The sequence below is a fragment of the Mytilus edulis genome, chromosome 6 (genome assembly GCF_963676685.1).
Source record: "Mytilus edulis chromosome 6, xbMytEdul2.2, whole genome shotgun sequence".
Lineage (NCBI taxonomy): Eukaryota > Metazoa > Mollusca > Bivalvia > Mytilida > Mytilidae > Mytilus > Mytilus edulis.
Genome location: NC_092349.1, coordinates 67,668,619 through 67,740,707, shown reverse-complemented (window position 1 = coordinate 67,740,707; position 72,089 = coordinate 67,668,619). Strand labels below are relative to the sequence as shown.

Sequence of the window (72,089 nt, the reverse complement as noted above, 5' to 3'; positions counted from 1 at the left end):
GTAGAAAATCTAACTCTAACACTGTTTGGAGTAATTTTCAGACTTATATATATATATATATATATATATATATATATATATATATATATATATATATATATATATATATATATATATATATATGTTTGGTAATCATGATCTCATATTTGTCCTTTTTCGACTTTTTATTTTGTATGCATGGTTTGATATTCGGTAAAATCGAATTGTATATCTTTCGGGAAATAAAGCCAGTTTATAATCTTTATACAACTCGTATTCATGCCGCGGAACCTAGCATGCTACAGTGTCATATATTTATAATATTGTTTACTTACTAGGTTAGTCAAATTATTTACGAGTGTCAACATTGTCTTTACAAACTCTGCATGTTGTCTTGATAAGATATCACACACAGAAAAGACTGATCAGACGGATAAGAAATCAAAATCATGCGCGATAACTCGTACTGGCTTACACTGAGGACAATAGTTGGCCATGAGTATAAACTTACGACTACCTGAACTATTTTTACAATCATCATATGTATGATATACATGTAGAATGTAATCAACTGAATAATTCTATGATTATATTAATATTTGCAACAACATCATATACAAGATTAAGATGACAATATAGTGTGGATATATCATTATTTTGTGGATTTGATATTTCAACTGGTTTAAACGATGATATAAAAATATTTTTATATTGAAAATTCACAAATAAAGCACGATGGTCTTAATGTATAGGTTTAATTTACTCTGGTTTTATAGCAGAAATTCAAGATGGTGACGTTGTTGATCATCTGAGTTATGTGTTTTAGTATTTTAATCTTTATTTGTGATATTTAGTACGAATCTGATTGTTGGGTATGATAATTATGAATAGCGGTTTGTATTTTGTCCTGCCATATATACACGACAAAAGAAGTTGATTAGTGTTCATTTGTCTAAGTTTTTTTTTAAATCTAAAGAAAACAACATATTATAAACATATAATAAATCTAGCAATATAATATTGTTAATTATGAAACATAATGTTTATGTTTTACCATTTTGATGAACTAGCTGTTGTTTAAGTTGAAAAATGTATATTGTGTACATAATAAATAAATAACATGAGCATTCATATAGACATTCAGAAAAAAATCTTTTGCAAATTTTAAATCTCTTGTTAAATTCGTTGTTTTTGACAATGAAATAACTATTTAAGTAATGAATCCGATATACATTTGATATTCTGACAAATGTGTATTGTGTACATAATACATACATAACAGGAGCATTCATATAAACCAATATAATTTAAATCTTTTGTTTAATTCACTGTTCCACTTTTGTTTTTGACAATGAAATAAGTATGAAATACTAGTAGGTATTTTATTAATAAATTTGATGTACATTTGATATTCTGTCAGTTGACTGCATACCATATTTACAATGCCAATTAAGTTAACGCTCTCTGATTGAGAAATGATGTCAAAATTGTATTTTGTACTGTTGGTTGTAATATTATGTTATATTTCTGAATCGTCATGTGAATCTTTAGATCAAGATCCGAAATCGCTCAAATCGACACAACATCTATATCAAGAATTCCAGTATTTGCGATTGAATAAGTCCTCGAATGGTACAGGACTAATTTTACCAGAAGTTTTACAAGAGAAATTTCAGCGTGGTGAGTTAAGATGTCAATCATCTTGTAATCACATACAGTGTTGTATTTGCGATTCATATTATGATATAAAAGATTATGATGTCCTTAACGTAATACAATTGTCAGATTTCAAAAGCATACTCAGTCTGTATGATACTTCGACGTTTTCTCAGGAACATATCATACTCAGTCCTAATGAAAGTTTGCATAATATACCGAGTAATATTTGTGATTATCCGAAAATTGGTCGAGTATATTTGCAATACAATGAAATTAAAGACATTGATATAATTTCATGTCTGGAAGTACTCGATACATTAGTACTACATCATAACCTAGTGGAATACTTTAATAAATCAACATTTCTAAACATGAATTGGATCCGTGAAATTGACCTGTCTCATAACCGACTGAAAAATATCGAGCCTGGATTTTTAATCAACGTGAATGGAAATTTGTTTAAATTTGATGTTTCATACAACCACCTTACAACCTTAGATATTACAAATATATTATGGACACAAATAACATTTTGTACTGCAAATTTTTCACATAACTCTATAAACTCCATAACAAACACATTGAAATGGAAAAGTCAGGACAGTTCCGTTTTTTCTTTGCACGGATCGATGGATATAAGCTATAATAATTTAACACACTTTCCAATTTTTCATGAAAAGGGAATAAACGTTAAACATGCCGGAAAATTATTTTTCTCGGCTATGTATTTGGAAGGAAATCCATGGAAATGCGATTGTAAAGTTTATCCAATTGCAAAACCATCTGAAATGTTAATTAACATTTTTGATAACATAAATATGTTCATGGTTTGTGATTCCCCAACACAACTGAAAATGAAAACATTAAAAAACATAATAGCTAATTTTGAGCTGGATCAATTGATTTGTAATTTGTCGTTAGTTGACCGATGTCCACCAGAATGCCACTGTTTTTATCAGCCAGCGTTAGACAATAGAACAGTGGTTGATTGTTCTGGGTCTGGACTAACACGAATTCCGTCAGCTCTACCCTTGTATGAAAATCTCCAAATAGATTTCACAAACAATAGCATAAGCAATTTAAAAAGGCTAGAACTGTTTGGGTTGAACTTTTTTGAAAGGATAAAGAAACTTGATCTTTCAAACAACCAAATCATAACAATTTCAGATATAGTGCTATATAGTTTTAGAAAAATACAACTGGTCAATATTTCAAATAATGCAATACAACGGATTCCAAGGTCATTACAAATGCTGAAGCCATGTCAGCTTGCCTTAGGACAAATTATTATGAAATGCAAATGCGAGGATCTTTGGCTGAAGATATGGTTACCGTTACAATACCAAAGCTGTGCTGGAAACACACAAGTTTTATGCGAACATAATGGACTACTTCGTTCTATTACTGAAATGGATAAAGTACAACTGGGATGTTCTACGACAAATAACAATGCTTCGTTGTTAAACATTTCAATATGCTCAGCATGTGTTGCAGTGATCATGATTGCGTCTATTATATATAAGTTTCGGTCCGAATTTTTTATATTAACAAGATCTTTTTTCAATTTCTTAAAGGAGCCTGTAACGCCAAATTGTTTAAAACACGACATATATATTTCTGCAAATGAAGATGATCCACAAGTGCGAAAATGGTTGTTAACTTTTTTGGTTCCTTATCTTGAGGAAAAAGGTTTTGATGTGTTTTTATTTTTTCAGGGACAGTGCATTCGGAGCTCCTCGGGAACAAGAGACGATTGACGTCATGTCTAAAAGTCGCAATTTCATAATACTTCTTAGTGACATTACCAATGGCACGCAGGAATGGAATAAGAAAGAATGGAAATATGCTTGGAATTATTACAAATGTGACTTTAGTCGGAACCTTATTGTCATCAATTACGATTTCGTAAAATGCGATGACACTGTAAAGACGTTCTTTCGAGGATTTTTTACTCTAAGAAAGGTCATTAACTTCTCGAATTTTGATAATAAGATTGAAGAACATATTTTTACATTACTGAAATAAGATACGTCTTTGTAACTGACGAATTACCGTTTCATTTATGAAAAAACGAACTGTTAATAAATAAGAACATTTTAATGCTTTATTAGATCTAATTATTAATCCTTTTGATACAAATGAGGTCATAGATACTAAAGTAACATAAATTTTGAAATTGTTAAGAAACTAAGGTTTCAACTCCCTCAGGCAAAGTTGACTTTAGATGAATTTGGCTATTTATTTTAGGTATTTTTTACGTAAAGCTCTTCAACGGTTTCGGTACTTATACATCCTCGGATTTCAAAAGTTTAGCGTTGGGCGTTTCTGATGAAGGTAAATCCAGAAAAGCGCTTCGGACGCATTAAATTATTAAATATTTTGTTTTCAATTTTAGTCAAAAACGAAGTGGCAATTCCTTGGCAAAAAACAAAAGAATTACGAAAATTCTATATTAACTAGTCAGCAAAACATGGCTTCTAAAATCAAAGACTACGATATTTGAGCTCTATATGATGCATGATCGTCGCTTCTAGTTTTCAACTACTTCAACATATTCAATATACATGTATAGTATTATTTGAAGTGTTAACGTTCAAGATGGTATGAAGTGTCATACTTTAAGCAATTATAATTTTTGAAGAGCATTTGAAATCTAAAAATAGTACATGAAGTCTTCCTGATTAGCTTGATATATTTTTTGTTTTCGATAAAAGCCCTCTGTAATGCACACACATCACAAAATGACAAATAATTTGAAAAAGAATTAGTGAAACAAATTTAAAGAGACTGCTGATATTTGCTCATATATTGAAAATAATACGATCGTCACAATTTATACAAGTACAATATTCGTATTATTATAAAGTCTTTTTTGAAAGTAATTTAATTCCTACTGACAAAATATCCTAGTTTTCCCCTTAGTAGATTGTTCCTTTAATTCTTAAATAACTGTCTTAATAAGATATCAAAAACATATGTGATAATGCTGAGATGGTGTCTATTTTATGTTGAATATATTGCTAGTACTTATAAGTATTTTGTTATACTTTATTGCTGTAGACATGATTGTATGCTTAGTTTACTAACTGTAGAATTATAGAAATATTCGATTTAATGTCGTGTTTGATTTTACGATTTTTTTTATCTCAATGTCAGTGTCTAGATTACTATTACGCCTTGTTGTACGTGGTCCGTTGCATTATTTTTTTCCGAATACTGAATCATGATAATGTTGTAGTCTCGAGTACAACTCTGCCTTTATGATAAAATTGAGAATGGAAATGGGGAACGTGCCAAAGAGACAACAACCCGACCATAGAAAAACAACAGCAGAAGGTCACCAACAGGTCTTCAATGTAGCGAGCAATTCCCGCACCCGGAAGCGTCCTTCAGCTGGCCCCTAAACAAATATATACTAGTTCAGTGATAATGAACGCCATACTAATTTCCAAATTGTACACAAGAAACTAAAATGAAAATAATTCAAGACTAACAAAGGCCAGAGGCTCCTGACTTTGGACAGGCGCAAAAATGCGGCGATGAGTTTAACCTGTTTATCCTTTTTTGAAAAATTTATAAAACTATTCATTTTCAAAACTGCTCTCAAATATTTATGTGTCACATCTTGATAGTCCATCATGTCATAATTTATTACGATAATTTCTCGATTGATATCATATCTATAATTGTACCATGAATATTTCCATTCTTTCTTAATCCACATTTCTTTTGAACTTTCACAATTCTCGGACAGAAAAATTACGAAATTAAGACTCGTTGACATTATATCAATGGTTTCTTCCTCACGCAGTCGCCCTATTTGACAATCTCGATAAGGTAAAAACACACTGAATTTTTTTCTTGAAGAAAAGGAACTAATGATGACGTCAGCCAATGTCGCAAATAAACGTCATTTTCATTGCAAGATATGTAGATATCATATGCATATGCGTCTAATGAAACTACTATCCTTTTGCAGTACTTCAGACATTTTCGTGTCATTATGAAAAGTTCAAAACGAAGTTAACTTGTTGACTGCTTTTTAAGTTAACTTGAGAATTTTGAAGCAGACCAGCAAGTTGACTTCGTCTACGGTGGACCAGACCTACGGTCCGCTTTTTTATGACTGCTGCAGACCTATCGACGGGTCTGTTCCAGACAAGACCTGTGGACAAGTCTGCTTTTGACCAGTCCTGAGGACAGGTCTGCCTCAGACCAGACCTGTGGACAGGTCTGCTCCTGACCAGACGTGTGGACAGGTCTGCTTCTGACCAGACCTGTGGACAGGTCTGCTTCTGACCAGACCTGTGGACAAGTCTGCTATTGACCAGACCTGGGGACATGTCTGCTTATGAAATGTTATCGTTTTTGCGACTTTTCATATCAGACTTGAGCTTTATTAAAATATGTATAAACAACATTCGCATTGTTCTTCCCAATAAGGCCTCTGATAGCAAATTTCTTTACTCGCTATACTCTACTAGACATTATTAATAACAACACAATTCTTTCTTTTTTTATTTTCATATATTCTTATAAACATTAGTCAATTACATAGAGCTATCATATTTTTTTAATTAGAAGGCGGATAGAAATTAGGGTTATCCAACGCATCGGAACAACATTCGTATATCATGGGATATCAACATCTTTGTCGACGTTACTTCGTTCCCCGTTGTTTACCTGTCCCTTCATAATTTTTACTTTACGCATTTATACATGCATGGATATTTCATTGTTATTCTACTTATTTGAATTGGATTTACTATTCTTTTTCCGCAGAATATTCTAACGAAAATTGTACAGTTGTACAGTGTCCGGATATGTACGATGTGGTAAAACTACCAACAATCTCGTCAAATTCGTCAGATTTGTCGAGAGATTTGTGCACAGGAATGAAATAGTTGTCACTTGATGTTTAACTACAAACAAAATCAAATAACCGACATAATAGATTAACAGTATACTATTACCAGAAGAGAACCTCACATACATTTTTTATTAAAAATCACAAATGAATTCAGACATGTCAGTGTTGGTACATGTACTTGGATGATGCGGCCTAATAGTTTCGTTTTACTCACCCTAGTGACTGTTCAATATTACGAATACAGAGATGAAATGCTGACATTTTCAATGTACAAAAAGTATGCGGAAAAAAAATTGCATTAATTGTTATGTCGTCCTACTAACATGTTCACAGGAGTGCCAGGAGCAGACATAATTAGGCGCCATCCCAACAGCGGTCATTTATTATATACATTGAATCCAGACATCAAAAATATTGCTGATTTACTATGCGGATATATATAGATTTTTAAATTAAAGTGCACATATGCAGGTCAGTTTTTGTCGATGCAGTCAAATAATTTTGTTGTATAACATATGTATAATTTAAGTCAGCATGAGGTATCAAATCTACTGAAATTTTGTTACGTATCAATATTTTGAATAAAAGGAGAACATGCTGACATCTAAAATTAATGCGAACAAAAATTTGTTGTTATTATATTGCAATATTACTGTCCATTGTATTATACATTGAATCCTGGCATAAAAAATATGGCTGATTTACTATGCGGATATATATATATTTTTAAATTAAAGTGCACATAATGCAGGTCAGTTTTTGGTCGATGCAGTCAAATAATTTTGTTGTATAACATGTATAAGTCAGCATGAGGTATCAAATCTACTGAAATTTTGTTACGTATCAAAATTTTGAATAAAAGGAGGACATGCTGGTACCCTAAATTTATGCGAACAAAAATTTGAAAAAATATGGCTTATTTACTATGCGGGTATACATGGTATATAGATTTACAAATTAAAGTGCACATATGGTCAGTTTTGGTCAATGCGGTCAAATCATTTTGTTGTACAAGTCAGCATGAGGTATCAAAACTACTGAAATTTTGTTACGTATCAATATTTTGAATTAAAGGAGGACATGATGGCAACCTAAATTTATGCGAACACAAATTTGTTGTTATTGTATTGCAATATTGCTGTCCATTGTATTATACATTGAATCCTGACATAAAAAATATGGCTGATTTCCTATGCGGGTATATAGATTTAGAAATTAAAGTGCACATATGGTCAGTTTAAGTTGATGCGGTCAAATAATTTTGCCGGTCAAGTCAGCATGAGGTATCAAAACTACTGTAATTTTGTTACATATTAATATTTTGAGTAAAAGGATGACATGCTGTCACCCTTAATTTATGCGAACAAAAATTTGTTGTTATTGTATTACAATATTGCTGTCCATTGTAATATACATTAAATCCTGACATAAAAAATATGGCTGAATAACTATGCTGGTATATAGATTTAGAAATTAAAGTGCACAAATTGTCAGTTTTAGTTGATGTAGTCAAATAATTTTGTTGTACAAGTCAGCATGAGGTATCAAAACTACTGAAATTTTGTTACGTATCAAAATTTTGAATAAAAGGAGGACATGAAGGCACCCTAAATTTATGCAAACAAAATTTTTAAAAAATTTGCTGATTTACTATGCGGGTATATAAATTTATGAATAAAAGTGCTCACATGGTCAGTTTTGGTCAACACGGTCAAATAATGTGTTGCACAAGTCAGCAAGAGGTATGAAAACTACTGAAATTTTGTTACGTATCAATATTTTGAATAAAAGGAGGACATATGCTGGCACCCTAAATTTATACAAACAAAAAATTGTTGTTATTGTATAGCAATATTGTTGTCCATTGTAATATACAATGTACATTGAATCCTGACATAACAAATATGGCTGATTTACTATGCTTGTATATAGATTTACAAATTAAAGTGCACATATGGTCAGTTTTAGTTGATGCAGTCAAATAATTTTGTTGTACAAGTCAATATGAGGTATCAAAACTACTGAAATTTTGTTACGTATCAAATTTTTGAATAAAAGGAGGACATGCTGGCACCCTAAATTTATGCGAACAAAAATTTGAAAAAATATGGCTGATTTACTATGCAGGTATATAGATTTATGAATAAAAGTGCTCACATGGTCAGTTTTGGTCAACACGGTCAAATAATTTTGTTGCACAAGTCAGCAAGAGGTATGAAAACTACTGAAATTTTGTTACGTATCAATATTTTGAATAAAAGGAGGACATATGCTGGCACCCTAAATTTATGCAAACAAAAAATTGTTGTTATTGTATAGCAATATTGTTGTCCATTGTAATATACAATGTACATTGAATCCTGACATAACAAATATGGCTGATTTACTATGCTGGTATATAGATTTACAAATTAAAGTGCACATATGGTCAGTTTTAGTTGATGCAGTCAAATAATTTTGTTGTACAAGTCAATATGAGGTATCAAAACTACTTAAATTTTATTACGTATCAAAATTTTGAATAAAAGGAGGACATGCTGGCACCCTAAATTTATGCGAACAAAAATTTGAAAAAATATGGCTGATTTACTATGCGGGTATATAGATTTATAAAAAAAAGTGCACAAGTCAGCAAGAGGTATCAAAACTACTGAAATTTTGTTGCGTATCAAAATTTTGAATAAAAGGAGGACATGAAGGCACCCTAAATTTATGCAAACAAAAATTTTAAAAAATTTGCTGATTTACTATGCGGGTTTTTAGATTTATGAATAAAAGTGCTCACATGGTCAGTTTTGGTCAACACGGTCAAATAATTTTGTTGCACAAGTCAGCAAGAGGTATCAAAACTACTGAAATTTTGTTACGTATCAATATTTTGAATAAAAGGAGGACATATGCTGGCAACCTAAATTTATTGTTATTGTATAGCAATATTGCTGTCCATTGTAATATACATGGAATCCTGACATAACAAATATGGCTGATTTACTATACTGGTATATAGATTTACAAATTAAAGTGCACATATGGTCAGATTTAGTTGATGCAGTCAAATAATTTTGTTGTACAAGTCATTATGAGGTATCAAAACTACTGAAATTTTGTTACGTATCAAAATTTTGAATAAAAGGAGGACATGCTGGTACCCTAAATTTATGCGAACAAAAATTTGAAAAAATATGGCTGATTTACTATGCGGGTATATAGATTTATAAAAAAAAGTGCACTCATAATCAGTTTTGGTCAACAAGGTCAAATAATTTTGTTGCACAAGTCAGCATGAGGTATTAAAACGTAACTTAATTTTTTTATGCATCAATATTTTGAATAAAAGGAGGACATGCTGGCACCCTAAATTTATGCGAACAAAAATTTGTAGTCATGTGTTAAAATGATGCTTTCCTCTAAAATACGTCCTTTCATAGATATACATATAAATAAAGTGCAAATATGGTTGAATTTGATAGGTATTGGATATATATTCAGTGCCCGTTATCATTGTAACCAAGATCGTTTTTTGATTTATAGATTGGCAGATCACAGATAAATTTGTGTTTCAAGCAACGTTTTATGCGAACTTTATTTTCAAATATTTGTATTAAATCCTGTTTATATAACGGAAGTATTAGTTTTACTTTATTTTCGATGTTTATACTACGAAACAAAGATATTAAAAAATATTTTTAAAAAATCGATGTAGAGCGGTCCTGGTTACAAGTTAACTTAGTGTTGAGCAGACCAGTCAAAAAGTTAACTTGGGAACATGTCTGGTTTCGATCGGATTTGTCAAAGCAAAAGTTAACCTTGCGGCAGGACTGGTCGAGAAGTTAACTTATGTTAACTTCATGGCAGGACTGGTTTCGAAGTTAACTTATGTTAACTTTACGGCAGGACTGGTTCGAAGTTAACTTATATCAATATCGGACCTGTTTCGAAGTTAACTTTTTGGCAGACATAAAAACAGTCCTAGGACCAAGTCCGCTTTTCAAGTTAACTAGATTTTGGTCCTAGGACTGGTCAGAGCAGTCCTAAATTTGGTCACAGGTTAACTTTGACCAGTCCAAATGACTGGTTATCAAGTAAACTTGCTGTACAGGTTAGGACTGCACCCATCTGTAGTTCATTGCTTATACTTGTTATCTTATTAAAGGAAAAATCGGTTTCGCAGAACGCTGGTTGATTTTCCCACAAAATATTGGTGATATTTACTGTGGTCAATAAATTATCAGACACATCAAAATTAAGAAGACTTGCAGCCATATCTAATAACAATCCGGGTTCTATGTACCTCAAACGGTTGTATGAAAGGTCAATATTGCGTAAATATTTCATTCCGATAAAGGTATCGCTTCTTAAATATTCTATTTTGTTTGTACGCAGTTTCAGAGTGTCTAGACTTTTAATGCAAGAAATATTGTCAATTCTTTTTATCTCATTGTACGAAAAATCCATTTGAACGATTGCAGTAAAGTCACATAGATTTACCGGGAGCCCCGTAATCAATTTAGACACGTGTTTTATCCGGTAATGAACGTTAAAAACATTTGGTATTTCTATTTCAGGATTATCAAACAAGTCATTGTACGACACTTTCAATGAATGCAGTTTTTCTCGTGTTTTGTACATACTACACATACAACAACTGACAAGGTGATAGTTATTCATCCTGCATGAAGACGAGCATTGTAGATCTGTTCGGTTGAATAAAGTTTTGTATATGTCGGTCCTAGAAAGTGAATCAACAACAACGAAACGACTGAAAATCAAGAAGTATATACAAAAGAACCTCATTGTTCCTTGTTGTTTTAGCTGCTGATTAGTATGAACTCGCCGTTTGACAAGTTCCTATACAAATGTATTTATAAGTAAAAGTCTAAATTCCATATGATCCGGTACTTAAAGTTTGCTAATTGATTGTTTTATATAGCCTCTTCAGTTTATAAATGTATTATATACATTTTGTAGATTTAAATGTAATATCTAACATCCTATCATTTCATTTTCCTCTATTGAATTTAATAACGTCAAAATATAAATTAAAAGTGATGTAATTCATGTCACTTAATGACATTTGTTTCCGTGGTGATTTTTCTATAATTTCTGGGGTTTCGGATTGAGCGCTCCAGATCAAGGTTTACCCATACCAAAACGTTCATCTGGTGTCGACATTTATCAATTGTTAATCATATAATTTTATAACTCAGGCATACAAAAGTATATGATTCAGAAAAAGTACATCTAGAAGATATTGGATCGATAAAATATTTCTTATATTTTTATTAAATTTGTACAGTACAAATTATGATTTTACATTGATTCGAAAATGTCAGAAATTCAATTATAGATTAACAAAATGTGTTTGTACGGTATATTACAAAATCGCATACGAAAAGCTTCTTTATCAATTTGTTATCTATTATAATGTTTAGAGAGTAATCACATCGCCGTGGACTATATTTCGTAGGCTACAAGTTGTGTTCAAACATTCTTCAAAAACGACTCTATATATAAATAACACAAAATTTATAGAAGGAATAAAGGTATGCAGCTTATAATGACATGCAATCCAATATAGTCAAATACAAAATGTACACAAGATCAACTTTAGATTAATGTTCACGAAATCAAATTATTTTAGAAATTCACCCAACACATGTTATCAAACCCAAATGAGTTATCTCCCATTAGTCACGTTATAAAACAATAGAATGAAAATGTACTTCTTATCTTATGTATTATAATCATTTAAAAAAAAATAATCTCATAAAATAGCAAGTAAATTTGTATCGATGAACAAATGTTCAAAAACTACATAAGTACATGTATGTGTCAAATTAGGGCATTTCATAGTGTTATTCACTGTCCTTTTTCTTGGACTGATTATCGATATTCACTCTATTACTGTAATAACTACATTTATTTGTACCAATTATTTCTGCTAGGGGAATGTTGTCCTTTTGATATCGATCACTAGTTCGATAGCCATAACTTAAGGGATGACATCAAAAGTTCAATGTAGGATACAAAACTTAATTCACATAGTTTTTTCACTGACCCTCCCTCTTAACTTAATACTATTTGATTTAAGTTTTTTTTTTATTCTACATCGATCTTTTGATGTCGTCCCTAAGTGCTAACATAAACAACTCTTAGAGCTTGTCCGAGTGTAGTATTTATTTTTGTCTTTTTGAGTTTTGTTAAGTTTGTATAAAGTTTTAGACTTGCAAATATTTTAGCAACGAGTGTACCCAAAAAAAAATTTATTGTCAAACGGTGCATCTGTTGCAAAAGAATTGATGTCGTTAAGGTTATTCAAAACTATTGTTAAAACTTCTACTCAAACAATATCCGTTTGTTCGTTTTAGCACCGACATACATGCTTATATAACTGGTTGGTTATGCCATCGGGAACTATCAGTCAATTATTAAAGATACATGCATCGACCTAGTTGTAGAACAAACCATAACTGATACTGAGTTTACTGCACCAAATGTGCATTTGACAACTAATTTCTCATTTATGATGCTTTAGGCCGAAATATTTGAAAATCCAAAACATAAAAATCTTTGATAAACTGATCAAATGAAAAAAAGACACCAAGAATAACCTATTCAAAACATAGAAATCAGAATTTTGCATAATTCTCGAGATACGTTACTCAATTTAAATCAGTTTCTTGAATTGCTTTACAACATATTCAAGGTAAATACAAAAAATTAAATCCTCTTCTTGAACTAGAGTTCATTTACACGTCTCACATTATCTTCTCTTTATTCAGTTGCATACTATTATTAACTAAATTATTATATATAGTGTGCACTAACAAGTACTAAGTTAAACCTTACCACTGATATGTAATATATACTAACGTTTTCGAGGGCGGGATAAAGTACCTATAATTTGTGTAAATATTTTTCTAATAGATTTATCCTTCAACATCATTTAGAGACATCGAACTTGTTTCGTGCATTACATTCTTAGATACATTTATACTAAGTCATAGCATGGTGCAGTACCTTAGTAATTAAACATTTCTTCATTTGATTCTCATTCGTGTAAACGACCTGTCTCATAACGAGTTAAATATATTTAAACTGGATTTCTATAAATGTGAATGAAAGTCTGTTTAAGTTCGACGTATCGTACATTTCCTTACTACTCTTGACATAACAAACATATTACGGACACAAATCTTATTTTGTAAGGGAATTTTTTCACATAATTTCATATATTTTATTACGAACACACTGAATTAAAAACGTCAAGACAATTCGGTGTTTTATATTCACGGAATATTGGATGCATCGTTCGAATAACTTAAGACACTTTTCAATGTTAAATGAAAGTGGTCTAAACCTAAAGCTTGCAGGAAAATATAACTATTGGGCAATATTTGCAAGAGAAAATCCTCGGATTTGCGACTGTAAAGTTTAACCGTTTGCCAAGTCACTTGAGGTTTTTGTTACATTATTTCATCAATTAAACTTTTTTAATGAATGGTGATTCGCCACGTCAACTAAGAAACTAATAAAATTGAGAATGGAAATGGTGAATTGGTCAAAGAGACAACAACCCGACCATAGAACAGACAACAGCAGAAGGTCACCAACAGGTCTTCAATGCAGCGACAAATTCCCGCATGCGTCCTTCAGTTGGCCCCTAAATAAATATATAAACTAGTTCAATAATAATGAACGCCATACTAAACTCTAAATTATACAGAAGAATCTAAAGTTAAAAATAATACAAGACTCACAAAGGCCAGAGGCTCCTGACCTGGGACAGGTGCAACACTGCGGCTGCGTTAAACATATTTATGAAACTTCAGCCCTCCCCCTTTACGTCTAGCCAAGTAAACGCATAACAATACGCACATTAAAATTCAGTTCAAGAGATGTCCGAGTCTGATGTCAGAAGATGTAACAAATGAAACTAAACAAAATGACAATAATACATAAATAACAACAGACTACTAACAGTTAACTGACATGCATTAACCAGCAGGACTCTTAATACGTAATATGATCATTCACGGTGACATTTTATCATGTTCTATATAACTGAAGTTTTTCTGATTGTCACAAAGTCTATATCTTATACTTTTATATCGTAAAAACAATAAGTTACAGTCTTGCTTACTTCTTAGCCTATGCGTACGGCTACACTTTTATTTAAAAATAATATTTCTTATACGTGAATCTGAAAGGAGTCGTTTCCTTAGACTCCGAAAATAAGATTTTCCAAAATTGATGCTGGGACTGATTTATCGGAAGGAAATGTTTCCTTGGTTAAAAAAAAGAAGAGTTATACGGATGGTTCCAGTAAGCGGGACTAGGTGAAACCATTTGATAAGTAAATATATAATGAAAAGTTTGCGAATAAATATGCTTCATGCATTTTAAAATAGTTAGAGGAAACAAATGTATTTTTTAACCGTTATCGTCAAGGACCGTCAACGGCGTTGAGATTGTGTAACTGTTTAAACTGGTTTATATTATTTTCTTAATGAAATCAACCTGGTTTAAATTAGGACAAAACATACAAATGTTCCGTGAGCTATATCTTGTAATTTAACTTACCTCCTGACGGCAGCATTATTCATTTTTAGCTCGTGTTCGTGTGCTATGTCGTCATCGTAACTCCAAAAGGAAGCGTTAAAGTATCGGAAAGGAATCAAAAAACGACGATTCTATCGGAAAGGAAGAGTTATGAATATACACCGTGACATTTAGATACAAGGAATTAAATATTATACGCCAGACTTGAGTTTCGTCTACAAAAGACCCATAAGTGACGCTTTAATGAAAATGTTAAAAAAAAAATAAAGCAAAATACGGAATTGAAGCATATTACGGACCCGAAGTTCTAAAACGTCTTGACACATTCATTTAAGGTTATCTACACAGTTGTCTTTTGAGTTTTATAATGAAGAAAAATATGTATTTCCATAGTCATGAAAAAATATAAAAATATGCTTTTTACTCTTTAACGGTTTGTTTAATCATTAAAAAAGAAAAAGAGAGTCAGAAGATAACAAAAGGGTTTTCAAACTCATAAATCGTAAACAAAAAAGTAAGCAAATCCTTCTGCCAAACAGAGTGATTGCAGTATTTACTGTTTCAATCAGGGTTGTTCACATAAACCTATTTGTATCTATGATACTACTTTTGCTGAACAAGCACTGTTTAGTGCGAATGTTTGATCGTTCTTTCATTTCTGCACATATGATAGAAAATCTTAAGTTTGTATTGAAGCTTTGAGATATTGGCGTATATTTGAACGATTCGTATTTGTTTATCTCACCACACATTTTTGGATATGTTAACTAAAGAAAACATCAAGAGTTTTGGAAAAACGTAAAACTATAAAAATACTGAACTCCGAGAAAAATCACCTGATTTTATAGGTAGCTAAATTCTCACTTGTATGACAGTTGCATAAAATTTCATTATATTGACAACGATGTGTGAAAATAACCCAAACAAACATAATAGGTGAAAAAGGCAAGTGAGCTAAATATTTAAGAGACATTGCATTTCGGCAACTAAAATAAAGGGCAATTGCTACCATATCTTTATATCAAAGGATGGAAGTAGGACGGATTTATGATTTTTGAAGGTTGCTTCTTTCGTGAACGAGTTTCTAATATTGGCTCTTTTCTTATATTATGAAAAATATGATTTTTGCTTATAAAAAATTCTGTTTGAAGGGTTATCGTCCTGCACCAGAAGATGTTGACGTTAAATGGATGACGTACCCACAATTACAATACTACTTCCAAACTCTTGTGCTCAGTGTAGATTTGTGATTTTACGGTCAAAAAGCTTTAACTGAGTCCTATACATTGACGTAATTAGATTTTAAACTATCTTTTAAGTACAGTGTAAGCATATATTGTTTTTGAACACTTGAAACAGATGATTGAGATTTGTTTTCCTATCAATAGATATGATGTAATTACTCAGTACAATTACATGATACATCTTTATCAGTTTTTGTCAAGCTGTGTTATTTGCCTTAATCTAACCTTCTACGTTTATTGAATACAGCTTTGATATGATATCTATGATACACGATATTGTATCAATATACAGTATGAATCATTATTAAGTATCAAATATGATTTAAGGAATTAGTGACAATTTTTCAAAAGTAAGTGCATAATATGACAATAAGATTCCAATTCAAGCACACAGGGTACCCATTTATATCAAAAAGAATTGCACTTAGTTGTCATTTGCTAAGTATCCATTATGGACATGTTGCAAATATAGGATTTTGATGTTTTGCAAAATATAATTTGATATACAGAACAGTGCATACCACTTGACCTCTAAAGAATAACTATAAAAAAGAAGTCATATTCAAATTTAAAACGTTCAGATTTTTTTTTAAAACTCATAATCAAGGGCATATAATTTAACTAAATTTCAAAGAACAATTTGTGTTTTTTAATTTTTTCAAGAAAATAAGACCCGCAACCCTTATTTTTATTTGATATTTCAGAAGTATTCTATCGTTTGATGTTTCCTCTATAAGAACATTAAAATTACATTATATAAATAATATACAGTTATCCAAGTTTACTTAATTTTAACGTATTTTAAAGAAATAGAAGGCTCGTTATCCCAATTTTCACATTAGTATTGAAAGTACAATAAACCAGAGGAATTTTACAAGAGAATAGTAAAATAATTTCGTCGAACATTAAGATACCCCAGGTACCTTAAAAGGACATAATCTGTCAAATTCATGTTTACTGATTTGACTGAAATACTCATATTTGTGTTGTGGCTTACCCTCTTTTTAATACATTGTACATGAATACATGCTTAATGCCTGCGCAGCTAAGAGGTTAAATTGAAGATCACATGAATACGGATTCAATGAGATTGAATTATTAACTTGCAAGTACACAATTGTTCTGTAATGATTCTAAGCTAATTTTGAAACAAAAATGGCAGTTGAAGGCGAATTATTATTTCACTATTTCAATTTTATTAATGATGTAACACAAAAAGTAATATTCTATTATTTATATCTTGTAGCTTATGCCCCTTAACAAATGAATAATTTTCATTTTTTTATATGTATTTCATTGGCGTGAAGTACGGATACTATATCTTGGCTTTCTTAATATTGATAATATTTATATATGGCTGCTAGTATCACATCGCAAACTTATTGTCACCATGCAAGTTAATCATCAAACCATTTGAATCTGTATGCCTGTTTTATATTTTAAATTTGACCCCACGTTCGTTTACGAACAGTAACATAAGGAAGAAAATGGAAACAATGGAAACATATTTTGCTGACCGATTTGTACCACAACTCTGACTTTCAGTCCCCGGTTTTTACTCCATCAGGCAAAGCTGACTTTAGATGAATTTGGCTATTTGTTTAAGGTATTTTTGTCATAAAGCTCTTCAACGGTTTCGGTACTTATACATCCTCGGATTTCAAATGTCTGGCTTTGAGCGTTCCTGATGAAGGTAAATCCAAAAAAGCGCTTCGAACGCATGGAATTGTGTAAATATGTTGCTTTCAATTTATTTGAAACAGATAAAATGATACTGTAGGTTTAAAACAATACTTTTACGATAATCGAATGATGACACGAAAATGATATACTAATAGTGCTATTGCACATTATTGAGTGATCCAATGATTTGTTTTTGAAAAAAATGCCCAATAGTACTAAACTTAACTCCATCCGTCAAAATTTACTCATTTAAAACGCTCCAATTCTAGCTTGAATTAATTTTTTTTATCAAACATGCCAAAAAATGTCACTTTTCAAATGTTTTTCGTCAAAAATGAAAGTGGCCGCATCCGTGTTCATCCTCAACCTTTATAAATGTTATGTATTATCATCATATACAACTCACATTTCAATTTTAGGAATGAACACAAATGCGGCCACTTTCATTTAAGACGGAAACCGTCTAAAATTCAACTAAAATGCTAAAATTGTGAAGATTTCAGGAATTGAGCATGACTTAATGATGCTAGTACCCGATATATATGCATGGTATTGTCAAAAATAGCCCATATTTTTGTAGCAGAAGCATTCTACTTTCTAATAAATAACTAAAAGTTTACATTTTAACAACTTTTGTAAAACTGCTATATTTTGGGGCCAAAAAAGGGTCTTACTGAACCTACTCCTATATAAAAAAAGTTTAAACAAATGAATCTACACATTTACCAAATATATAATTAAGCCAAACGTTTTCATACAAACTAATATCATTTACAATGCATACAGGATAAGGTTGCAAAAGCATAATATAAAAGAGAGTCGAAAGATACCAAAGAGATATTCAAACTTACAAGTCGATAACAATGCATGGCAAAAAAAAAAACAACGAAAAAAAAAACGACAAAAACACAAACAACAATTCACAAACCAAACATTGGAAATTCAAACCCAAGCATGATAAAGATATAATAGATTACGTTAAATATATAACTTTATATCTATATATAAACAAATCGTATCAATATCAGTACAATGTAATTAATACACATATCATAACAGTTTGACTTCCCAGTTGATGTCGTGGTAGCATGCCTTCCTTGAGTGATTCATTGTAGGTCGTGACGTATACCCGGTCAACATTTTAAGCTTTGTATTTTCGACTTTTCTGCTAAGCACGCAAGAAAAGTGAAAATGTATGAACAAAATATCGAGCTCTAAGATAAATTGAAAAAAAGGTAAAATAAGTCCACAAAACCTAACAAAATAAAAAAATAACCAATAGACTATTGAAAGAAAAGAAAAACCCTGCCATATACCTGATTCTTATATAGGCATTTCTTTTACTTAAAACAATTGCATTAAATTGTATTATTGAGGATTGAACCTGGTATTATAGCTTGCTAAACTTATAACTTGTATGACAGTTGTTTTAAGTACCGCTATAATGACAAAAAATTGCGTGAGGTATACTTGGTTAACTAAAACTGTGTAACATATTTTAAGGACATACAGCCATTGGATGGTGTGATCTTCACCAAAAACGTATATGGTGTAATGGTGTATGGCATATTGTGCAATGGTAGAAAGTGTATGATGCTATGGTATACGGTGTAAGGGAAATTGTGTTAGGTGTAACTTGCGATTGGGAATCGTATGAATGAATGGCGAATGACATTTAAAACTATGCAAAATATTGATAAGAACATATCTTTAATCTGATACATTAATTTACAATATTGTGATAAAAATTCTACGTTTATGCTATAATTGCACAGTGTGTATGGTGTAATGGTGTAACTGTGTATGGTAAATGGTGTAATGTTGTATTGTGTAAGAGGGAAGTTTACATCATCCAATGACTATATTAAAACAATTGACTTCAGAAGTTTAAGAAAAATACAAATAAGGTGCAAAGACTCTGCTGGCAATAAGAACAATGTGTCAAGGTTTGGTGACATGTGTACTGGCAGACTGTTACCTTATAAACCAGCACTTTGAGAACATTAGTTTGAGTACAATCAGGGTTAGTTTTCTCTTTTGAATTTCTCTACAGTTGTCATTTCGGGGCCTTTTATAGCTGACTTTTGTAGGCCATACGGTTATCTATAGTTGTTAATGTCTGTGTCATTTAATTTCTTGTGGAGAGTTGTCTCATTCACAATCATACCACATCTACTTTTTGATAATTGATATGTATATTACATTAAAATGTTCTTCACATAAATATGTATTTTGACAATATGAAATCAAGGAGTTGCCAGTAGGAAGATGTGGTACGATTGCCAATGAGACAACTCTCAACAATAGACCCAATGACACAGAAATTAATTAAACATTTTCCATACTTTAATATACTAAGATTAACGGTTCTGTAATATTAATTTCATCTTTATACACAATTTTTTCGACATATGTTTGCACATATATTTCGATACTTGAGGACGTTTTCACATGGAAGATAAATTGTAACACTTTTCATGTCAATTTCTGATACTGTGACAAGAATAGATAAATGATTTTATCATGCTGTTGTTTACAAAGCAAAAAAGTGTGTCAAATTTGAAATATTTATAACAGTGCCATATATTGTACATAATCTGGCATTTTAACATTTTTGGTCCGACCGTCACTAATGAGTCTTTTTTTGGGTAAGGCGCGCATCTAGCGACCATAATTTGAATGATGTTATCTAGAATTAGTTTATATATATGTAAAAGTAGATGAAAATGATTGATTAATCAAAACACTGACCTAAATATGGCAATTTAAATGCAAAAATGTGGCAACAACATACTCTGGTAAAAGATCTCGAGCGTATGTCAAAAAAGTGACGACAACAAAATATGGAATGCGATAATTCAGAACATCGTAACATAGATAACCCGAGTTAAACAGTATGACAGATTAAACTAGTGCACAATCAAATTATAATGGATAGATAAAAAAGGTGTGATGTTAAAGTCCTTAATTTGTTGATATGAAAACATGTAATCATTTTATCTCAATTTGATTGGTATGGTGTTGATACAGTAATGAATATATATTATAGTTAAATGCTACATATTTCGTTCCTATACGACAAGGAAACAGAGCAACGAATCAGTGGAGATAAAGTTAATCGTCAAATAAAATAAATGTAACATGATGTCAACCTTCCCCCTTTAGGTGTAATGCCACCAAATCATTGTACGTCACATCCGGTTGTATACGAAAGTAGGTCTAAAAAATATTCCCTTGAATTTGACAGTTGCAGAAAATTAACCCTGAATTTTAATGCACTTTAATTTTTCTGAGTCATAAACTTGTATGTTGGGTGTCTGAAAGCATTGATCATTCCTTTTTTATTTGATGGTCTTATAATTTTTTGAAAAGTTAACGTTACATAGTTACCAAAGCAGGTAACCAGTAAATAACAGTGTAAAATTTGGGAAGTTTACTCCCGCTGATGGTTACTTTATTATATTCAACAAAATTGAATTTTGTGTACACAAAATTGATTTTGATTACAAAAAGTTAAGTAGCATTCGGCGTCCCGTAATTTGAGCATTTCAAGCATAAATTGATTAATTCCTTTATATTATTAATGGACTCAGCAATCCACCCTTAGTAGTGTAATCAAAGATTGTATGGTTGATTTACTAGATACTTTTTTGAATACATTCATTCTTTTCCTTATTTCAACAGGTTTAAAACTGTCAAGGGCAGTACATTATCGCCGACAAAGATTTTATCATGTCTATCTCAGAATCACCTAACCAATTGTGCGGGTCTTGCCGTGGTGCAGAAAACAAAAATATAGCAACATTGTGGTGCTGTGATTGTTTAAAACCAATGTGTACAGAATGTAAGGAAACACATTTAGATAAATTTCATACCATCATTCCAATATCAGAAACAGAAAAAGTAGATACATCTGTTTTAACAGGACCATGCACGTGTATCGATAAATGCTCCAAAAAATACTTCTTACACTGCAAATCCCACGACGAAATTTATTGTCGATTGTGCACAAGAGAAAAACATATCAATTGCATGGAGGTCCAGAGCATTGAGAACGCTGCAAAAGGATGTCAGGATAGTGCATCAGTACTAACTACTGATTTGGAAAGAAAACTCGCTGATTTGAAACAAAATTATCTACGATTGATACAGGAGCAAAAACTAAATTTATCCGATTTAAATTCTAAAAAACAAGAAATTAAAAAAACAGTAAGAAATTTCCGTAGGGATATAAATGAATATTTGAATGAACTAGAAATTAAGATGGAGTGTCAGCTAGATCGTTCTTACGAGCAATGTAGAGCTCAAATGACTAAACACATAGATACTATGCAGGAGAGATCAAACATGCTATCATCATTAGAGGACACTCTTCATTTACTCATAGATCATGCTTCCGAATGTTGCACTTTCATTGCAACAAAGAACATCGAGCGCATTCAAGATGACGAAGTATCTTTTTATGAAACGTTTCAAGAAGGACTTATGAAGTTGGATTTGTCGTTTTCCGGAGAAAAGACAGTTGATGATCTTAAAAAAGTATTTAAGACATTAGGAGAAGTTAAGCTTGAGGTAAAGGAACGAAATATAAAAGACTTTGCAATTGCAAGAAGGTATGCAGGGTTACAATATTCAATCCGATTACAAAAAGGTGCATCTCGTCATCATGCTTACGATTTTACTGAACTTGATTTAGGGGAGGATAATAGAATATTTAGGACCTGTCTGACTCCACAGAAAGTTGTTATTATGATAGGTAATGAACGTGAAGTTTGGACTTACAATATCAATAATAAAAGTAAAGAGCGCATTGATTTACGAGATTTTCCTGAAGATGTAGCTACTGTAGATGACAAAACATTCCTAGTGGCAATGGGTAAAAATGGACTTAGTCTTATCAACATAGCAACAAAAAAGAAACAACATATTCTAAAGTCGTTTTCATATCGTGTTGTATATCAAGATGGTGTTATATATACAGTTCATGATAACAAGCTTGTTCTTGCAAAACTCAATGGATCGACTATGAAAAAAACAGAGATAGGCTTTGAAGCAAATAGCATGTGTGTTAATCGTAAAGGCGATGTTTATGTGTCTGACGATAAGCACATTTGTAAGTTAGATTCAAACAGTTATCAAAAGGAAGTTGTTTTAGCAGAGAAGGCGAATGGCACTTGTGATATTGGGGATATTGCTATTGACAAAGATGATCAATTATACTACATCGACAAAACTAATGATGCAATCATGAGACTAACACTGAATTCGAAAAAGATCAATGTAATAATAGGAAATTTACAGAATCCGTTAAGCATTACATGTGACAAAATAACTAACCAGATACTTGTCATAACCGACAGGGGTACTAGCATAGAAATATGGCAACTTTGAAAATGTGAGTGTCACCAAAGTGTATCATTATTGGCAAATTAACTTTCATAAATTGATATTGCTTATGCAGAGGTGGAATACATATGTCAATTCTAGTATTTCTATTAATACGAATAGGAAACCAGGAAAACTTTGAGTCTACAATGAGTTCGACAGAAAATACGAAAGTGTTATTCTTCTTATCTGAATAGAATGCACTCTGGGTAATATTTACAAAAGCGTACACCAAAATATTATGAAAGTTTGAAACAATATGACGACACAAATTTGGTATTATAGTGATAGCGTGTTTGCATTTAGTGCGGAAAATCGTAGATTCAGCCAAAAACTTGAAAGAAGTGAGAACAAAGTCTAGTTGACTAGGAGACTTATATGTCCGTGTAGGGTTACATAGTCTTCTGTGAACTGTTTACGGGGTTTATATTTTTATCGCACTGATATCTTCTCATTCTGAATATTCATTTTATTTGGATGTTTTTCGGCTGTTAAATAGCCATCAATCCATAACATAAGGTAATTTTCATAGGGGGAGACGGGGAGAGGGAAAACTAAGGAACTATCCCTAATCCTGTATAGTGTTATGGCGAAATTGAAACACTTAAACGGTCAATTCGAAACATGGTCAACAAATTATTAAAAATGGAACCAAATAGTGGCTAGTGTATGCTTAATCTATCATTTGTTACTTTCAATTTGTTACTGTTGAATATATCCGTTTTATGAGGCTAAGAAACTGGGGAAGGTCGAGGTTCTACCGAGCCCTTCCCCAGTTTTGTGCCGAGTACAAAAAAGATGATATTTTCTGACATTGACCTAATATTGTTTTCATACATAAATAGCCATAAATATAAATAATCAACTTTATAGCTATTTAAATTGTAAAACAAATATCAAACTTATTTATTTATTTATTTATTTATGTTTTATATATTTTTTGTGATATCCATTTTGTGACGTACCTTGGTACTTGTACATCCCGTCATTTTGTTATTTTGGTATGGTATTTTTTGTTTTGTATTTTTGTCTGTCAATTTTGCTTACTATTCTTTGTTTATAGGTTGCACTTTGTAAATACAGCTGTTTCTCAAAACCCGCCTCTTTTGGGAAGATCTTAAATATTCATAGAAAATTAATTTTGTTTACATACTGGTTACCAGTAATGCTCTCTGTGTTCCATCTTACAGAGACATAACTTGGGAATGCTACCAGTAAATTTACATGTGCATGTTGTTTACATTTAAACCTGTGGTAACCTTTCATTCGAGGTAGGGTAATTCAGAAAATTAGTGTTAGTTTCAACTCTGAGAAGTTCAGGGCATATAAACGTTGAAAATAGGCCGCACAGCCCTATATTTTGACCTTTGAAAACATTTGTGGTGCATATGAACTTTCAATTCTAGGATAAGATTTTTTTCAAAACTTCATAGTAAAAGTGGTACAGTTTTAGCCGTAAAAGGAGTTCCTATGGGAAATTGAATTGTCAATATTTACAGAAATGCAACCTATATGCCCATTTTGTGTCATTGTTACATATTTGTTTGTTTTTACAGCGATTAAAACAACGTGGACTGTTGAACCCCTCTTTTGATGTATTTACCTATTATGTCTGTTTGTTTTGTTCCCACATCGTTATAAAAACATAATGCATTTCTTTGCGACTGTAATTCAAGTAAGATGTTTAGCTAACTATAAAACCAAATGTGTCCCAACAATTTCTACATAAAAAAATACCTGTAAGAAGTCCAGAATACGATAGTTGTTATCCATTCGTTTGATGTAATTAAGCTTTTGATTTTGCCATTTGATAAAGGACTTTCCATTTTGAAGTTTCCTCGGAGTTCGGTATCATTTTGAGGAGGTGAAGATTGCGTATGAATGCAGATCAAGTTGTTAATAATCATTAAATTACGAATATACTTTTCAAATGCCTCATTATTGATACGTATAAATGTCATACTTCAAAAGAAGTCCAGTGTTATGATTCCTCATCTATAAAATGAGATGGCAATAAAACATCCAATTAGAAATAATAAATGCTGTTGTCTTTTCCTTGCTAAAATTTTTCGATTTTCTACCTAAGTAACTGTTGCGTTGAAAGTAATTGTCAAAATAGGGAACTATTTCGAAAAAATTAAGTCAAACATAGGAGTGTTTGCAGAATACTTTCCCCATTATATGCATTAAAATTGTTCTTTCGAATGAAAAGGTCTCGTCTTGTAAAAGTTCCATGCATAAATAATTTTGTTTTATCCTTTTCTCCAGACTTCAAGAGTTTACAGTTTATTAAATGTTTGGTTATCTTGACGTTTCCTGTTCTATGTTCATGACAGAATCCGATACTGACGTGGAGTGTTCAAAATGTTTATGATATAGAACTACCCTACCATGTTCGGACAGGGAAACGATTTCTATCCCTCTCGCTATTGGTAAAATATTCTTTAAAGAACTTCTTTTCAGGAATCTGTAGAGCACTTGTTGCATTATTTAAGTCCTTTTTACCCAATTACAGAGTTTTTGTCATTGACCCTGGAGTAACAATTTTGCAGAATTTCTATTAATTATTTGATTCTTTGTTCATTTTTGTCTTAGATGAAATAAACATAAAGTATTTGTATCGACTTGTCAATCCATTAGTCTCTTTGAACCGAACGTTACGTAAGCAACCTTTCTTGAGGTGTCTTAGTATCGTCACATAATTCATCAAAGCTAATCTGAATTATGTATAATAGTAACACATTTTGATGTTGTACTACGTTTCGTAAGATCTTCAGGAAGCGTTCTCTGTGTATGCTGTCAAAGTCTTTAAAGTTGATTATCAGTTGTCTCTGCTATTACGTGTACTGCTCGACAGTGTTTCGTAGCACAAATGTCGTGGTAACAATTCTTGTCCTTCCTTTCTGAGTTTGTTGTCAATTACTGTTTTTGACTATCTAGTAATATTTCGCTAAAATTTTTACTTGGGACTGTTAATAAGGTGATTCCTTTCCAGTTATTGCAGATTGTGAGATCGCATTATTTAGGCAGTTGTGTGATGTTACCTTCTGACCTTCTGCCAAATCTTTTAAAATGGTGTGTGTATAGAATGTGCGCTGTGAAGGCTGGATCTGATTTAAATAGTTCTGCTGATAACTTATGGTTTCCGGGAGGGGGGTATTGTTTTTAAGGCGCTTTTCTGTTCTAGAAATCTTTGATTTTGATGGAATTTCTATGTTTACTTCAAGGTCATGTTCAGCGATGGGTATGTTTGTTGTTGTTTCTGATTGCTTTTTTTTAAAATGCTTCCTTGAAATTTTCATTCCATTTACTCTCTTTTTCTCTTTCAGGAGTTATTGTATTATAGAAATTAAGATTTGATATGATTCCCAAAGAGACCAAAATGACACAGAAATTTACAACTATAGGTCACCGTACAGCTTTCAACAATGAGCTAAGCCCATACCGCATAGTCAGCTATAAAAAGGCGCCGAAATGACAATTTAAAACAAATCAAACGAGAAAACTAACGGCCTAATTTATGTACAAAACAAATATGTAACACATTAACAAACAACAACCACTGAATTACATATCCTGACTTGGGACAGGCATATACATTGAGAATGTGGCGGGGTTAAACACGTTTGTGTTTCTTTTGTGGCCACAAAGTTTCTTTACAATTTGTAAGAGGTCGCCAGTTCTTTGCTCTAGTACTAGTATTGACCCATAAATCTACCTTTCAGTCTAGGAGAGTGTGTATATGGTGTATGGAATATCTTTTTCTTTATTTCTTTCCTGTTGTCAATCAGATTCCATGTCTCTGGTTTGATTCTTTATTTGTGTTTTTGGCGTTTGAAACCTAAGATTTTTGCACTGGTCTTTTTAAACAGGTCGTTCACCTACTGTTTCACTTTCTTCCATGTTGTAACATTTATGTTGTTCTAAGACTAAAAAGCGGTTCTTCAGTTGTAATTGGAAGTGATGGTTGGTTTTGATGTGTCTGAGTTTTCCTGTGTCAAATCTCTGTACCCTGCAATGTTCTGATGCGCTCATAAGTTTGAGTTGGATGTTTGCTGTGACAAAATGATGGTCACTTCCTACATCAGCTACTCGCCTTACTCTCACATCTTGTAAAGGTCTCCTCCATTTACCGTTAATTGCTATGTGGTCAATCGGATTTTTTTTTAATCTCTGCTACCAGTAATATCTTGAAATATCATAGAAATAGCTGTATGATGCCACTTCTGTTTGGTGAAAACAGTAAAGATTCTTAATTCCTGAATACCAGCACCCACTTCTATGCTGAAATGTATACATGATGGTTATCTATTTTGATTGTCGATCACTTATCTAATTATTGTTTTTGAATAGTTTATTGATGCTGGTAATTTTCATTTACATGATTGCATCTGTTAAATTTGTTTGTCAGTTTGTTTGTGAACATGATATAAATTGAATCTTGAGTAAATAACATTATCGTAGATTATAGATTTAAAATTGTGAACGCTTTTTTTTTGTTTACAAAAAACGTATCAGTGAAGCTGAAATAAGAAAAATTAAAAAGTCAAATAAAGTACGAAGAAGACCACTTACATTCTCAAATTCTGAGTATTGAATAAAATTGAGAAAGGAAATGGTGAATATGTCAAAGCGACAACCACCCGACCATAGAGCAAACAACAGCCGAAGGCAACCAATTGGTCTTCAATGTAGCGAGAATTCCCGCACCCGTAGGTGTCCTTCAGCTGGCCCCTAAAATATGCATAATAGTACAGTGATAATGGACGTCATACTAAACTCCGAATTATACACAAGAAACTAAAATTTAAAATCATACAAGACTAACAAAGGCCAGAGGCTCCTGACTTGGGACAGGCGCAAAATTGCGGCGGGGTTAAACATGTTTATGAGATCTCAACCCTCCCCCTATACCTCTAGCCAATGTAGAAAAGTAAAAGAATAACAATACGCACATTAAAATTCAGTTCAAGAGAAGTCCGAGTCTGATGTCAAAAGATGTAACAAAATAAAATAAATAAAATGACAATAATACATAAATAACAACAGACTACTAGCAGTTAACTGACATGCCAGCTCCAGACCTCAATTAAACTGATTGAAAGATTATGTCTTCATCATATGAATATCAGGTACAATCCCTCCCGTTAGGGGTTTAGTATCATACTATCATAAAATATATGAGAAGAACATAACCCGTGTCATGCCAACAACTGTTTTTTTAGAAATAAATGTGTTTAGTTCCGATGCAAAGACCCTATCAGTGAATCAATGTTAAAGTCAAAATATGCAATCTTTAATGACCTGACAACAGTATCGTAACTATATCCCCTTTTAATAAGTCTATTTAAAGGTTTTGTTAGTTTCTGAGGAGAATACTGACATTTTTGTGCTTTATAAAGAATATTTCCATAAAATTTTGGATGTGAAATACCTGAACGTATAAGATGTCTGCATGTTGAGTTATATTTACGAATTATTTCCTTATACCGGTGATAAAATTTAGTAAATGTTTTGACCAGTTTGTGATATCGAAAACCCTGGTGTAATAATTTTTCAGTAATACATAAATTTCTCTCGCTGAAGACTTTGCAAATAATAAATGCAGTAATAAAGAGACGAAAAATTAAAGATCACTTTAAAACCCCTTGTAGTAAGCTACAAAAAGCTCGGTCATGAAATAATTTGGAATTATTTAAAGTCATAATTCTAACGGTACACGTTAAACAAAAACAGGTTAAAGAAAGCTAATAACGACACATCACATATTGACGCATAATCTCGGCACCTTGCACTAAGAAAATCTAACGAACAGTAGTACTTGCAGGTAATGAAAGTCACCTCAAGCAAGTTACAAATAATAAATTTAGCCTCTCTTTACAGACTAAATTAATTTGAGTCAAAATAAATAAATAATGCTATTTATATCCCAAGAAAAAAAAACCACGTAGACTACATGTGATAAACCTACAGAAAGACTAACCATTTAAAACAATGGACACTAAAATCAGTATGTGAAAAGAAAAAAAAAAAAAAAAAAAATTCCGAGGAAAATTCTTAAGTCGAAAGTCCCCGCGAAATGGCAAATCAAAAGCTAAAAGCCATCATACGAATGGATAATAAATGTCTCAGTCCTTATATATTGTGATGGATCTTATCTATAACACGATAAGACTTCTGCATGCGAACAAATTGTAGATTTTATTTTCTTCATAATTGATGTTGATGGACATAGTATTCATCATATACGTAACTTCTCCTTCCATAAATGTAGACGCGGAAGATGCAAGGATCAAAGAGATATTTGGTAATAATAGAATTATATTGATGAGAAAGAAAGCCTGTATAGATTGCTGTACGACCTTCAACAATGAGTAACTAGATAAAATATAGTCACACTGACAAAAAAAATATAAACCATTCGAACGAGAAAACTATCTGGAAAATGTATTATAATTTTATTTACGAAAAACAAACATTAACCAATTAGAGTAACTACTTTTTTATGACATTGAAAAAGCATAGTAAGAATGTGGCGTGGAAAAATATTTGTGTCACCATTTATCCGTCTTCTGTATTAGGGGCAGAAAAAAACCTGTTAAAATAGTTTAACATTGGCTAAATATCAAGCATGGTTTTAAAAAAATAACGAAAAAACAACGGACACAGAAAGAATAGATTTACAGCACATATATCCGAATACTCGTAGATACTTAAATCTATAGAAAGCCAATAGGTCAAAATTGTTACTTCGTAACCTGTCAATTTGTAACTTGTATCTTTGTAATATGTCAATTTGTAACACGCATCTTTGTAATTTGAAAATTCGTAATACGTGAATTGTCAATTTGTAATAATAACATTAACGGTACTGTAACCTGTAACTGTGTAAGTTTAGAAAAATGTTTATTGGTAATCTACAAATCGACATTTAAAGAAAATCTCGACAAGTTACAAAACATCAATATATAAATTGACAATTTACTGATCTATATTTAACGAATCGACAAGTTTTAGAACATCAATATACAAATTGTCAATTAACAATGATTAACGAATCGACATGTTACAAAACATCAAAATACAAATTGACAATCACACAGTTATAATATAAAAATTGACAAGTTACGAATCGACAAGTTACATAGTAAGAATTTTGATCCCTGTGCCTTTCCTTATAAATCTAGTTCAAATCTTTTACGAAAATTGTGAAATATTTATGAGACACAGTACAGCGTCAAATTATGATATAAATTGTTAAAAAAGGTTTCACCTTCTTTTAAATGTTTAGTCAAGTTACTTCAATAAGACTTAAATTTGAAAATTCTAATAAAACATTAAATCTGGGTTTGTCGATTACATTTTATATACTCGGTATTTGAGCTCTATCCTTGACGCAATTGAGATATTCCGCTTCATTCATCAACAATGACTTATTTAGAGCTAATATTATAAATGATCCTTCTGGTCATTGTGGATCAAATACTAAGGATGTCTACCATTACTTCTTTGTTTGTCAAAAATACACATCATATAGAAAAAAAACTTATTTAATAATCTTAACTGGCTATCCGAAAACTTTGTTTTAGATACAAAATTATTAATTTGCGGACACTTGGAACTTCCGAATGAACAAAATATCCAAATTTTGAAATATTTTTAAATTTCTTAAAAAGGTCAAACAGATTTCTAATGCCTTGATAGAGAGTTATTGTTACTGGCACAGAACGTCATCGTCATCATCAATATACACGTCACCGTCACGTAAGCATATGACTTTTCAAACTTTCTTTTTCTGTTTGTTTTCTCTCTCTTTTCTGTTTTTACCTATGAAAGCTAGTATTTTATTTTATTAACTGTTTGCTTTATATGCATGTCCTTATATTATACTATTATTGTAATTTTATATTGTAATATGGAGAAGACTTCATAAGTAAGATTTACTTGTGTCTAATCCATTTTGCTTTAATTCAGCAAATAAAATATGTTTAAACTAAACTTGAGCTCTACATGATCGTCGCTTCTAGTTTGCAACTACTTGAACAATTTCAATATAAGATTTTATTTAAAGTGTTAACGTTCAAGATGGTATGAAGTGTCATACTTTAAGCAATTATAATATTTGAAAAGCATTAGAAATTTAAAAATAGTACACGAAGTCTTCCTGGTTAGCTTGACAGATTTTTTGTTTTCGATAAACGCCCCCCTGTAATGCACACATATCACAAAATGACAAATAACTTGAAAAAGAATGAGTGAAACAAATTTTAAGAGACTGCTGAAATTTGCTCATATATAGACAATAATACGATCGTCACAAATTATACAAGTACGATATTCGTATTATTATAAAGACTTGTTTGTAGGTCATATGATTCCTCCTGACAAAATATCCTAGTTTCCCTCTAAGTAGATTGTTCCTTTATTTTTTTAATAACTGTTTTAATTAGATATCGAACACATGTGTGATAATGCTGAGATCTATGTTGGTGTCTATTTTATGATAAATAAATTGCTAGTACGTATAAGTATTTTGTTATACTTTATTGCTGTAGACATGATTGTATGCTAAGTTTATAACTGCAGAATTATAGAAATATTCGATTTAATGTCATGTTTGATTTTACGATTTTTTCATCTCAATGTCAGTGTCTAGATCACTATTACGCCTTGTACGTGGTCTGTTGCATAACTTTTTTCCGAATACTGAATCATGATAATGTTGTAGTCTCGAGTACACCTCTGCCTTTATGAGTTTATCCTTTTTTGAAAAATTTATAAAACTATTCATTTTTAAAAATGCTCTCAAAAATTTATGTGTCACATCTTGATAGTTCATCATGTCATAATTTATTACGATAATTTCTCGATTGATATCATATCTATAATTGTACCATGCATATTTCCATTCTTTCTTAATCCACATTTCCATTAAACTTTCACAATTCTCGGACAGCAAAATTACGAAATTAAGACTTGTTGACATTATATCAATGGTTTCTTCCTCACGCAGTCGCCCTATTTGACAATCTCGATAAGGTAAAAACACACTGAAGTTTTTTTCTTGAAGAAAAGGAACAAATGATGACGTCAGCCAATGCCGTAAATAAACGTCATTTTCATTGCAAGATATGTAGATATCATATGTATATGCGTCTGATGCAACTACTATCCCTTTGCAGTACTTCAGAAATTTTCGTGTCATGATGAAAAGTTCAAAACGAATCGTATATATAGAAAGCGATGATACAGTTACAATAAACACTGCCACGGCAAGTGAAATGATCAAACATAAGATAAAGTCATTGTAAAGTCTACATCCAAGTTCGAGTCTAGTCATATTCAATATGTGAACTTTTTTATTATGATACTTGCAATATACTCTCGTATTATTGTAGCATTTCCTTTGAAATGATGGCAGCCAATTTTGAAGCCAAATGTCTTTGCATTTACAGTGAATAACGATTTCTCCTATATAAATCTGACAAGGGTTAAACATTTGCAAAATACGTGAGATTTTCGTCATTTTGTTTTTTGACAAATTAATAAAACTTACGTTTCTTAATTCAACCATAAGATCGTCCGGTATTATTTCAATTCTATTGTTCGATAAATCCAGTTTTCTAATGTATTTGCTATAATAGTATAGTATGCTTTCATTACCAGTAATTTTTGTTTCATGATTATTGTTGATCATACTTGATAATCTATTACTTGAGAAATCTATCTGAAGATCAGTTCGCAATGGCAACGCAGATGGCAATACACTTCGTCCCGTTCTGGAACAATCCACTACAGTTCTGGATCTACTAGGCTGGTAAAAACAGCGACACTTTGGAGGACATCTGTCAGCAATTGTTAAATTACAAATTAAGCGATCAAGGGATTGATGTTTAATTATGTCAATTACAAGCACATTTTTCAATTCTGGAGGAGAATGACAAGTTACTTCGAAATAGGATCTATGCATCTTATCTACAAAAATAGACGATTTTGATGCTAACAAATACATCTGGCAGTCACATATCCAATTGTTTTCTCGTAAATCAAATCCATAGGAAAGCAGTTTTCCTAAAAAAAATATATTTCTAAATCCTATTTTATAAAATTTTACAAAATGTGACAAATTATTGTTAGATAAATTAACGTATCCTCCATATCCAAATTGTGTATTCCTTTTGCATGTCCAATCTAGTTGATTGCTTATACTTGTTATCTTATTGAAGGAAAAATCGGTTTCGCAAAACGCTGGTTGATTTTCCCACAAAATATTGGTGATATCTACTGTGGTCAATAGATTATTAGACACATCAAAATTAAGAAGACTTGCAGCCATGTTTAATAATAATCCTGGTTCTATGTACCTCAAACGGTTGTATGAAAGGTCAATATTGCGTAAATATTTCATTCCGCTAAAAGTATCGCTCCTCAAATATTCTATTTTGTTTTTACGCATTTTCAGAGTGTCTAAGCTTTTGATGCAAGAAATGTTGTCAATTCTTTTTATCTGATTGTACGAAAAATCCATTTGAACGATTCTAGTAAAATTACACATGTTGACTGGGAGTCTCGTTATATACCTGGATAAGTGTTTTATCTGGTAATGAACATTCAAAACATTTGGTATTTCTATTTCAGGATATTCCAAAATGTCATTGTACGAAACTTTCAATGAATACAGTTCTTCTTGTGATTTGTACATACTACACATACAACAACTGACAAGATGATACTCATTCCTACTACAAGAATACGAGCAATGAAGATCTGTTCGGTTGAATAAAGTTTTGTATATGTCGGTCCTAGAAAGTAAATCCACATAAACGAAACGACTAAAAATCATAAAATATATGCACAAGAACCTCATTGTTCCTTGTTGTTTTAGCTGCCTATTAGTATGAACTCGATATTTGACAAGTTTCTATATTAATCTTACTATGAACTCGACGTTTCTATATTTATAAGTAAAAGTGTATAATTTCATATGATCCGGTACTTATTAAGTTTGCTAATTGGTTGTTTTCTATAGCCTCTTAAGTTTATAAATGAATTATATAGATTGAAATGTAATATCTAACATCCTATCATGTCATTTCCCTGTATTGAATTCAATAACGTTGAAATATGAATTAAAAGTGATGTAATTTATTTCACTTAATGACGTTTGTTAACGTGGTGATTTTTCTATAATTTTTGGGGTTTCGGTTTGAGCGCTCCAGATCAAGGTTTACCCATACCAAAACGTTCATCTGGTGTCGACACTTATCAATTGTTAGTCATATAATTCTATAACTCAGGCACAAAACAGTATATAATTCAGAAAAAGTACATCTAGAAGATATTGGATCGATAAAATATTTCTTATATTTTTATTGAATTTGTACAGTACAAATTATGATTTACATTGATTCGAAAATGTCAGAAATTCAACTATAGATTAACAAAATGTGGTTGTACGGTTTATTACAAAATCGCATACGAAAAGCTTCTTTATCAATTTGTTATCTGTTATAATGTTTAGAGAGTAATCACATCGCCGTGGACTATATTTCGTAGGCTACAAGTTCAAACATTCTGCAAAAACGACTCTATATACAATGTATAAATAACACAAAATTTATAAGAGGGAATAAAGGTATGCAGCTTATAAAAACATGCAATCCAATATAATCAAATACAAAATGTACACAAGATCAACTTTAGATTAATGTTCACGAAATCGAATTATTTTAGAAATTCACCCAACACATGTTATCAAACCGAAATTAGTTATCTCCCATTAGTCACTTTAGAAAACAATAAAATGAAAATGTACTTCTTATCTTATGTATTATAACCATTTTATGAAAAATAATCTCATAAAATAGCAAGTAAAGGACAAGGTATGATAAGGGCCGTTTCTGGCCCCCCTTTTTCCAGAATTTTTAAACTTTGAAGTTGAAACCAATCACGCCTGTGTAATGAACTGCCGTAGCTGATCGTCCATGTAGAACCTTATTTTTTAGGTGTTATGTACTCAAATATGTTCAAACTGAGACCTTGAAAAGCCCTAAACGACGAAAAGTGTAAAAAAATCTACAATTTCATCATGTGATGAGACAAAATTTTACATCAGCGCCAACGTAGACCATCTTGAAAATTTCCACCATCAACTGTACTCTTATGTATCTTTCACATAATAAAATATCATGGTGGTCTACGTTGGCGCTCATGTCCAAAAATTTTAAAAATAATCCGATTGTTTACAAGTCATTATAATAGCACTTCAAAGTGAACGGCACGGATACGAAATTATTCCGGGCTCCATAATTGATCAGAATATCACGTATCTACAGAAAAAGAGATTTATGTATCACATCCATTTCGTGCACAATTTTGTTACCATAAGATTTAGGACTTCACATGTGCATTGTCCATAATTTAGCAATTATTTTAACATAAAATTTAAAATATCAAAATCACCTGTTGATAGACAAAAATCGGCTTGCAGTATTAAACTACCACGATATGCATGTGCAGTCAGTATAAAAAAACAAAGTATGAAATGTAAATATAAACATAATTCCAGGTAAAGAGCAGTTGATACTGAAATTAAGTTAACTACACTTATACTATACTGTGAATTATGCATTTCCAGCCTATTCATATATCGCCTGATTCGGTACATTACTGATTTTTTCTTATATATGTCAGAGCACTCTTTAGACAAGATGTAATCTTAAAATAAAAGTACACATGTAGCATTCAATTGACTCAGATCCTATATGGATTATCAAATAAAACATGCTATAGCGAAATTACTTATAACATATTTTACTTGCATAAATACAAATTGGATAAGACTCATTCATGGCAAACAAACTTATGAAGTATACGCGAAAAAAAACATGTGTATTTGTTTGCCATTTCGATGTGTATTTTTTTTTGTCTGGAGTTCTATGTAAGCGACAAAATTTCATGCCAAACCTATACCGATTCCTGGAGTGCATACTGGTACTTCTCACCTAGCTGTTTAATGTACATGTAAACTATGTCCTCTTGATTCTATTTCACATTTCCCCCTCCCCTTACGGGACAAAATGTCGAGCACGTTCGTTAATTTAGATCTGTCCGTCCATCCATCCGTCCGTTCGTCTGTTTCTGTCCGGTCAATATTTCTTGCTACTTAAAAAACAATTAGGGTATTTTTTGAATATTCACAAAAGCAGTTAGTTGAACTTGTTTTCCCTCTCACTTGCTATTGAAGGCACAACTTACACTACTAGTACTACAGTTTAATGTCCCTAATGCAATAGATAAGATTTTTTGTAACTTCAAATATTTATTCAATACCTGAAAGGTTGAACTTGGTGAATACTACAGCCGATTACATTGAGTGTGAAGTCAAAGGTAATATTTTTAGTTAGCTTGCTTGTGAGATGAACCATAAAGTCATTGTTAGGTCAGGTTAACTACCCTCCTTTAAAAATATACTAGTCCAGCAGATTACCAATCTATCTATCTGATAGACTATGCCACTTCGAAAGGAGGGTAGTAAACCTGACATAATAATGACTTCACGGTTCATCTAACAAGCAAGCTTACCAAATATTTTACCTTTGGCTTGACACTCAATGAAATCGGCTGTAAATCTTGAAAGTTGAAACATTTTGGCTGGACATTCAGTCCTGCAAGTGAAGACATTCAGAATGAAAATAATAAATAGATCAACATTGAAAGGAGAAATTAAGGTTGAAAACGAGTGCACACGCACGAGCGGGGATCGAACTCACAACCTCAGTGTTGACTGGCTAGTGATTACAGAAGTAACTTCTTAGACCACTCGGCCACCGAGACCCTTTAATAAAGTATGTCTACGTTTCTAATCAAATTCGAATGTTTTGGGGTTTCATGAAATACTACTTACCAACAACTGTTTCATTAAAAAAAAGCATAACATTTTGGATAAGATAAGGAGATGTGGTATGATTGCACATGATACTATACACCGGCGATCAATGTGCTAATATCAGGATATATTTCGTAGAAATAATGAATTTGTAAAGAAGCTTGAAGATGTTCATGCCTCTTTCGTCTACATATCTTAATGAGTTATTAACGTCTTAAACCCTGACCTCATCGAAAAGTTTGAACTTTGTTTTCAGCATTTCAGTCTTTAAAATATTGTGTTAAGTGTTAAAAAGTTCACAGTGTACGATTCTTTAAGTGACAAACAATGACATTGTACAGGCTATGAATATTTGCTATACATACTGTATAAATCTGATACTGAATCTTCAATTATAGTAGTTTTAATCAATTTGTGTTTTTTAATGTACCGGTAATCAACATGTAAATGTGAAATGCTATATTCATAACTTCAACTATTAATTATGAATTATAAGTGTGCCACTTCTTATATAACTTCAAGTTTTTTTATGCCCCAGTTATGGGCATTATGTTTTCTGGTCTGTGCATCCGTCTGTTCGTTCGTCCGTTAATCAGTTCGCCCGTCCGTCCGTTCGTCCATCTGCCCTGCTTCATGTTAAAGTTTTTGGTCGAGGTAGTTTTTGATGAAGTTGAAGTCCAATCAACTTGAAACTTAGTACAGATGTTCCCTATGATATGATATTTCTAATTTTAATGCCAAATAAGAGATGTTGCCCCATTTTCACGGTATACTGTACTGGGGACACATTCATGTTTATTTTACCTATTAACTTGTTAATGTTTATACTTACTAATTATTATGTGACAATATGATTTGTATTTATCCTATTTTTTTAATAAACCGACCATTTCCATGATAGCTATCTTTTATTTAATACTAACATGAAATGGGGATTGTGTCAAAGAGACAACAGCCGAAGGCCACCAATGGGTCGTCAATGTTGCGAGAAACTTCCGCACCCTGAGGCATCTTTCAGCTAGCCCCCAAACAAATATGTATACTAGTTCAGTAATAATTGACGTCATACTAAACTCCGAATTATACATAAGAAACTAAAATTATAAATCATACAACACTAACAAAGGTCAGAGGCTCCTAACTTGGGACATGCGCAAAAATGCAGCGGGGTTAAACTTTATTTTTTAGATCTCAACCCTGTTTTTGGTAACAGCATATGATTTGTAATTTACATGATCAAGATATAATAATAATGCCAAAAACCTACCTCGGTTTTCAAAAAAACCAAAACATTATTTAACCGTCGCTAAGCACTATTGCTAATCTTTTTATCAGCATGATATGCAATTGACTTGCTTTCATTTCTTACTGCTAGTTATTCTTGCATGTGTTAACCAATCTAACCTAATTTTACTCTAATTTGTACAATTAAAATTTATTTTTTTCGACTGTTGCTATGCAACTTTTAGGTTGCTATGGTCAATTTCATTTTCTTGAGAAAAAAAATGATGACTCATAATATATATGAAAGAAAAATCATTTACAGTAGCTAAATCTTTATATATTGCTATATTTATACCTCATATGGCCGAAATAACAAAATTTGGAACCGTTGCTAGGCAAAATATTTGTTGCTAGGTTGTTGCTAAGCATTTTTTTAAAACTGAAATTGAAGTGACTTTTTATTTGCAAACTCAAGTTAGTGTTAAACAAACAATATTATTTTGAATTATGCTAATGTGTATTGAGAAAGCAATGCATATGTGACAATTTGGCTATTCATTTAAACCGTTGCTAGGCAACCTTCCTTTCACCGGAACATAAAAAAATTAAAGTTTTGAATAGTTTCTAAATTAAGGCTATCAATGATGTATATTTAAACTTATTTGGGAAGGGTGCCAAAAACGCCTCTTATCATACATTGTCCTTTGTATTGATGAACAAATGTTCAAAAACTTCTTAAGTACATGTATGTGTCAAATTAGGGCATTTCATAGTGTTATTTACTTTCCTTTTTCTTGGACCGATTATCGATATTCACTCTGTTAATTTAATAACTACCAATTATATCTGCTAGTGGAAAGTTGTCCTTTTGATATCGATCACACTAGCTCGATAGCCATTACTTAAGTGCTGACATAAACAACTCTTACTGCTTGCTTTTTAGTTTTATTAGCACTTGCAAGTTTGTTTACAGTTTTAGACTTGCAAATATTTTAGCAACGAGCGTACCCAAAAAGAAATTTATAGTTAAATGGTACATCTGTTGCAAAAGAATTGATGTCGTCAAGGTTATTCAAAACTATTGTTAAAACTTCTAATCAAACAATATCCGTTTGTTCGTTTTAGCATCGACATACATGCTAATATAATTGGTTGTTGATGTCATCGGGAGCTATCAGTCAATTATTAAAGATACATGCATCGACCTAGTTGTAGAACAAACCATAACTGATACTGAGTTTACTGCCCCAAATGTGCATTTGACAACTAATTTCTCATTTATGATGCTGTAGGCCGAAATATTTGAAAATCCAAAACATATAAATCTATGGTAAGCTGATCAAATTAAAAAAGACACCAAGAATAGCCTATTCAAATCATAGAAATCAGAAGTTTGCATAATTCTTGAGATACGTTACTCAATTTAAATCAGTTTCTTAAATTGCTTTACAACATAATCAAGCTAAATAAAATCGTATTTTCATACTAATATAAAAATACTGGTTCCCAGTATAAAAATACTGGTTCCTGGATTGGTGATGTCCTCGGAGCCGTACAGTCCAACAACAGAGGAATCGACCGAATGGTATAAATAAGATTAAAGGTAAATCTATACTGCATCTGTCATACATTTCGACAATTACTTTGGTATCTTTTGCCTCTCTTTTTATGTCATTTTTCAGTGATGCTCAAGATCGAAATATTTCAAATTTGAAACCTTATAAAAACGTGCAAGAGCTTATCAAAACTTACAGTATCTCAAGTTTAGCCAAAAAAGGAACAAGGAATAGAGCTTTGCCTAGAGATCTATTCTTGATTTCAAAATCATAAAAAAAAAATAATTATTGTAAATTGCAATCAAATATCCAATGTTTTATGCCAGTTCCTAACTTCTGGATGGTTGGCTTGTGATGCCTCATAGATTGTCAGCTCTCTAGCTCAGGTATTGGAATTGTTATAGTAAAGCCATTAGTGATACAAATATTTAATAACCATTCCGTAATGCTCGCGACAAAAATATTTGAAAATTCATCCATATCAACCTGATCCAATAAAAAGGACTGATAAATGAAAATAAGATTTTATAAATTCATGCGTTCGATGCGTTCTTTTTTTTAAAGATAAACCTTCACCAGGAGCGGTCAAGGTCAACGATATAGACAAATCGAAATCCTTGAAGAGCTATATGACCAATCAAATATTGAATCAAATCCTCTCAGGTTTACCTTGGATGAAGGAATTCAAACCTCAGTTTCCTAATAATTTTTAAAGTCATAAAAAGTTTGTTATAAATTATGTCACTTCTTAAGTCCTGACCACCACTAATCTATTTTAAAATATCCTAGTGGGATAATTAATATATTAGATAATGTGTTAAACATTTTTTAATAGAACTTCTTCAAAATTGATGAATAATGAAAGGAAATTATGAAAACTTTCACAATTTGGAAAAAATTAAATCCTCTTCTTGAACTAGAGTTCATTTACACGTCCCACATTATCTTCTCTTTATTCCGTTGCATACTATTATTAACTAAATTATTATATATATAGTGTGCACTATATGTAATATATACTAATGTTTTCGAGGGCGGGATAAAGTACCTATAATTTGTGTAAATATTGTTCTAATAGATTTATCCTTCAACACCATTAGTAACATCGAACTTGTTTCACGCATTATATTCTTAGATACATTTATACTAAATAATATCATGATGGAGTACCTTAGTAATTAAACATTTCTTCATTTGATTCTCATTCGTGTAAACGACCTGTCTCATAACCGACTTAAATATATTTAGCCTGGATTTCTATAAATGTGAATGAAAGTCTGTTTAAGTTCGACGTATTGTACATTTATCTTACTACTCTTGACATAACAAACATATTATGGACACAAATAATATTTTGTAAGGCATTTTTTTCACATAATTCCATATATTTTATTACGAACACACTGACCTGAAAACGTCAAGAGAATTCGGTGTTTTCTATTCACGGAGTATTGGATGCATCGTTTGATAACTTAACACACTTTTCAATGTTAAATGAAAATGGTCTCAACCTAAAGCATGCAGGAAAATGTAGCTATTGGGCAATATTTGCAAGGGAAAATCCTTGGATTTGCGACTGCAAAATTTACCCGTTTGCCAAATCACTTGAGCTTTTTGTTACACTATTTCATCAATTAAACTTTTTTATGAATTGTGATTCGCCAGGTCAACTAAGAAATAAATAAAATTGAGAATGGAAATGGTGAATTGGTCAAAGAGACAACAACCCGACCATAGAACAGACAACAGCAGAAGGTCACCAACAGGTCTTCAATACAGTGAAAAATTCCCGCACCCGCATGCGTCCTTCAGTTGGCCCCTAAATAAATATATAAACTAGTTCAATAATAATGAACGCCATACTAAACTCTAAATTATACAGAAGAATCTAAAGTTAAAAATAATACAAGACTCACAAAGGCCAGTGGCTCCTGACCTAGGACAGGTGCAACACTGCGGCTGGGTTAAACATATTTATGAAATCTCAGCCCTCACCCTTTACCTGTAGCTAAGTAAACGCATAACAATACGCACATTAAAATTCAGTTCAAGAGAAGTCCGAGTCTGATGTCAGAAGATGTAACAAATGAAACTAAACAAAATGACAATAATACATAAATAACAACAGACTACTAACAGTTAACTGGCATGCATTAACCAGCAGGACTCTTAATACGTAATATGATCACTCACGGTGACATTTTATCATGTTCTATATAACTGAAATTTTGTCTCATTGTCACAAAGTCTATATCTTATACTTTTATATCGTAAAAACAATAAGTACAAGTCTTGCTTACTTCCTAGCCTATGCGTACGGCTACACTTTTATTTAAAAATAATATTTCTTATACGTGAATCTGAAAGGAGTTGTTTCCTTAGACTCCGAAAGTAAGAGTTTCCAAAATTGACGCTGGGACTGATTTATCGGAAAGGAAGTGTTTCCTTGGTTAAAAAAAGAAGAGTTATACGGATGTTTCCAGTTAGCGGGACTAGGTGAAACCATTTGATAAGTAAATATATAATAAAAAGTTTGCGAATCAATATGCTTCATGCATTTTAAAATAGTTTCTTAGGAAACATAGGTATTTTTTAACCTTTATCGTGAAGGACCGTCAACGGCGTTGAGATTGTGTTACTGTTTAAACTGGTTTATATTATTTTCTTAATGAAATCAACCTGGTATAAATTAGGACAAAACATTCAAATGTTCCGTGAGCTACATCTTTTAATTTAACTTACCTCCTGACGGCAGCATTATTCATTTTCAGCTCGTGTTCATGTGCTATGTCGTCATCGTAACTCCGAAAGGAAGTGTTAAAGTATCGGAAAGGAAGCAAAAACGACGATACTATCGGAAAGGAAGCGTTATGAATATACACCGTGAAATTTAGATACCAGGAATTAAATATTATACGCCAGACTTGAGTTTCGTCTACAAAAGACCCATAAGTGACGCTTTAATGAAAATGTTAAAATAATAAAGCAAAATACGGAATTGAAGCATATTACGGACCCGAAGTTCTGAAACGTTTTGACACATTCATTTAACGTTATCTACACAATTGTCTTTTGAGTTTTATAATGAAGAAAAATATGTGTTTCCATAGTCATGAAAAAATATAAAAATATGCTTTTTACTCTTTAACTGTTTGCTTAATCATTAAAAAAGAAAAAGAGAGTCAGAAGATAACAAAAGGGTTTTCAAACTCATAAATCGTAAACAAAAAAGTAAGCAAATCCTTCTGCCAAACAGAGTGATTGCAGTATTTACTGTTTCAATCAGGGTTGTTCACATAAACCTATTTGTATCTATGATACTACTTTTGGTGAACAAGCACTGTTTAGTGCGAATGTTTGATCGTTCTTCCATTTCGGCACATATGATAGAAAATCTTAAGTTTGTATTGAAGCTTTGAGATATTTGCGTATATTTTAACGATTCGTATTTGTTTATCTCACCACACATTTTTGGATATGTTAACTAAAGAAAACATCCAGAGTTTTGGAAAAACGTAAAACTATAAAAATACTGAACTCCGAGAAAAAAACACTTGATTTTATAGCTAGCTAAATTCTCACTTGTATGACAGTTGCATAAAATTACATTATATTGACAACGATGTGTGAAAAAAAACCCCAAACAAACATAATAGGTGAAAAAAGCAAGTGAGCTAAATATTTTTCGGCAACTAAAGTAAAGGGCAATTGCTACCATAACTTTATATCAAAGAATGGAAGAAAGACGGATTTATGATTTTTGAAGGTTGCTTCTTTCGTGAACGAGTTTCTAATATTTGCTCTTTTCTTATATAATGAAAAATATGATTTTTGCTTATGAAAAATTCTGTTTGAAGGGTTATCGTCTTGCACCAGAAGATTTTGACGTTAAATGGATGACGTACCCACAATTACAATACTCCTTCTAAACTCTTGTGCTCAGTGTAGATTTGTAATGCTTTTCTGATTTTACGGTCAAAACGCTTTAACTAAGTCCTATACATTGACGTAATTAGATTTTAAACTATCTTTTAAGTACAGTGTAAGCATATATTGTTTTTGAACACTTGAAACAGATGATTGAGATTTGTTTTCCTATCAATAGATATGATGTAATTACTCAGTACAATTACATGATACATCTTTATCAGTTTTTGTCAAGCTGTGTTATTTGCCTTAATCTAACCTTCTACGTTTATTGAATACAGCTTTGATATGATATCTATGATACACAATATTGTATCAATATACGTATACAGTATGAATCATTATTAAGTATCAAATATGATTTAAGGAATTAGTGACAATTCTTCAAAAGTAAGTGCATAATATGACAATAAGATTCCAATTCAAGCACACAGGGTATCCATTTATATCAAAAAGAATTGCACTGAGTTGTCATTTGCTAAGTATCCATTATGGACATGTTGCAAATATAGGATTTTGATGTTTTGAAAAATATAATTTGATATACAGAACAGTGCATACCACTTGACCTCTAAAGAATAACTATAAAAAAGGAGTCATATTCAAATTTAAAACGTTAAGATTTTTTTTTAAAACTCATAATCAAGGGCATATAATTTAACTAAATTTCAAAGAACAATTTGTGTTTTTTAATTTTTCAAGAAAATAAGACCCGCAACCCTTATTATTATTTGATATTTCAGAAGTATTCTGTCGTTTGATGTTTCCTCTATAAGAACATTAAAATTACATTATATAAATAATATACAGTTATCCAAGTTTAATTAATTTTAACGTATTTTAAAGAAAAACAAGGCTCGTTATCCCAATTTTAACATTAGTATTGAAAGTACAATAAACCAGAGGAATTTTACAAGAGAATAGTAAAATAATTTCGTCGAACATTAAGATACCCCAGGTACCTTAAAAGGACATAATCTGTCAAATTCATGTTTACTGATTTGACTGAAATACTCATATTTGAGTTGTGGCTTACCCTCTTTTTAATACATTGTACATGAATACATGTTTAATGCCTGCACAGCTAAGAGGTTAAATTGAAGATCACATGAATACGGATTCAATGAGATTGAATTATTAACTTGCAAGTACACAATTGTTCAGTAATGATTCTAAGCTAATTTTGAAACAAAAATGGCAGTTGAAGGCGAATTATTATTTCACTATTTCAATTTTATTAATGATGTAACACAAAAAGTAATATTCTATTATTTATATCTTGTAGCTTATGCCCCTTAACAAATGAATAATTTTCATTTTTTTATATGTATTTCATTGGCGTGAAGTACGGATACTATATCTTGGCTTTCTTAATATTGATAATATTTATATATGGCTGCTAGTATTACATCGCAAACTTATTGTCACTGTGCAAGTTAATCATCAAACCATTTGAATCTGTATGCCTGTTTTATATTTTAAATTTGACCCCACGTTCGTTTACGAACAGTAACATAAGGAAGAAAATGGAAACAATGGAAACACATTTTGCTGACCGATTTGTACCACAACTCTGACTTTCAGTCTCCGGTTTTTACTCCCTCAGGCAAAGCTGACTTTAGATGAATTTGGCTATTTGTTTAAGGTATTTTTGTCATAAAGCTCTACAACGGTTTCGGTACTTATACATCCTCGGATTTCAAATATTTGGCTTTGAGCGTTCCTGATGAAGTAAATACCAAAAAGCGCTTCGGACGCATGGAATTATGTAAATATGTTGCTTTCAATTTATTTGAAACAGATAAAATGATACTGTAGGTTTAAACAATACTTTTACGATAATCGAATGATGACACGAAAATGATATACTAATAGTGCTATTGCACATTATTGAGTGATCCAATGATTTGTTTTTGAAAAAATGTCCCATAGTACTAAACTTAACTCCATCCGTCAAAATTTACTCATTTAAAACGCTCCAATTCTAGCTTAAATTAAAAAAAATTATCAAACATGCCTAAAAATGTTACTTTTCTAATGTTTTTCGTCAAAAATGAAAGTGGCCGCATCCGTGTTCATCCTCAACATTTATAAATGTTATGTATTATCATCATATACAACTCGCATTTCAATTTTAGGAATGAACACAAATGCGGCCACTTTCATTTAAGACGGAAACCGTCTAAAATTCAACTAAAATGCTAAAATTGTGAAGATGTCAGGACTTGGGCATGACTTAATGATGCTAGTACCCGATATATATGCATGATATTGTCAAAAATAGCCCATATTTTTGTAGCAGAAGCATTCTACTTTCTAATAAATAACTAAAAGTTTACATTTTAACAATTTTGTAAAACTGCTATATTTTGGGGCCAAAAAAAGGGTCTTACTGAACCTACTCCTATATAAAAAAAGTTTAAACAAATGAATCTACACATTTACCAAATATATAATTAAGCCAAACGTTTTCATACAAACTAATATCATTTACAATGCATACAGGATAAGGTTTCAAAAGCATAATACAAAAGAGAGTCGAAAGATACCAAAGAGATATTCAAACTTACAAGTCGATAACAATGCACATGATGCATGGCTAAAAAAACGAAAAAACGACAAAAACACATACAACAATTGACAAACCAAAACATTGGAAATTCAAACCCAAGCATGATAAAGATATAATAGATTACGTTAAATATATAACTTTATATCTATATATAAACAAATCGTATCAATATCAGTACAATGTAATTAGTACACATATCATAACAGTTTGACTTCCAAGTTGATGTCGTAATAGCATGCCTTCCTTGAGTGATTCATGGTAGGTCGTGACATATACCCGGTCAAAACTTTAAGTTTTGTATTTTCGACTTCTCTGCTAAGCACGCAAGAAAAGGGAAAATGTATGAACAAAATATCGAGCTCTAAGATAAATTGATAAAAAGGTAAAATGAGTCCACAAAACCTAACAAAATAAAAAAGTAACCAATAGACTATTAAAAGAAAAACCCTGCCATATACCTGATTCTTATAGGCATTTCTTTTACTTAAAACAATTGCATTAAATTGTATTATTGAGGATTGAACCTGGTATTATAGCTAGCTAAAGTTATAACTTGTATTACAGTTGTTTTAAGTACCGCTATAATGACAAAAAATTGCGTGAGGTATACTTGGTTAACGTGACCCTGGAACTGAAACTGTGTAACATATTTTAAGGACATACAGCCTTTGGATGGTGTGATCTTCCCCAAAAACGTATATAGTGTAATGGTGTATGGCATATTGTGCAATGTTAGAAAGTGTATGATGCTATGGTATACGGTGTAAGGGGAATGGTGTTAGGTGTAACTTGCGATTGGGAATCGTATGAATGAATGGCGAACGACATTTAAAACAATGCAAAATATTGATAAGAACATATCTTTAATCTGATACATTAATTTACAATATTGTGATAAAAATTCGTTTTTTTAAATAAATAAAAAAATTTGTAGTCGCACGCTTAGTTTGAAATTAAAGGTGTGTTATGCAAAGGTGTAACGTTTATGCTGTAATTGTAGTGTGTATGGTGTAATGGTGTAACTGTGTATGGTAAATGGTGTAATGTTGTATTGTGTAAGAGGGAAGTTTACATCATCCAATGACTATATTAAAACAATTGACTTCAGAAGTTTAAGAAAAATACAAATAAGGTGCAAAGACTCGGCTGGCAATAAGAACAATGTGTCAAGGTTTGGTGACATGTGTACTAGCAGACTGTTACCTTATAAACCAGCACTTTGAGAACATTAGTGTGAGTATAATCAGGGTTAATTTTCTCTTTTGAATTGCTTTACAGTTGTCATTTCGGGGCCTTTTATAGCTGATTATGCGGTATGGGTTTTGCTCATTTTTGTAGGCCATACGGTTATCAATAGTTGTTAATGTCTGTGTCATTTAATTTCTTGTGGAGAGTTGTCTCATTCACAATCATACCACATCTCCTTTTTTATAATTGATATGTATATTACATTAAAATGTTCTTCACATAAATATGTATTTTGACAATATGAAATCAAGGAGTTGCCAGTAATGATTTGTTATTTTGAAGCGTACAAGTAACGGAATAACCTCTTGCTGAGGAGTTTTGTAATTCGTATGACATTAATGTGCAAAGATCATTTATACAGTGTTGTGGAATACATTCTCTTCTTCTTTTATTTATATAAAAATAGGAAGATGTGGTACGATTGCCAATGAGACAATTCTCAACAATAGATCCAATGACACAGAAATTGATTAAACATTTTCCATACTTTAATATACTAAGATTAACGGTTCTGTAATATTAATTTCATCTTTATACACAACTTTTTCGACATATGTTTGCACATATATTTCGATACTTGAGGAAGTTTTCACATGGAAGATAAATTGTAACACTTTTCATGTCCATTTCTGATACTGTGACAAGAAAAGATAAATGATTTTATCATGCTATTGTTTACAAAGCAAAAAAGTATGTCAAATTTGAATATTTATAACAGTGGCATATATCGTACATAATCTGGCAATTTTAACATTTTTGGTCCGACCGTCACTAATGAGTCTTTTTTGGGGTAAGGCGCGCATCTGGCGACCATAATTTGAATGCTGTTATCTAGAATTAGTTTATATATATGTAAAAGTAGATGAAAATGATTGATTAATCGAAACACTGACCTAAATGATGCAATTTAAATGCAAAATTGTGGCAACAACATACTCTGGTAAAAGATCTCGAGAGTATGTCAAAAAAGTGACGACAACAAAATATGGAATGCGATAATTCAGAACATCGTAACATAGATAACCCGAGTTAAACAGTATGACAGATTAAACTAGTGCACAATCAAATTATAATGGATAGATAAAAAAGGTGTGATGTTAAAGTCCTTAATTTGTTGATATGAAAACATGTAATCGATATTCTATCTCAATTGGATTGATATGTTGTTGATACAGTTATGAATATATATTATAGTTAAATGCTACATATTTCGTTTCTATACGACAAGGAAAACAGAGCAACGAATCAGTGGAGATAAAATTAATCGTCAAATAAAATAAATGTAACATGATGTCAACCTTCCCCCTTTAGGTGTAATACCACCAATTCGTTGTACGTCACATCCGGTTGTATACGAAAGTAGGTCTAAAAAAATATTCCCTTGAATTTGACAGTTGCAGAAAATTAACCCTGCATTTTAATGCACTTAAATTTTTCTGAGTCATAAACTTGTATGTTGGGTGTCTGAAAGCATTGATCATTCCTTTTTTATTTGATGGTCTTATAAACATATTTTGAAAAGTTAACGTTACATAGTTACCAAAGCAGGTAACCAGTAAATAACAGTGTAAAATTTGGGAAGTTTACTCCCGCTGATGGTTACTTTATTATATTCAACAAAATTGAATTTAGTGTACACAAAATTGATTTTGATTACAAAAAGTTAAGTCGCATTCGGCGCCCCGTATTTTGAGCATTTCAAGCATAAATTGATTAATTCCTTTATATTATTAATGGATTCAACAATCCACCCTTAGTAGTGTAATCAATGATTGAGATAACTACTTAGCTTTTCGTAATGTTTTATCTGTATGGTTGATTTACTAGATACTTTATTGAATACATTCATTCTTTTCCTCATTTCAACAGGTTTCAAAACTGTCAAGGGCAGCACATTATCGCCGACAAAGATTTTATCATGTCTATGTCAGAATCACCTAACCAATTGTGCGGGTCTTGCCGTGGTGCAGAAAACAAAAATATAGCAGCATTGTGGTGCTTTGATTGTTTAAAACCAATGTGTACAGAATGTAAGGAAACACATTTAGATAAATTTCATAACATCATTCCAATATCAGAAACAGAAAAAGTAGATACATCTGTTTTAACAGGACCATGCACGTGTATCGATAAATGCTCCAAAAAATACTTCTTACACTGCAAATCCCACGACGAAATTTATTGTCGATTGTGCACAAGAGAAAAACATATCAATTGCATGGAGGTCCAGAGCATTGAGAACGCTGCAAAAGGATGTCAGGATAGTGCATCAGTACTAACTACTGATTTGGAAAGAAAACTCGCTGATTTGAAAGAAAATTATCTACGATTGATAAAGGAGCAGGAACTAAATTTATCCGATTTAAATTCTAAAAAACAAGAAATTAAAAAAACAGTAAGAAATTTCCGTCGGGATATAAATGAATATTTGAATGAACTAGAAATTAAAATAGAGTGTCAGCTAGATAGTTCTTACGAGCAATGTAGAGCTCAAATTACTAAACTCATAGATACTATGCAGGAGAGATCAAACATGCTATCATCATTAGAGGACACTCTTCATTTACTCATAGATCATGCTTCCGAATGTTGCACATTCATTGCAACAAAGAACATCGAGCGCATTCAAGATGACGAAGTATCTTTTTCTGAAAAGTTTCAAGAAGGACTCATGGAGTTGGATTTGTCGTTTTCCGGAGAAAAGACAGTTGATGATCTTAAAAAAGTATTTAAGACATTAGGAGAAGTTAAGCTTGAGGTAAAAGAACGAAATATAAAAGACTTTGCAATTGCAAGAAGGTATGCAGGGTTACAATTTTCAATCCGATTACAAAAAGATGCATCTCGTCATCATGCTTACGATTTTACTGAACTTGATTTAGGGGAGGATAATAGAATATATAGGACCTGTCTGACTCCACAGAAAGTTGTTATAATGATAGGTAATGAACGTGAAGTTTGGACTTACAATATCAATAATAAAAGTAAAGAGCGCATTGACTTACGAGATTTTCCTGAAGATGTAGCTACTGTAGATGACAAAACATTCCTAGTGGCAATGGGTAAAAATGGACTTAGTCTTATCAACATAGCAACAAAAAAGAAACAACATATTCTAAAGTCGTTTTCATATCGTGTTGTATATCAAGATGGTGTTATATATACAGTTCAAGATAACAAGCTTGTTTTTTCAAAGCTCAATGGATCGACTATGAAAAGAACAGATATCGGCTTTGAAGCAAATAGCATGTGTGTTAATCGTAAAGGCGATGTTTATGTGTCTGACGATAAACACATTTGTAAGTTAGATTCAAACAGTTATCAAAAGGAAGTTGTTTTAGCAGAGAAGGCGAATGGAACTTGTGATATTGGGGATATTGCTATTGACAAAGATGATCAATTATACTACATCGACAAAACTAATGATGCAATCATGAGACTAAATCTGAATTCGAAAAAGATCAATGTAATAATAGGAAATTTACAGAATCCGTTAAGCATTACATGTGACAAAATAACTAACCAGATACTTGTCATAACCGACAGGGGTACTAGCATAGAAATATGGCAACTTTGAAAATGTGAGTGTCACCAAAGTGTATTATTATTGGCAAATTAACTTTCATAAATTGATATTTCTAATGCAGAGGTGGAATACATATGTCAATTCTAGTATTTCTATTAATACGAATAGGAAACAAGGAAAACTTTGAGTCTACAATGAGTTCGACAGAAAATACGAAAGTGTTATTCTTCTTATCTGAATAGAATGCACTCTGGGTAATATTTTCAAAAGCGTACACCAAAATAATGAAAGTTTGAAACAATATGACGACACAGCTTTGGTATTCTAGTGATAGCGTGTTTGCATTGAGTGCGGAAAATCGTAGATTCAGCAAAAAACTTGAAAGAAGTGAGAACAAAGTCTGGTTGACTAGGAGACTTATATGTCCGGGTAGGGTTACATAATCTTCTGTGAACTGTTTACGGGGTTTATATTTTTATCGCACTTATATATTCTCATTCTGAATATTCATTTTATTTGGATGTTTTTCGGCTGTTAAATAGCCATCAAACCATAACATAAGGTAATTTTCATAGGGGGAGACGGGGAGAGGGAAATTCAAGGAACTATCCCTAATCTTGTATAGTCATATGGCGAAATTGAAACACTTAAACGGTCAATTCGAAACATGGTCAACAAATTATTAAAAATGGAACCAAATAGTGGTTAGTGTATGCTTAATCTATCATTTGTTACTTTCAATTTGTTACTGTTGAATATATCCGTTTTATGAGGCTGAGAAACTGGGGAAGGTCGAGGTTCTACCGAGCCCTTCCCCAGTTTTGTGCCGAGTACAAAAAAGATGATATTTTCTGACATTGACCTAATATGCTTTTCATACATAAATAGCCATAAATATAAATAATCAACTTTATAGCTATTTAAATTGTAAAACAAATATCAAACTTATTTATGTTTTATGTATTTTTTGTGATATCCATTTGACGTGCCTTGGTACTTGTACATCCCGTCATTTTGTTATTTTGGTATGGTATTTTTTTTTTGTATTTTTGTCTGTCAATTTTGCTTACTAATCTTTGTTTATAGGTTGCACTTTGTAAATACAGCTGTTTCTCAAAACACGCCTCTTTTGGGAAGATCTTAAATATTCATAGAAAATTAATTTTGTTTACATACTGGTTACCAGTAATGCTCTCTGTGTTCCATCTCACAGAGACATAACTTGGGAATGTTACCAGTAAATTTACATGTGCATGTTGTTTACATTGAAACCTGTGGTAACCTTTCATTCGAGGTAGGGTAATTAAGAAAATTAGTGTTAGTTTAAACTCTGAGAAGTTCAGGGCATATAAACGTTGAAAATAGGCCGCACAGCCCTATATTTTGACCTTTGAAAACATTTGTGGTGCATATGAACTTTGAATTCTAGGATAAGATTTTTTCAAAACTTCATAGTAAAAGTGGTACAGTTTTAGCCGTAAAAGGAGTTCCTATGGGAAATTGCATTGTCAATATTTACAGAAATGCAACCTTTATGCCCATTTTGTGTCATTGTTACATATTTGTTTGTTTTTACAGTGATTAAAACAACGTGGACTGTTGCACCCCTCTTTTGACGTATTTACCTATTATGTCTGTTTGTTTTGTTCCCACATCGTTGTAAAAACATAATGCATTTATTTGCGACTGTAATTCAAGTGACATGTTTAGCTAACTATAAAACCAAATGTGTCCCAAAATTTCTACATAAAAAAGTACCTGTAAGAAGTCCAGAATACGATAGTTGTTATCCATTCGTTTGATGTAATTGAGCTTTTGATTTTGCCATTTGATAAAGGACTTTTCATTTTGAAGTTTCCTCGGAGTTCGGTATCATTTTGAGGAGGTGAAGATTGCGTATGAATGCAGATCAAGTTGTTAATAATCATTAAATTACGAATATACTTTTCAAATGCCTCATTATTGATACGTATAAATGTCATAAGTCAAAAGAAGTCCAGTGTCATGATTCCTCATCTATAAAATGAGATGGCAATAAAACATCCAATTAGAAATAATAAATGATGTTGTCTTTTCCTTGCTAAAATTGATATGAATTTTTCGATTTTCTACTTAAGTTACTGTTGCGTTGAAAGTAATTGTCAAAATAGGGAACTATTTCGAAAAAAAATAATCCCAAACTAGGAGTGTATTTGCATCCTTCCCCCATCATACGCATTTAAAGTATACGTTTAAATGAAAACGTCTCGTCTTTTAAAAGTTCCATGCATAAATGATTTCGTTTTATCTTTTCTCCAAACATCAAGAGTTTCCCGGTTATTAAATGTATGGTTACATTGACGTTTCCTGTTCTATGTTCATGATAAAATCCGATACTGAAGTTGAGTGTTCAAAATGTTTATGATATACAACTACACAACCGTGTTCGGACAGGGAAACGATTTATATCCGTCTCACTATTGATACAACATTCTTTAAATAACTTCTTTTCAGGAATCTGTAGAGCATTTGTTGCATTATTTAAGTTTATTTACCCAATTGCACAGTTCTTGTCCTTGACCTTGAAGTAACAACTTAGCAGTATTTCTATTCATTATTTGATTTTTTGTTCACTTTTTTCTTGGATGAAATAAACATAAAATATTTGTATCGACTTGTCAATTCATTAGTCTCTTTGAACCGAACGTGACGTAAGCAACCTCATTCAATTATTGATGTGTCTAAGTATCGTCACATATCACATCAAAGCGCATCTGAATTATGTTTAACACATTTTGATGTTGTACTACGTTTAGTAAGATCTATCAGAAGCATCCTCTGTGCAAGCTGTCAAAGTCTATAAAGTTTGTTATCAGTTGTCTGTGCCATTGTTTGAACTGCTCCATAGTGTTTCGTAGCTCTAATGTCGTGGTAAGAATTCTTACCTTCCTAATGTTTTCTGAGTTTGTTGTTGATTACTGTTTTTAACTATCTAGTAATACGTCACTGAAAATTTTACTTGGAACTGTTAATAAGGTGATTCCTCTCTAGCTATTGCAGATTGTGGGATCGCCTTTTTTAGGCAGTTTTGTGATGTTACCTTCTGACAGGTTTTGAGTATCTTGATATTTTGCCAAATCTTTTTATAATGGTGTGTGTAGAATGTGCACTAATAAGGCTGGATCTGATTTAAATAGTTCTGCTGATAGCTTATGGTTTCCAGGGGTGTTATTGTTTTAACAACTCTGTACTGTTCTAATGATCTCTGATTTTGATGGAATTTATATGTTTACTTCAAGGTCATGGTCAGCAATGTGTATGTTTGCTGTTGTTTCTGGTTGATTTGTTTTAATACCGTCTTGAAATGTTCATTCCATCTACTCTCTTTTTCTCTTTCAGGAGTTATTGTATTATAGAAATGAAGATATGATATGATTGCCAAAGAGACCAAAATGACACAGAAATTAACAACTATAGGTCACCGTACAGCTTTCAACAATGAGCTAAGCCCATACCGCATAGTCAGCTCTAAAAAGGCGCCGAAATGACAATTTAAAACAAATCAAACGAGAAAACTAACGGCCTAATTTATGTGCAAAACAAATATGTAACACATTAACAAACAACAACCACTGAATTACATATCCTGACTTGAGACAGGCACATAGATAGAGAATGTGGCGAGGTTAAACACGTTTGTGTTTCTTTTGTGGCCACAACGTTTCTTTACAATTTGTAAGAGGTCACCAGTTCTTTGCTCTAGTACTAGTATTGACCCATAAATCTACCTTTCAGTCTATCAGAGTGTGTATATGGTGTATGGAATATCTTTTTCTTTATTTCTTTCCTGTTGTCAATCAGATTCCATGTCTCTGGTTTGATTCTTTATTTGTGTTTTTGGCGTTTGAAACCTGAGATTTTTTCACTGGTCTTTTTAAACAGGTCGTTCACTTCTTCCAATTGTTCACCTACTGTTTCACTTTCTTCCATGTTGTAACATTTATGTTGTTCTAAGACTAAAAAGCGGTTCTTCAGTTGTAATTTGAAGTCATGGTTGGTTTTGATGTGTCTGAGTTTTCCTGTGTCAAATCTCTGTACCCTGCAATGTTCTGATGCGCTCATAAGTTTGAGTTGGATGTTTGCTGTGACAAAATGATGGTCACTTCCTACATCAGCTCCTCGCCTTACTCTTATATCTTCTAAAGGTCTCCTCCATTTACCGTTAATTGCTATGTGGTCAATCGATTTTTTTTTAATCTCTGCTACCAGTAATAAACACCTTGAAATATAATAGAAATAGCTGTATGATGCCACTTCTGTTTGGTGAAAACAGTAAAGATTCTTAATTCCTGAATACCAACACCCACTTCTATGCTGAAATGTATAAATGATGGTTATCTATTTTGATTGTCGATCACTTATCTAATTATTGTTTTTGAATATAAAAAACGTATCAGTGAAGCTGAAATAAGAAAAGTTAAAAAGTCAAATAAAGTACGAAGAAGACCACTTACATTCTCAAATTCTGAGTAGTGAAGACTTTGCAAATAATAAATGCAGTAATAAAGAGACGAAAAATTAAAGATCACTTGAAAACCCCTTGTAGTAAGCTACAAAAAGCCCGGTCATGAAATAATTTGGAATTATTTAAAGTCATAATTCTAACCGTACACGTTAACCAAAAACAGGTTAAAGAAAGCTAATAACGACACATCACATATTGACGCATAATCTCGGCACCTTGCACTAAGAAAATCTAACGAACAGTAGTACTTGCAGGTAATGAAAGTCACCTCAAGCAAGTTACAAATAATAGATTTAGCCTCTCTTTACAGACTAAATTAATTTGAGTCAAAATAAATAAATAATGCTATTTATATCCCAAGAAAAAAACCCCACGTAGACTACATGTGATAAACCTACAGAAAGACTAACCATTTAAAACAATGGACACTAAAATCAGTATGTGAAAAGAAAAATAAAAAAAAATAACAAATTCCGAGGAAAATTCTTAAGTTGAAAGTCCCCAAGAAATGGCAAATCGAAAGCTAAAAGCCATCCTACGAATGGATAATAAATGTCTCAGTCCTTATATATTGTGATGGATCTTATCTATAGCACGATAAGACTTCTGCATGCGAACAAATTGTAGATTTTATTTTCTTCATAATTGATGTTGATGGACATAGTATTCATCATATACGTAACTTCCACTTCCATAAATGTAGACGCGGAAGATGCAAGGATCAACGAGATATTTGGTAACTTTCATCTTAAATAAATCTATCATTTGTGGAAAAACCTTCTTATAAGCACTTAAGAAAATACTTTAGAGACCTATATGAATATTGGTGTAAAGATGTTAATCACATAATCTTGTCGTCGACCTCTCATAAGTGTTCAAGAAATAGTGGTAACGATATATAGAAGAATCATATATCATAACTGCCGTAAAAATCATCAAGTCGGTGTTGTGTTGTATATGAGGATTCGGATAGATATGTTTTGGGAATTCATTTTTGGAATCCTTTTTGTGCATTCGGATCAACATCCGAAATTTACGAAAGCCGAGAAGGCTCATCTATAATTCAGAATTCAGCATTCAGAATTCGGAATTCTGAATTGGGAAATCATTTTTATCAAATGTTATAACATACATATTGTTATAATTAATATATAGATATAGGAAGATGTGGTGTGAGTGCCAAAGAGACAACTCTCCATCCACATAACAATTTAAAAAAAAGTTAAACCATTATAGGCCAATATATGGCCTTCAACACGGAGCCTTGGCTCACACCGAATAACAAGCTATAAAGGGCCCCAAAATTACTAGTGTAAAACCATTCAAACGGGAAAACCAACGGTCTAATCTATATTAAAAAAAAGAGAAATGAGAAACACGTATAAATTACATAAACAAACGACTGTACTGATTTAAGACAGGTGCAAACATTTGCATCGGGATTAAACGTTTTGATGGATCTAAACCTTCTCCCTTTTTCTGAAACAATAGTATAACATCACAACATAGAACAACACACGATGAAATATCAATTGGCAGGCTTAACTCAATCAAAAAATGTAAATTAATACACTATGAACGAATAAGTTTGATCTGCGATATCTGAATGCAAATGCACAGTTAATAAAATATTAGGGACAAACATTTAAGGCCAAAAAGCAAACAAACAAGTCCAAACAAAGCCATGGCAAGACACCACTGCGAAATATTTAACCCTTCGAAAATATTCACTTTAGAAAAAAACGGTTTTAATAATACAGGTAGATCTTGAAGTTTATACAAATGTAGTAAGACGAAGTGAAAATTAGAAGATATTCCAAATAATCAAAGCTGGTAGATAGACAAGATCCATATAAATATAAAATAACAAAAAAGCATTATAAACAGTATCAACAGGTCGAATTAACAAGAAAATACGATTTGAGAGTACTCGCAGTTACTGACAGCTAGTTAAAAGCCAAACACAATTAATAATAAAAAAAAAATCATGCATCAGAGACTTAAATCAACTAAAACACTTCCCAGGGATTTAGTTTTTAAACGTAATACACAGTCAGAGAAGACATGACTTGTGCAATGCCAAAAATAAATGAATCGACAGGTAGTAGGATAGTGAGGAGCGACTTCTATAGAGATAAAAAAAAAATAACGTGTCTGTCTCTCTATACATCCCGCCTCAAAAGAAGAATAAAATATGTTTTAGTTGTGATATGAAAATTGTATGCCTGTCTTTATGTTAACCACTCCTTATATAAATAGTTTATATCTATGTTGTTGTCCATAATATAATCTATAGTAGGGGTTGCTTTTCGTCATATCGTTGTGCTTTTGCCGTTTTGGAATCTACCCCTGTAAGTCTCTGGTTCAAAATGTCCCCCTCATCACCTTCCTAACATACACCCCTACGTTGTTTTTCAATCCTAGTTTCATAGTCTATTAATTAACTCCCTTAAAATATGTCCAAATACTACCTATCCCCACCCCCGAATGTATCATGTTCGAAAAAAAGAAGAAGCAAACAACCGTTTAATGTCATATTAATCAGTTCTTCTTCACTATAGATGCGAATCCAGGTGGACATCTTCACTGTAAAACGAAAAAGATGCGAATCAGATAAAGATATTTTTTACAGTACTGACCTTAGATCAAGCATCACTTTATCGAACTCGTATCTTAAACTATATATCTGTATTTTGTTGCAGATTTCATACTCCCCAAGTAATGAATCCTCTTCAAAAGTCAACACATTGATGTTGACTCGAATTCATCCGACAAAATTTCCAGCAATTGTTTATAAGACTAAGGTAGCTCTTAAGTCATAATCAAAGGTAATAAAAAGTTTTTGTAAAAATTAGGTGTTAATTACAATTGGATCTACTGAACATATGAAAAGAAGAGATGACAAAACAAAACATGAGGCTTTTGTGTCGCTCACCTTGGTCTATGTGCTGCAGTGCATATCAAACAAAGGACACTCAAGAACTATATAGGCAAGAATATAAAGAATAAAACTGCCAAATGTCCTAAAAATTACCAATTCAGGGAAGTAATCAAACAGCAGGTTGTCCGATGCGTTTGAAAATTCCAACGGTAGATAGATCTTGATGATTAAGTTTCAGAGATATAAGCTTAACTGTTTTTACCCCCTTTTCTATTTTTACCCATGGCGGCCATCTTGGTTGATGGGCGAGGTTTTCAGATACATTTTGCTAAACAACATTCCCTGAGGATGGTTCAGGCTAAGTTTGGTTTAATTTGGCCCTGAAGTTTCTGAGGATAAGAATATTGTAAAAGATTACAAAAGTGTACAAAAAATTGCAAAAACAAATGACTTAAAAGGGCAATAATCCTTATGGGGTCAATTATCTCCAAGGAACTGAGACAAATATCCAGCAAATATCCAACATGAGGCGAATAATGGGAATAAAAACGGACAAATACAAATAATATGGAGAATGGAGTTGGTCATTTTAGAGAAACTTAACCCATAAAGTTATGGCAGATGCATTGTCGGTAAAATGAGCTGTCGGAATAATGAGCTGTCGGAGTAATGGGTTGTCGGAATAATTGGATGTCGGAATAATAGTTGTAGGACTAACGCGACGTCACCTTGCCGGCTCCTATCAGGCAAAATATAATGCAAGGTTGCACGGATGTTTTAAAGTTAAAAAATCGTTTTTGAGTTATATTGTCCGAAGTGTAGACGACGGACGGACGGACAACGGTTATACAACAATACCGTAATAGCTTTTTTTTAAACGCACATATACAAATATTTGATACTTCAAAATCTAATTTCTTCAGCTGTTTCAATTTCAACTGTTGAAATCTATCATCGTTTTTGTGGAATCTAAATTTTACATTTTTGAAGATATTTTAAGAAATTCTGATACATGTATAAAATACCTATTTGGTATTGATACTCATATGGTCCAGCTGGTAAATGTCCTACCGTACGTGTATGACCCGGCTTTAATTAATATACAGACCGACTATGACAACATACAACTGTGTAAAGTCGGAAGTAAATAAAACAATGCATTCTCAAGACGCATTGCGACATGTGAAATAAAAAAAATTCACCCAAAAGTCTGCAGACTTTAATATCACAATAACAACTGTGTAAAGTGTTAAGCCAATTATAATAGGCATTTTCAAAATACAGCGCGACATGTGCGAAATATATTCCCCCTTTTAATATTTTCATTAAAAGAAGTCCGTATCTCTTGCAAATAAATACCTAAATAAAAATGTCATAAAAAATTAAACAGACCTTAAGACTATAAATAATAACAAAGAATTGTGTAAAGTTTAAAGCCAATCAGATATGACATTTTAAAGATATGTGAAAAAATACCTTCCCTTTTTTTAACTAATAAAAAAAATCCCATAGTTCTGGAACGAACAATCATAATTTCACCAAAACGTATACAGATCGTTTGACCGTGCCCTGGTCACTGTTCCGGATAACGCGCACGGATGAGTAACGGATATCATCTCAATTTGTTACTTTAAACAATTTGTTCGTGTCCGTTCATATCCGTTAAACTCCGTTACTCATCTGGTGTACCCCTTAAGTATATGTTTTATTTTTCCTTTTCTACAGACAATCATAAATATATATAGCATGATATGTTCAAAGACTGTAATATCTATAATATGTGTTCTGTATTATTTTTGTGAGGGTCTCAAGGTAGATTAGTGAATGATAATTGAGTCACATTCTTTAAATACAGTAATTATAATTATTATTATAAGAGATAACTTTCAACTGCGACCGACTTCAAATTAAATACAAGATAAAGATAAAGATAAGGAATATTTACTTGTCAGATTATAGTATTAGAACCTTGAGAATTTGCTCCTTTTAATTAGAGTGTGTTTTTCCTTAATTTGTTTTCTTTCCCTTCCTCACTCATTTCTTAGATTTTTTTGGGGTGGAAATGAAGAAGAGAGGTGAAATAAATTTTTGGATGTTGTATTTAAACTGATTTTGATATGGAATGAGTGATTAGGCCAAGTGCAAAAAGGTAATATTTACTGTTTTTGGAATATCTCTTGACTTGTCAATATGGGTATGGATGTGTATTGGCTAAATTTGTAAAAGTGATTGGTTCAATCTTTCTGAATTATGGATATATATTTGGACTAGGACTATACATTACACACAAAAAAATTGACAAAAGTGCATGGTGCAATTTTTTTAATGATACAAAACGTTATAAAGAACTGATAAAGGAATTAATTGTGGTCTGTGGCCTACATAATGAGTTTAATAGTTCTGTAATTGATAGTCTATGATGATCGGTCATTGCTTTCTGTTTGTATAGTGAGTGTCAATAAAAACGCAACAACAAATGGAGCATTATTTTGTCTAAAGATTGAAACAATTTATCTCCAATGAAATATATCAGTAGCTATGTAAATAGCAGGACTTTATAAAAAATATTTGTTCAGGGAAGAATATATTATACCATGGAAGTAATATTTAAACATCCATGATTATACTAAACAAACTAGATGCTCTCGTTGTTAGCCTGCTTGTCTGAGTACAGAATGTCGTAAGTTCGAACCATTGTCCGCTAGACCAATCAAAAGACTTTGAAATTGGTATCCGGCTCAACATATCGGACAAACACAAAGCAGAGTTTATTCATCTTTTATTCACATGTTCACATCAGTAATATGCATATAGTTTATTTGCTTCTGTACGTTAAGCAGAATTCATTCACTCACTCGTTCAACTATTATGATCGATCCAAATTAATTAAGAAACATGTGCAATACCCCAGGTTATTATTTTTTTGTTGCTGTTATTATAGTAGATAATGGAGTAACTGTAATAATAGTTTCAAACTTATTGTGTTGCGTTTTTGTATGTACTCAGTATTGTGTAAGATTGCTTTTACCACACTAAAAATTGCGGGAAATTGATATTGCCTTTCTCAGCAAGATATGTACACGTATCGCGTCAGTGGAAAGGAGATTGCAAATACATATAGGATATAATATATCTCTGAACTTTCTTTCACATCAAACATCTTTCCGAGAAAACGTTTCACTGAACTAGTAAATTCGCTTCAGAAACATGCGTTTATACAAGGGCAAACATATATTGTAGTTAGACTCATAGGCATGTAATATAGTGTTGAGAGAGAGCAAGCCCAAAGCTAGAAAAGTGCTAGAATCCGCGTCACCTGTGTTTGTCGCCTTGCTTTACCCCCTATAATAATCCCTTCCAAATTATAGATATGAACTATATGGAGGTCCGTATCTACAATGTACATGTCACAATACGGATAATTGAGAATACTTTTTTTACAAAGTTTCACCAGAGAAATTATCTTTTGATCATGAAAAAGCTTTTTACATATGTATTACCTAAGTTTTATGTAATTCTATATTTAATTTTAACGCTAATCGGATTTTCGCTTTTTTTGTTGTTCGAAATAAGATATTTTCGGGGTTTGATGAACATGCATGTTTTTAGAGAGTAAATAAAGAAAAGGAATATAAACAGCGTAGTGGTGTATGTTGGGATGGTGGTCAGGGTGGAAGTTAAAACCATAGAATTACAGGGGTCAATTTCAAACCAGTAAACACACAAAGATGAAATGAAAGCAAACCCTCCTATATAGATTATGCCATGGACAAATAAATAATACCTGTCTTTATATAAGAAGGAGTAGATGATATAAAGACAGGTATTAAATTTTCATATCACAATGAAAACAAGTAGTAATTATTACAATAATAACTAAGTTTATACATTATAAAACGAATATTTCCGAATTCTGAATTCCGAATTCTGAATTCTGAATTCTGAATTCTGAATGCTGAATTCCGAATGTTGAATTCTGAATTATAGGTGAGCCTTCTCGGCTTTCGTAGAAATTAGATAACTTGCCTCCATATTTAATTCCATTAGTATATCCCGAATTAGACTTATACCCTTCTGCAGATCTTTTACAGAAAGTGTTACAAGCACAATTCCAACGAAAGGATTTAATGTGTAGCTCATTATCTTGGTCCGTACTATCTTGTATTTGCACTACCTATCAGGTGTTAGATAACATTGGCATATTATCTATTAAAAAAATGTCAGGTTACAAAAGTGACGCGATTGTTAGGTAGACGTTGCAGCATTCACACTATTACTTAAAAAGCCGTCATAATAATTTGCAGAGTTTTCCGAGTAACATTTGTGAATTTCCAGAAATAGCACATTTGGATTTGTCCTATAATAAAATTAAGGACGTCAATCTTGTATCATGCATAACATTCTTAGATACATTAAAACTGCAACATAACCTAGTGGAATACTTGAGTAATGAAACATTTATCAATATGAGATTACTTCGTGTAATTGACTTGTCTCATAACAGACTGAAATTTATCGAACCTGGATTTTTAATTAACGTGAATGGAAGTTTGCTGAGTTTGATGTTTCATACAACTATCTTACTACGCTTGATATTACAAACATAATATGGACACAGATCATTTTCTGTAAGGCAAAATTTTCACATAACTCCATAAGCTCTATTACAAACAAATTGAATTGGAGAAGTCAAGGAAAATTGGATTTTTCTTTTTCCGGAACCCTGGATGGATCATATAATAATTTAACAGACTTTTCATTTTTTGGCGAAAATGGTTTGAACGTTAAACATATAGGAAAATTATATGGCTGGCGAATATATGAATGGAAAAATCAGTGGAATTGCGATTGTAAAATTTACCCCTTTGCGAAAGCATCTGAAATGGTTGTGAAAATGGTTCATACAATAAATTTTTTCATGACTTGTGAATCTCCTAGACACTTGAGGAAGATAACATTGCTCGACATCATAAAAAGTTCTGACCTTGATCAATTAATTTGTAACTTGTCATTAGCTGACCGTTGTCCACCACAATGCCATTGTTTTTATCAGCCTGCAATAGGCAACAGAACAGTTGTTGATTGTTCTGGGTCTGGACTCCATCACCTCTGCCTTTGTATGACCATCTTCAAATAGATCTCACAAACAATAGCATACGAAATTTAGAAAGGATAGCACAGTTTGGGTTGGAAATGGTTGAAAGAATAAAGAAACTCGATCTTTCAAATAACCGAATAATAGCCATTTCAGATCTAGTCCTAGGTCGTTTTAGAAAAATACAACTGGTCAATATAACAAGCAATGCGATAAAAAGAATTCTAAGGTCATTGCAGATGCTGAAGCCATGCCAGATTGCTTTAGGAAAAATTATTATGAAATGTAAATGCGAGGATCTTTGGTTAAAGATATGGTTACCTTTAGAATACCAAAGTTGTATTGGAAACACACAGATTGTATGCGAACATAATGGACTACTACGTCCTATTACTGAAATGGATAAAGTAGATCTTGGATGTTCTGAGACAAATAACAATGCTTCGTTGTTAAACATGTCGATATGCTCAGCATTTGCTGCAGTGATCATAATTGCATCGATGGTATTCAAGCTTCGGTATGAATGTTTTATATTAACACGATCTATATTTAATTTCTGTAAGAAGCCAGTAGCGCCAAACTGTATAAAACACGACATATATATTTCTGCAAATGAAGATGATCCACTAGTTCGAAAATGGTTATTAACTTCCTTTGTTCCTTATCTTGAGAGAAAAGGGTTTGATGTGTTTATATTTTTTAGGGATAGTGCATTCGGAGCTCCTCGGGAACAAGAGACGATTGACGCCATGTCCAAAAGTCGTAATTTTATAATACTTCTTAGTGACATTACAAATGGAACTCAAGAGTGGAATAAGAGAGAATGGAGATATGCTTGGAATTATTATAAATGTGACTTTATTCGGAACCTTATTGTCATCAATTACGATTTCGTAAAATGCGATAACTTTGTCAAGAAGTTCTTTCGAGGGTTTTTTACTTTAAGAAAGGTCATTAACTTCTCGAATTTGATAATAAAATTGAAGAAGATATTTTAACATTTCTGAAATAAAATCGATTTGTTACTGACGAATTACCGCTGTTTTCCTGCCGAAAGAATGTTGGAATAAAATAAATCTTAACATGTTTGTTAAAGCATTCTTGTATAAATAAAAAGTCTCTCCCGGTGGTTGTCACGGATGCTGCCCATGAGGGTTATCAGATCCAGCTTCATATATGACACCCGTCGTGTTGCTCCTATAAGATATGATAACAAGTTATATCAACTTATTTGGTGTCACGCAATAGAAAATCGACTCTCCTCTTACTCTAACACAACATCAATTTAGTAGGTGGTTAAGAAAATTGATTCTTTCATTGATTTCTCATTTAAAGTTATCTATACTACACTGATGCCAACTCATTATAGAGGTTATGCAACGTCATAGTAAGTCAAATAGGTAATTGTCAGGTGTGAACGTTACTTGATTACAAAACAAAAACAAAAAAACATGTACTGAAGGACGTACTATGTCATACGATACTCTTTGCTTCGTTGAACAATGTTACAATTTTCCAAACAATGACATTCATTCGACTTTAATTAACTTATTTGATACATGTTCGATACAATATGAATATATAAATAAACCGATATGATGTGTTGGCATATGAGACGGCAATATAATAGAATTATATTGATGAGAAAGAAAGCCTGTATAGATTGCTGTACGACCTTCAACAATGAGTAACTAGATAAAATATAGCCACACTGACAAAAAAAATATAAACCATTCGAACGAGAAAACTATCTGGAAAATGTATTATAATTTTATTTACGAAAAACAAACATTAACCAATTAGAGTAACTACTTGTTTTATGACATTGAACAAGCATAGTAAGAATGTGGCGTGGAAAAATATTTGTGTCAGCATTTATCCGTCTTCCGTATCTGGGGCAGAAAAAAACCTGCTAAAATAGTTTAACATTGGCTAAATATCAAGCATGGTTTAAAAAAAATTACGAAAAAACAACGGACACAGAAAGAATAGATTAACAGCACATATATCCGAATACTCGTAGATACTTAAATCTATAGAAAGCCAATAGGTCAAAATTGTTACTTCGTAACCTGTCAATTTGTAACTTGTATCTTTGTAATATGTCAATTTGTAAAACGCATCTTTGTAATTTGAAAATTCGTAATACGTGAATTGTCAATTTGTAATAATAACATTAACGGTACTGTAACCTGTAACTGTGTGATTTTAGAAAAATTATTATTGGTAATCTACAAATCGACATTTAAAGAGAATCTCGACAAGTTACAAAACATCAATATATAAATTGACAATTTACAGATCTACATTTAACGATCGACAAGTTTTAGAACATCAATATACAAATTGTCAATTAACGAATCGACATGTTACAAAACATCAAAATACAAATTGACAATCACACAGTTATAATATAAAAATTGACAAGTTACGAATCGACAAGTTACATAGTAAGAATTTTGACCCCTGTGCCTTTCCTTATAAATCTAGTTCAAATCTTTTACGAAAATTGTGAAATATTTATGAGACACAGTACAGCGTCAAATTATGATATAAATTGTTAAAAAGGTATCACCTTCTTTTAAATGTTTAGTCAAGTTACTTCAATAAAACTTAAATTTGAAAATTCTAATAATACATTAAATCTGGGTTTGTCGATTAGTTAATTACATTTTATATACTCTGTATTTGAGCTCTATCCTTGACGCAATTGAGATATTCCGCTTCATTCATCAACAATGACCTATTTAGAGCTAATATTATAAATGATCCTTCTGGTCATTGTGGGTCAAATACTAAGGATGTCTACCATTACTTCTTTGTTTGTCAAAAATACACATCATATAGAATAAAACTTATTTAATAATCTTAACTGGCTATCCGAAAACTTTGTTTTAGATATAAAACTATTAATTTGCGGACACTTGGAACTTTCGAATGAGCAAAATATCCAAATTTTCAAACATGTTCAAAATTTCATAAAAAGGTCAAACAGATTTATAATGCCTTGATAGAGCGTTATTGTTACTGGCACAGTACGTCATCGTCATCATCAGTATACATGTCACCGTCACAGAATCATATGACTTTTCAAACCTTTCTTTTTCTGTTTTTTTTCTCTCTCTTCTCTGTTTTTACTAGTATTAAATTTTATTAACTGTTTGCTTTATATGCATGTCCATTATATTATACTATTATTGTAATTTTATATTGTATTATGGAGAAGACTTCATAAGTATGATATACTTGTGTCTAATCCATTTTGCTTTAATTCAGCAAATAAAATATGTTTAAACTAAATTTGAGCTCTACATGATCGTCGCTTCTAGTTTGCAACTACTTGAACAATTTCAATATAAGATTTTATTTAAAGTGTTAACGTTCAAGATGGTATGAAGTGTCATACTTTAAGCAATTATAATATTTGAAAAGCATTAGAAATTTAAAAATAGTACACGAAGTCTTCCTGGTTAGCTTGACAGATTTTTTGTTTTCGATAAACGCCCCCTGTAATGCACACATATCACAAAATGACAAATAACTTGAAAAAGAATGAGTGAAACAAATTTTAAGAGACTGCTGAAATTTTCTCATATATAGACAATAATACGATCGTCACAAATTATACAAGTACGATATTCGTATTATTATAAAGACTTGTTTGTGGGTCATGTGATTCCTCCTGACAAAATATCCTAATTTCCCTCTAAGTAGATTGTTCCTTTATTTTTTTAATAACTGTTTTAATTAGATATCGAACACATGTGTGATAATGCTGAGATCTATGTTGGTGTCTATTTTATGATTGATTAATAAATTGCTAGTACTTATAAGTATTTTGTTATACTTTATTGCTGTAGACATGATTGTATGCTAAGGTTATAACTGCAGAATTATAAGAATATTCGATTTAATGCCATGTTTGATTTTACGATTTTTTCATCTCAATGTCAGTGTCTAGATCATTATTACGCCTTGTACGTGGTCCGTTGCATAACTTTTTTCCGAATACTGAATCATGATAATGTTGTAGTCTCGAGTACACCTCTGCCTTTATGAGTTTATCCTTTTTTGAAAAATTTATAAAACTATTCATTTTTAAAAATGCTCTCAAAAATTTATGTGTCACATCTTGATAGTCCATCATGTCATAATTTATTACGATAATTTCTCGATTGATATCATATCTATAATTGTACCATGCATATTTCCATTCTTTCTTAATCCACATTTCCATTGAACTTTCACAATTCTCGGACAGCAAAATTACGAAATTAAGACTTGTTGACATTATATCAATGGTTTCTTCCTCACGCAGTCGCCCTATTTGACAATCTCGATAAGGTAAAAACACACTGAAGTTTTTTTCTTGAAGAAAAGGAACAAATGATGACGTCAGCCAATGCCGTAAATAAACGTCATTTTCATTGCAAGATATGTAGATATCATATGTATATGCGTCTGATGGAACTACTATCCCTTTGCAGTACTTCAGAAATTTTCGTGTGATGATGAAAAGTTCAAAACGAATCGTATATATAGAAAGCGATGATACAGTTACAATAAACACTGCCACGGCAAATGAAATGATCAAACATAAGATAACGTCATTGTAAAGTCTACATCCAAGTTCGAGTCTAGTCATTTTCAATATGTGAACTTTTTTATGATGATACTTGCAATATACTCTCGTATTATTGTAGCATTTCCTTTGAAATGATGGCAGCCAATTTTGAAGCCATATGTCTTTGCATTTACAGTGAATAACGATTTCTCCTATATAAATCTGACAAGGGTTAAACATTTGCAAATTACGTGAGATTTTCGTCATTTTGTTTTTTGACAAATTAATAAAACTTACGTTTCTTAATTCAACCATAAGATCGTCCGGTATTATTTCAATGCTATTGTTCGATAAATCCAGTTTTCTAATGTATTTGCTATAATAGTATAGTATGCTTTCATTACCAGTAATTTTTGTTTCATGATTATTGTTGATCATACTTGATAATCTATTACTTGAGAAATCTATCTCAAGATCAGTTCGCAATGGCAACGCAGATGGCAATCCACTTCGTCCCGTTCTGGAACAATCCACTACAGTTCTGGATCTACTAGGCTGGTAAAAACAGCGACACTTTGGAGGACATCTGTCAGCAATTGTTAAATTACAAATTAAGCGATCGAGGGATTGATGTTTAATTATGTCAATTAGAAGCACATTTTTCAATTCTGGAGGAGAATGACAAGTCACTTCGAAATAGGATCTATGCATCTTATCTAAAAGAATAGACGATTTTGATGCTAAGAAATACATCTGGCAGTCACATATCCAATTGTTTTCTCGTAAATCAAATCCATAGGATAGCAGTTTTCCTAAAAAAAATATATTTCTAAATCCTATTTTATAAAATTTTACAAAATGTGACAAATTATTGTTAGATAAATTAACGTATCCTCCATATCCAAATTGTGTATTCCTTTTGCATGTCCAATCTAGTTGATTGCTTATACTTGTTATCTTATTGAAGGAAAAATCGGTTTCGCAAAACGCTGGTTGATTTTCCCACAAAATATTGGTGATATCTACTGTGGTCAATAGATTATTAGACACATCAAAATTAAGAAGACTTGCAGCCATGTTTAATAATAATCCTGGTTCGATGTACCTCAAACGGTTGTATGAAAGGTCAATATTGCGTAAATATTTCATTCCGCTAAAAGTATCGCTCCTCAAATATTCTATTTTGTTTTTACGCATTTTCAGAGTGTCTAAGCTTTTGATGCAAGAAATGTTGTCAATTCTTTTTATCTGATTGTACGAAAAATCCATTTGAACGATTCTAGTAAAATTACACATGTTGACTGGGAGTCTCGTTATATACCTAAATAAGTGTTTTATCTGGTAATGAACATTCAAAACATTTGGTATTTCTATTTCAGGATATTCCAAAATGTCATTGTACGAAACTGTCAATGAATACAGTTCTTTTTGCGATTTGTACATACTACACATACAACAACTGACAATATGATACTCATTCCTACTACAAGAATACGAACAATGAAGATCTGTTCGGTTGAATAAAGTTTTGTATATGTCGGTCCTAGAAAGTAAATCCACAAAAAAGAAACGACTGAAAATCATAAAGTATATGCACAAGAACCTCATTGTTCCTTGTTGTTTTAGGTGCTTATAAGTATGAACTCGATATTTGACAAGTTTCTATATTAATCTTACTATGAACTCGACGTTTCTATATTTATAAGTTAAAGTCAAAATTTCATATGATCCGGTACTTATTAGGTTTGCTAATTGGTTGTTTTCTATTGCCTCTTATAAATATATTATATAGATTGAAATGTAATATCTAACATCCTATCATGTCATTTCCCTGTATCGAATTCAATAACGTTGAAATATGAATTAAAAGGGATGTAATTCATTTCACTTACTGACATTTGTTAACGTGGTGATTTTTCTAAAAAAACAATTTGGTTTCGGTTAGAGCGCTCCATACCAAAAACCGCATCTGGTGTCGACACTGATCAATTGTTAATCATATAATTTTATAACTCATGTGTATAATTCAGAATAAGTACATCTAGAATATATTGGATCAAAGAATCATTTGTTTCATCTTTATTGAAATTCATACAGTACAATTTATAATTTCACGTTGATCGAAAAATGTAAGAAATTTAACTATAGATTTACAAAAAGTTGTTGTACGGCATATTAAAAAATCGCATGCGAAAAACCTGGAACTAGTATACTCACGGGACTGGAAATCGTTACACCAATCAGAGTAATAATACTCAACATCACGGTCGTTAGAAGGAGACTTTACCTACGCGATTTTATCGATACGCCATATTAGTTTGACAGTGACAGCGTGACTTGATCTTATAATTTCGGTAATTTTTATTTTTTTATTTTTATAGTATTTCGAAGAGATAATCCTTAACGTAAAAACTATCACTATTATGATAAAAGATATCTCGATCTTTGACAATTTTTATTTATCACCAAATCCCGTCTTAAGGTGGTATGGGTGTCTTCCTCCATCTTGGATTGTAAAAAACAGAGAATCAAAGGTCCAGATTTTCCATCAAGTTAGCAAAATTTGATGCAGGAATGCAGATGTTTAATGTACATTTTCATTTAAAAGTACCAATTTATAAGAATATAACTTCTAAATATTGATATTTTTGCAAATGTTAATTATTTTTGGTTGTTTTTTTTTTTTTTTTTTTTTAAATTGGCATTTTAAGGGGAGGTAACTCTAAAAAAGTGCATTTTCTGAAGGATTCTGTATGGAATTCTCCTATTTTGTATTTTAGCCGGAAAAAACTTAAGATGATCCTATCTTTTCTTTTGATATTCTCAAAGCAGTGTTTGAAAGCTATCTTTTCCTGAAGTATTTAACAATTCTATCATTTTGTTTAGTTTCTAATCACAAAATGGTGTTTTTTTCTGTATAATCCATACAAAATGTGCCATTTTGTCCCGTCCTGTAGCTTGAGAAAATGCGCAGTGACCTATCATTTTTATTATATTTTTCAACATGTATCAATAGATACAACGTTTTGGCAAAGTATGAACAAATTCTATCATTTTTATTTTAGACTCCCATACCACCTTAAGTGTACATAATGACATTATATAGGTTGAATTATTCAGGATGATAATAGTGTGGGGACGATGTTGGAAAAAATATTATTAATTACATTTCTTATAACAGTTGATTGAAAAGATATATACAAGTTCGGATTGTTGTATAATCATATCTATATGTTATAGGTTGGATTGGCCTATTTTCATTGACAATTTTTAAAGTGAAAAGTGGGGAATTAATCTCTTTCTCAAAACCAAAAACCACACGCAGGGCTCAAATTATTTAAACTTGTCCTATAAAATTGCCTACTCCGTTTTCTGTGTGCGATATTTTAGGCTACAAGTTTTGTTAACAGATTCTTTTAAAACGACTCATTATTTAAATAATTCAAAATTGATAAGATAATATTCAATTTCGTGTTTTCACTTCAAACTTGAGAACCAAACTGATATAACACTTGCCTTTAGACATGTTAAAATATATTTTTCAACTAACATTTCGTGCGTGCACATCAACAAGTGTTAAGATATGTAACAAAACAAAACAAGTTGATTGTAAAAATAATTAACAGTTGCCATGATATGTTTATGGGGAAATGAATAAACTGTGACAATGAGACACAATAAGAACAAACCAGCGTATTTCATCATCAATAACCATTGAAATT

The 72,089-nt window shown here is 31.8% G+C and overlaps 3 protein-coding genes across 3 annotated transcripts; 2 read left to right on the top strand and 1 right to left on the bottom strand.

Annotated features, from left to right (window-relative positions):
- Window positions 1-21,729: 21,729 nt before the first annotated feature.
- Window positions 21,730-23,388, top strand: LOC139526560 (uncharacterized). Its single transcript, XM_071321719.1, has one exon. The coding sequence runs from the start codon at window positions 21,730-21,732 to the stop codon at window positions 23,386-23,388; it is 1,659 nt and encodes a 552-aa protein (XP_071177820.1).
- Window positions 23,389-44,181: 20,793 nt separating this feature from the next.
- LOC139528217 (uncharacterized) lies at window positions 44,182-53,967 on the top strand. Its single transcript, XM_071324100.1, has 2 exons — window positions 44,182-44,367; window positions 49,667-53,967. The coding sequence occupies exon 2, from the start codon at window positions 49,716-49,718 to the stop codon at window positions 51,372-51,374; it is 1,659 nt and encodes a 552-aa protein (XP_071180201.1). The 5' UTR covers window positions 44,182-44,367; window positions 49,667-49,715; the 3' UTR covers window positions 51,375-53,967.
- A 13,666-nt stretch (window positions 53,968-67,633) lies between these two features.
- LOC139528216 (protein toll-like) lies at window positions 67,634-70,050 on the bottom strand. The gene has a single exon (XM_071324099.1). The coding sequence runs from the start codon at window positions 69,973-69,975 to the stop codon at window positions 67,732-67,734; it is 2,244 nt and encodes a 747-aa protein (XP_071180200.1). The 5' UTR covers window positions 69,976-70,050; the 3' UTR covers window positions 67,634-67,731.
- Between the last annotated feature and the right edge of the window lie 2,039 nt (window positions 70,051-72,089).

Excerpts from the sequence above, each read along its gene's own strand:
- LOC139528217 (XM_071324100.1), top strand. The coding sequence starts at position 49,716 with ATGTCTATGTCAGAATCACCTAACCAATTGTGCGGGTCTTGCCGTGGT.
- LOC139526560 (XM_071321719.1), top strand. The coding sequence starts at position 21,730 with ATGTCTATCTCAGAATCACCTAACCAATTGTGCGGGTCTTGCCGTGGT.
- LOC139528216 (XM_071324099.1), bottom strand. The coding sequence starts at position 69,975 with ATGAGGTTCTTGTGCATATACTTTATGATTTTCAGTCGTTTCTTTTTT.